This window comes from Pristis pectinata, chromosome 5 (genome assembly GCF_009764475.1).
Source record: "Pristis pectinata isolate sPriPec2 chromosome 5, sPriPec2.1.pri, whole genome shotgun sequence".
Lineage (NCBI taxonomy): Eukaryota > Metazoa > Chordata > Chondrichthyes > Rhinopristiformes > Pristidae > Pristis > Pristis pectinata.
This window is the reverse complement of record NC_067409.1, coordinates 106557726-106629814: the sequence shown is the minus strand read 5'-3', so window position 1 is coordinate 106629814 and position 72089 is coordinate 106557726. Positions and strand designations below refer to the sequence as shown.

Here is a 72089-nt window from a genome sequence, read left to right as displayed (position 1 = left end):
AGGTTGGTGAAAATAATAGAAATTCATCTGCCAGAAAAATGTGTGCTTCTGCAATGTAGGTTTAGAGCATTTTAGTGAGTCTAACAATAGGGTCACTCCATTAACAAATCTCACATAACTTGTGATTCAGAATTCTGCAGCCTCTTGTATTTTAACCACCACAGAGATTTGTACCTCTGGGACACAGGGTTTGTGGTTTATCAATGTCCTTCGCACTCATTTTTCATATTGAGCTGCAATGGAAGATGCAAATGTCAAAGTGCTTTTGTTCAGGTTGTTTCAGGATCAATTGTTTCTCAATAATCCAGAAACTCTCTCTCCCAGAATCAGGAATCCCTTTCAATCTTCATCACAAGCTTCTGATTGGTATCCATGTTGGTTTATTATTGTCACTTATACTAAGGTACAGTGAAAAACCTGACTTGCATACCGTTCGTACAGATCAATTCATTACACAGTGCAGATACATTGAGTTTAGTACAGTGTGCATTGAGGTAGTACAGGTAAAAAAAACCAATAACAGTACGGAGTAAAGTGTCACACCTACAGGGATCACCAGAAGATTTAAAAGAACATTATTAGTAATAGTAAGTGACATAGAATTTAAATTTAAAAGTGTAGAACGATTATAGTAAAGGTAATGAGTAGATCAGTAGAGAGTAGCTTGCAACGAGTCGCCACACTCCGGCACCATTGTAGGAACAGTGGTCTAGAAGTTCATTGGAACCCACAGAAGCATATTAATCTGTCATTTCATGGCATGCCAAAAACATATTGGTTGTGGACTCCCACTTAAAAATTCAGTCACGCTACTGAATTGACCTGATAATGAAGGTAAGACCTTTCCTTCATGTCCTTCACAGCAAGTAACTCCCAGGCCAGAGGTGGACAGGGAGAGTCGAAAGGAAGAGTGAGTGGAGAATTAGGGATCATGAACTTAGTGTATGAGACTATTCCATATTACTGCTGAGGACGGCAAGTAACAAGGAAAGAGCTTCTAATCAAACATCCTTTACTAAAGGGGAACAATGGTCAATGAATAGCAATGGCTTATACAGCAAGCGTCAGAAGTTACACTACATGGCGCATATAGTTTTTAAAAGTACATACACACACACACTTACTGCACCACTTTCCCTTTAAAAATGTAAGGAAGCCTTCATATATTAAATTATTCTATCAACTAGCCATTTACATACCAAGTAAAATTTCCAACTAACTCATTATTTACAAGCAGTCAACAGCTATAAATCTCACTACTCATTTTCTATCCCCTCAATATAAACTAAACAGCTCCACATTATGTAACCTCTGACATAAATAACCCCAATAAATGACTTCTCCTCAAGGCATCACATCTTGCATCCTTTACTAAAGTGTTACAGTGTATAACACAGATTTCTAAAAATCATTGTTATCCCCAAGTTTAATATAGACCAATACACCAATTAACTACAGTAATTACAATTATACATTGTTTCCAGAATAATTTTGAGCATTACAAACCCAGTAATAAGGATTTCTAACTTCAATCTTTCTTTATGGTTCCCAATGTCTTGGGCTCCATAACTGCTTTGTTTCACGTCGTAACTCTCCAGCTCCCCACGGACACGAGCTGTTTCACTTTTTCTGCTGCTGCTTTCAGAGTTAAGAAGTCATCACGCCTGGCCTTCCCCCTCAAGAAACTCAACATCATTCAGGACAAATCAGGTACCCTGATTGGCACCCCATCCACCACCTAAACATTGCAACCTTCACCACTGTGGCTACAATGTGTATCATCTACCATAGAGTCTTCCTTATCTCCTTTCAGGGCTTTCTCAATACCATCTCTCAAATCCAGGATCTCTGTCACTTGAGATGTCAATGGTGGAAATACATGGGAACCAATCATTCTTCAAATTCCCCTCCTACTGGAAAACCATCTTGACTGGGAAATATGGTATCGTCTCTGTTTGATGTATTTAAATACTGGTACTCTTCACTTCATAGCATGAAGGGAGAACCTTCACCACATTCACTGCCGAGGATTAGGAAAGCAACAGCCCTCATCTCTTTTGAGGCTCAAGGTTGTACAATGAATTACCACATTCAACAATTAGCACGTTCAATGAATGAATTAAGGAAAGTCTTTACTTTTCTTGGTCAAAACTTGGCCAAAAAGGCAGGTTTTAAGGATGGTTTGAAGAGAAGAGGGAGAGAGGTGAAGAGTCTGGTGTGTCCATGTCTGGGCCTGAATAAGTGGAGGACCAGCCACTAGAATAAGCTGAATGGGATAAAAAGAATGGAGCATTTGTGTGGGGAGAATTGAAGTTTGCAGGAGATAATGACGACCAAGGCCATGAAGTGGTTTAAAGATGAGCTGAGAATTTGAGATAGAGGGCGTCAGGGAACTTCATGAGGAGGTATTATGGATCAATCAGGTAGGAGTGAAGGGTCAGGAGAAGTTGGTGTACAATAGAATACGATTATAATTTTCAAGGATTCAGTTCATGTGGTCTTGTGAGCACAGAATTTTCACAGCTTCTCTGAGCCTCTTGCAGACATTCCTTAGCAATTTACATGCAGATCCCCAAAGCGACAGCACTAAACACTTTTCCACCTATAGCCTGCTGAATGAGGAGACTCAGTTGGAGAAATGGACTATGATATAAAAGGACGATGCGAGGTGAACAACTGTTGCCCCTTGCGGCAGCCTTGCCGAAGTTTGGCAGTAATCCTACTTCTGACAACCATATTTCAAAATAATTTATAGTTTCTCAATTGGAGTCCAACCACAAAAATTCAAAATATGGGCTCACAGAAAATGTCAATATGTGTGAATGATGAGTATAAGCTCGAGGGACAGGGTTTCTTGGATTAGATTTTTATGAAGTCTGAGGTTTATGGGTAAATCAACACTTGTGGGTTCATTATGCACAATTACTGCCCATTCCACAGCTGGGTTACTGTATGTTTCACTGGTTAAACATTTTGCCCTGAGGGTCCTTGTCAGTTCTCATGATCTGTGCCTAAGATTATAGTGGGGGATTGTTGGGATATTCCTTGCCAGCATATTATTTGTTGGCTGTTAACTTCATTTGAAATTCAGACAATGTTGCTCCGCTTGCAAAGTTGGATATAAACCTCTTCAGATCATTACAAAACTCAAGACAGCAAGCACGAATGCTCTGATCAGAGGCACTTGGCCCTACTAACTAAGTCTGATTTTGATCCTTCCCTACACCAGTGGACTCCAAGGCAAGTCAGTTCCCTAATGAAGTTATGTGACTAATCCCTCTAGCAAAGATACATGCACACAGTTCATTGAATCTTCAATATTACGAGCTGGACTGCTTTTCTGGGAGGAATCTGATGGTATTTTTATACCTTAAAAACAGAAGCGCCTGGTTTGTAAATCAGCAATTCATTCAGCAAATTGGACCTTTAAGCTTATCGGAGCTATTTTTAAACAATAAAGATGAAGCTGCCCATTTGATACCTGTTGTCGTTAACAGATTATACTTGGGAAAGAAAGTGGCCCCATTGACAGCTTTGAATGTTGTTATTATAACTCTTTAAAGGCGAAAGGTGTCAACAGAGTTAAAGGATGCCTGGAGGGAAATGAACCAACCGCAGGAATCTCTGTACAGTGTGAACATGCTGCATAGTTCAGAGCTGTGCTCACGTTTAAAGAAACTCTCTGTGCTTCATGCAGCTTCATTTAAAAGTCCCTCTTTTCTTCGAGCTTCTATAGCTGCTGCCAGTTTTGACCTCAGCCCATATACAGTTACACAAAAATGTATGTTACAGGTTTCCAAGTGTTGTGACTGAAAATAAACACAACTGAAACTTCAGCTCACTGGTGGAAAGCCTACATTGGAGCTGTTTAGCTTTTCCCACTTTGTGTTTTTAGTATGACATTAAAGAGAACATCCAAACTTCAAATAAGATTGCCTTTAATAGTTGGATTATTCTTCTAAAGTGTAGAGCACAACTCAAGACTTCTTGTGTAAAGGGTCACATTTCCAGTCAGTTGCTAAATGGACGAAGCAGCGTCATAGAAAAGCATCAATTACTCACCTGCTATTGGCATGAATTGCATTTTCTGCCATGTCAAAATGGGTCCCAGTACCTACATTTTCATGGAGACATCTTACTTCTCCTTCATCAGTTTTTGTGTGCTGTGGGCTTGATGTTCAAAGAGGATGGTGAACATTCTGCTCAGATTGCTGTGAAACCAGTTAAGAGTAGACAGTCATGATGTTCCACCCAATTGTGTAATGAATTGTAAGTAGTGTTGGAAAAGAGATTGGATCTTGGCCTTCATTTATGTAGCAGTAGGGGAACTGTGATAATCAACAGATGTCCTGGGAATAAAGCCTACTGCATCCCACTTGTCGTTGCTCACTTCTAGAACTATCACTACTGATTATATCCTTGAGGTGCCCTTGGCTCATTGGCACACTCTCAGAAGTAAGAAGCTTTTTGGTTCAAACCCACTTCCAGAGGTTTGAGAACATAATTGAAGTGGGTACTTAATATTATGGCAAAGTCAGTTGCTCTACTTATTAAAGTGGGTGAGAAAATAATTCAACCACAGTATCAGAAGAAGCTCAGCAGAGGTCTCCTGGTGTCAGGGCCAGCTTTTGTCTCTCAATGCCTAAAACCAATTTCCCTGTTGTATCTGGGAGCTTCTCATTTGTAAACTTACTGCCACATTTCCTATGTTACAACAATGACTACTCTTCAGAAGTGTGAAGTGCTTGGGGCATCCTGAGATCATGACATACCCAAATATACTCAAGTTTCTTATAAGTGCTGAGTGAATTCATTATATTTGTATCGTTTTAGTTGAAAGCACCTCATGAAATCTGTTTGAAAATGTAGATGCATAAATCTTCCAGGTCACTCTTACCTTCTTTTACGTCCTCAAAAAAGCATAATAGGTTTTTATTAGTTACAATTCACTTTTCACAAATGTATACTAGCCTGGAATGATTATATTTTCCCAATGCTTTTGTGTGCATACACATCACTTTTACAATGTTTTTGTACCACAATTATTCAAGGAATCTTGGCCTCAAACTTTTAGAAAAATTTGGAACAACTCTTATACATGATACAAATGAATGGTGCCACGCAGTGAGGGGGCACAGCTTTGAGTATCTATAAATCTTAAATCCACAATTCTATTCTGCTTTGTTGGATGTAAAGTGTGGTAGGTTCCCCATTGTGGCTCACCTCTTGCACGCAGTATTGGCAACATCCATCTAGAGCGCAAACTGATGACTCAAAAAGAGCAGCTAAATTTTGAGTCTGCACTGTAGCATTTGGTTTGGAACATCTGAAGTAACGAAGCTGAGGAAAATTAATTTTTTAAATTTATAATCTGTTCATAATGTTTGATGATTTGTATTAACCCGATATTGCTCTTCTTATGTAAGAAATAAATCCACATTAGACTGGGATTAGGCCTAGTTAACAGTGCTCTTTTAAAGTGAGATCCACGTCTCTATCTACACAGGTACCATTTTGTTTGGAAAGTTGTAAATGCTTTAGCTGTAAGTGAATATTTTTTCTACCTAAAGGAATTTTGGAATGCATCCATCAAGACCCAAGAGTTGGTACTCTGTCATTAGGAAGTTGTTAGTGTTAAATCTTCACTGAGCTGCACTCCAATTAGGCTTACATATATTGATGGTCACCAAAGGTATCATCAGTGTGATACCATCACCACGATGCCATTAGTGTGATGATAAGAGTATGAAACCAATGCAAAAATGTGACATCAATTTAGCACCATAGCTTGCAAAAATGTAAATACCAACCATTGAATTCTCAGCAAATTTATCATTTAATACCGTCAGTTAAAAAAAATTCAGCCAGAGATACTGATCGGATGGCTCATAGGCTCTTGAAATCCCTGCCATCACAGAATCCAGGCTATAGTGCTGAAGACTTGTGCTCCAGAACTAGCTATGCTTCTAGCCAAGGTGTCATTACAGTTGCACTACTGGTGTTTACACAGTCAAGTGCAAAGTTTCTCGGGTATATCTTGTCCATAAAAGGAAGGACAAATCCAGTTTGGCCAATTACTGCCTTGTCAGTCAATCATCAACAAAGTCATGAAACATGTCATTGATAGTGGTACCAAGTGGCACTTCAACAATAAGCTATTCGCTTACATTGAGTTCTGCCAGGATCATTGGTAGCAGACATATTTCAGCCTCAGTTCAATCATGGACAAAACAGCTGAAATCCATGTTATCAGATGAGAGTGATCATCCTCAATATTTTATTCAACATTTATCTGGGTGTGGTATCTAGAAGTTCTAGCAATGTTGATGTCAATATGAATGAAGAGGAAATATGTTGAATTGATTGCAATCATACCCTGCATGGAGGTCAATCATCCCAGCCCCAGGACACCATTACCGTAGTTCCGCAGGGCAGTGTTCGAGGCCAGACCATTTTCAGTTGCTTCATCAATGACCTTCTTCCATTATAAGGTCAGATGTGGGAATGAGTGTATCACCACAATGATTGGTTACCTTCAGAACTTCTGAGAAAATAGAATAGTCCGTGCCCGCAGGTGACGAGATCTGAACAACATTCAGCTTGAGCTGTTAAGTGGCACTAATATTCATTGCTGTGCAAATGCCAAGCAATGACTATCTTCAACAAGAAAGTCTAACCATAATATTCAAAAGCGCCACCACCAACGACCATTGATGAGAACCTCAAATGTCACATCAAAACCGTGACCACAAAGGCAGGTCAGAAGCTAGGTATCCTGTGGTAAGAGACTCACCCCCTGATATGCCAAATCTTTCCATTAAATGGAAGGCAAAAATCAGGAGTGTGATGGAACACTCTCCACTTACCTGGATAAATGCTGTGCTGACATAATTCAAGAAGCTCGACACCATCCAGGACAAAGCAGATTGCGTGATAGCCCCACAAGTCTTACCCACCATCCTAAACGTTCACTCCTTCCATTACCAGCACGATGTGGCTACAGTGTGTACCATCTACAAGATGCACAGGGATAATTCAGGAACAGATTTCTTTGATGGTATCTCCCCCCCAAGACCTCCACCAGCAAGAGACCAAGAACAGAAAGGAACATCATCATCCGCCAATTCTCCACCGACGTACGGACTATTCTGATCAACATTCCTTCATAGTTGCTGCATCAAAATCTTGGAACTCCCGATCCAGGAACACAGGGGAGTATCTTCAGTCCAAGGAATGCAGTCCTTGCTCCCTTCGTTCTCAAGGACAATTTGGGATAAGCAATTAATGCTGGTTTTGAGAGCAATCGGTATATTCCTTTGAGTGTAAAATGAAGTAGATAATGAGCTGGTACTCGTGGTAAGAACTAATCAAATTTTACGATGTTTGAAACAAAACAAAATAATAAAACAGATGGTGGAAATCATAAAGAGAATTTTCTAACCTCTTTAATTATAGCAATTAAGTCTGTTTGAAAACAATGCAAGATTTTTGCCTTTAGTTTTATTTAGAAAAGATAGAATCTCAGGCTAAGTGAAGCACTCAGGAATCTGCATGCTGGGGAATACACAGGTCTTAAAGTGACATCCTTTGATTTGTGGCCCAAGATTTATTTACAGAGTATGTGGTCTGGGGTGGTGCAGGGGATGGGATGGAATAAGAGACACTGGATGCACAGTTACTAACTCAGGTCCATTCACACAGAGCAAGACGAGCTTTTAAAAGCTGGCCTGCAATTTAACCAATTGGAGCACTTTCATTGGAGATGTGAGCTTCAGGGGATACAGGTGTGAATGATTATGTTCTGGGGGCATAATTATTTCAGGGTGGTCTAGATAAAACAAATAAAATATAAAGCAAAACTTAGCCAAAGTAAATAGAATCCAAAGGCACAGTTGATTTTTTGAAGATTACATATTTCATTACGAAAGGGAAAAGAAGTGAGAACATGAGGATATTGGTATCTAAAGCTTTATTTGCCACTTAAAGGGACTACCCCTACGAGAAAAAAAGGAAGAGCCCTGTTAGGTTTGTAAGCAAGCCAAAGGAAATAACATAGAAACGATATATCATTCGGAAATTATGAGAGAGAGTGACAGAGACATCTTTATTAGTCACATGTACATCGAAACACACAGTGAAATACATCTTTTCGCGTAGAGCGTTCTGGGGGTAGCCCGCAAGTGTCGCCACGCTTCCGGCACCAACATAGCATGCACACAACTTCCTAATCCGTATACCTTTGGAATGTGGGAGGAAACCAGAGCACCCGGAGGAAACCAATAGAGACACGGGGAGAACGTATAAACTCCTTACAGACAGCGGTCGGAATTGAACCCGGGTCACTGGCGTTGTAATAGTGTTACACTAACCGCTACACTGCCGTGCCTGCCCTGTGATGAAAATGACAAGTGTCTTTTGTTTTCTATTATTGGCAAATCTTCCCATTTCACAAAGATGGTGCCTTAAAGTAGGAAGCCATCAGCTGCAAGGTTTCTGCTGTCAGGTCTTATTTGCCGATAGTAAAAGAAGAAAGAGTTTAGGAACAGGGATTGTTGTGAAGTGCCAGAGGACCTTCCATGGTGCCCATGGATCGGAAAGTACTTGTTCTCCACAGGCCTCAGGTGTTTTGCACTTGTCATTTGTGGCTTAGCGTCAACTGCCTGCTATGTTGGTATGCTCGACATCTGTGTGAGATGACCCATGCTGATAAGGTTTGTATCTTACAATCTGCAAACAAAACACAAAGTCCAGCTGGCTAAAGAGATTTCTCTGTCTTTGTGAGCCACTCAAAATCAGCATTAGAAAAAAAAACACAAAAAGCATCAAAAAAGATGCAAAGGCAGCACTGAAAGCCAGAGGCAACAAAAGAGCTGTCACAGAGTCGTGTCCTATTCATTCTACGCCAGCTTGCTTGCTTCTCTTGTGCTGCTTTCTCAGCTGGTTACAGCCCTTTTGCCTGAGGCAGGAGCTGCTTGATGGACAGGCCCCGGAGTGCTCGATGTGGGCTGAGCAGTTGCTGCAAACACCTGAGAGAAAGAACGATGAAAGAAAGGCTCAAGGCCGTGGCTCGGAGATGGAATCAGCTCAGATCTGCAGCTGTGGCAGATGACAGCTGTGAAATGTGGTTTTGGTGAAAAGAATCACAAAATGACTTCTGGCACCGATTCAGGAAAAAAAATGACAGTGTGCACAAACCGCAGTGATTGCAACATGGAACAAGGGCGTTGACAGATTCCATTATAGATGTGTATCCCATTAAAACAACCTGATTCCTTCTCATTGCTGTTAGAAGTTAGAAATTCACATGACTTTACACAAATTAGTTTGCATTTCCTGTTTTAGAACTCCCTGAGAGTCAGGCAAAGTCTTGGGCCTTGAAGGTTTTTTTGCTGGGCCCGCTTTACTGGGCTAAGAATGATGCCTGGAGGTGCTGTAGGCTGAGTGGTATCCTAGATGAGTGCACGAAACATGTGGTGGTTCTAATATGTACACAGGTAGTGGATCTAACCATGAGTGAGGACCACTTTACACATAATGGCACCATGCATTACACATGCTGCAATCAATTTCTTCAGCCCCCTAGCAGACAAAGGAGTGGTCCTTTATGGGGCCTGTGGAAGCTTCTGCCAGCAGGGTAAATTTCTTTTACTTACCAGCTATGTTTTTTTTTGCCTTCCCCGTCCCTTCAAATGTCCTCAGGACCTAGGCTGATGCCTGAGCCCTGTTGACCCATTTGAAAACTGCAGCATTGTATCGGGGGCCATGTCTGTGGCCTGCAGCTCACCAGCAGTAAGTGAGGAGGCCTTATGGACCACTTTGCTGCAGCCCTCCCACTGGGCCCGTTGGGAACTTCCACGGTGAGCTCCACTGATATTGTAACCTGCCCAAAGCATAGGAGCTTATATCATGGGTCAAGACTTTTGAAAAAGAATTGCTTTGCTGCTTTGCCAGAAATTTAGCAGGCCAGTGTTCTGTTCAAAGATTTAATCATAGAATCATAGAAACACACAGCACAGAAACAGGCCCTTCAGCCGCCCTCATCCTTGCTGACTGTGATGCCTATCTGCATTAATCCCATTTGCCCGCATTAGGCCCCTATCGCTCGTCACCTTTCCCATCCAAGTACCTGTCCAAATACCTTTTAAACATTGTAATTGTATCTGCCTCCACCACCTCCTCTGGCAGCTCAATCCAGATATTCACCACCTTCTGTATGAAAAGCTTTACCCCTCAGATCTCCTCTACACTTCTCTCCTCTCACCTTAAACCTGTGCTCTATAGTTCCAGACTGCCCTGCCCTGGGACTCTGACTATTCTGACTATCCATCCTATCTATGCCCCTCATATTTTTAGAAACCTTTATTGGGTCACTGCTCAGCATCCTACGTTTCAGTGTCAATAACTTCAACCCATCCAATCTCTCCTTACACGTACTCTCCTTATAAATCTATTCCAGGCAACATCCAGGTGAATCCCTTCTGCACTCTGTCTATTGCTACCACATGCTTCCTGTAGTGTGGCAACCAGAACTATACATAATACTCTAAATGGAGTGTAACTAATGTTTTGTGCAACTGCAACATAAGATCCCAACTCTTACAGTCAATGACCTCCCACACTGCATAACCTCACACTTCTCTGTACTAAATTCCATCTGCTGTTGTTCCACCCAACTTTGCAGCTGATCTATGTCCCACTGTATCCTTAAACAACTTTCTTCACTGTCTATGACTGCACCAATTTTGGTGTTGTCTGTTAAGTTACTAATCAGACCACTTACATTCTCATTCAAGTCATTGAACACAAACAACAAAGGTTCAGGGACTGATGCTTGTAGTGCACCACTTGTTACAGACTTACATTCAGAAAGACACCCATCCACCAGTACCCTCTCTCTCCTGTCACCAAGCCAGTTTTGGATCCAGTTTGCCAAGTGCCTCAGATCCCTTGCGCCTTAGCCTTCTGGACCAGCCCACTATGCAGGACATTGTCAATATCAATTTCTTTCACACTACTTTTGTGTAAGCCAAAGATTTTATAAGTGATTTGGAATTGGAATTGGGATTGGTTTATTATTGTCACTTGTACCGAGGTACAGTGAAAAACTTGTCTTGCATACTGTTCATGCAGATCAATTCATTAAGTGAACCCCAGGGTTCATAGCAGGCAAATGGAAATGGACAATCATCATCAAACATTCTTGGCCTGGAAGATGGAAAATTCTGTGTCAGCTAAGAAGTCACTAGAAAAGCAGAAGTGCTAAGATATATACAAGCCATTCCTGCCTTCAGCAGAGTATTGCTGGATGAACATTCTGCTTCTGAAACTACAGACACGTAGCACATACACAATTTATGTTTATTTTAAGCATCGATCTCCAGTCTTAATTCTTCGTGTAGCAAAATCGGTGGCTTGGAAGACAACTGTGACTTAACGTTTTTTTAATCATTCATCTCTCATTGAAAGAACATGGAAAAAAAATCATATGAAGTTGAGAAGTCATTATAAGTGCATGGCTTTTAATGTGTTTCTGAAATGGGTTTATTCACCATGACTACTGTAAATGTACTCTTTAGCTCACAGAACATCAAGTTACATTTTGCAATTTTCAAAACAGCCACAATATTTGAATGTTATAGTGCAGCCCAGAATTCACTGACAGTCCAATGCTGATAGTGAGGCTTTCTATAATCTGTCTAGCAATTATCAGTGAGTGACATTCACCTTGTAACTCATTGGAACTGTAGCAGTGGTTTTTAATCTATGTTCAAACTGAACAGCTTTCAAATCCACCATAATTAACCAACACATGAAAAACACAGTCTGCGCTTGAGAAGCTGGAGCTGATTCTAAAGAGAAATTTGCATTTCAAGAGCCCCTTTCATTAAACTCAGCATTTCTGAAAGCAACTTGCAGCCAATACATTTCACTCTGAAAAGGAGCAATGTTGTTCTATAGGAAGTTGTGGCAGTTAATTTACGCACAGCAAGGACCGAACAATGAGAGATAAAAACAGAAAATGCTGAAAATATTCAGCAGGTCAGACAGTATCTGTGGAAAGAAGAACTGCTAATGATTGAGGTCTGAAACCCATTGTCAACAAGAGATGCTAAAATAACTTTGAATTATCCAGTGATTTGAGTTAAGCAATGTAAGTAATGTGAGTCTTGTAAAATTAATCTGGACTTAACTCTGAATTAGAAGTACAATGCATTAACTTTAAAACTGTAGATGGCTAAATTAATCATTTATTAAATCTCAAATAGTTCACTTTTACCTTCACCTAGTGAATAGCCTGTGCCTCACCCTGCTTACCAGCTGCTGAAGGTTACAAAAAGAACTGTGGGCTTTAAAGCATTCAATGTCCAGGGCTGCTACACGTGCACAGGAGCCTGAGCCATCCTGAGGACTTGACACTGAGGCATTGTACCTCCCATTCTCTGCTGGACTCACCACTACGGCGGGCAGCAGGAGCTCTGATGTGCTGAGGTGAGGGGTCGCACACGCTTTGGGATATGCCAGGGGTGATGGGGAAAGGAGCAGGGACCCCATATGGGGTTTCTGACATTGAGGAAAAGGCTAGGTGCAGGTAAATATTTGTTATTTCACTTTTTAAAATGTTTTAAATTTTTTATTGGTGCTTCATTGTGTTGCTAAATAATATTTTAACTTCTAAAAATTTAAACAACCTATTTCTGAATTATTTAAATAAGTTTGATTATCTTTGAACTTTTGAACATATAAACTTGTAGGGGTCGGTCATTCCGCCCTTAAGGCCTGCTCCACCATTTAATAATTTCTGATGGTAGAGTTTGGTGGAGCTTATTACTTTAATTTTAATTTTGTCTGTAATAATTCCATGATAACCCTCAGGCTTATTGAATCCTTCAAACCCAGTCATACAATCAACACAGGTAGATTGAACGAAAACGTCAAAGGCAGAATGTTAGAGGTAATTAGTTATTTTTTAAACACGGTTATTTTAAAAGGATAGTGTAAGTCGATTTTTCCTCTTACTGCTGCATGGTACCAGGGTAATATTAGTTTATTGATGGTCATCTCTGTTTATGGAGGATATCTTAAGTCTGAACAAGTCTGAATGCATTTCATCAGTAGTAGAACACCTGAAGAATATAACCTGCCCCCTTTTCTCCCCTTCTCAGAAGGAACAATCCCACTTATTCTACTGGATGAGAACGTCTTCAATGATATTTTTTTCCCTTTTGGCTTTTGCATCATGCAGAGCGAACAAGAAAGCAAGCATGAACATTAACACAGCACAAACCAGGCAAGTAACAAATTGCAAGCTGTACTGTCGTAACCAGACCTAATTGGAAAGTAGACTGCAGGGAAGAAAAGGGAGAAAGAAGGCCTTGCATTTCCATTAGTTACGTCATTGCAATTTTTCAGAAATTGGCCTGAAAGATTGAGATGCTTTAAATACAAACCTATTGCATTTGTAAATCGAGACTCAGTAATTTTACTGTTGGTTTAAAAGTTGAAATGTTGAAGGGTGAGTCCACAACGTTGGTTATACTTCAGACTGGATTAATCACCAAGGCAAGTTTCCTCTATTTATAGCTCTTCAAGAAGGCTCTTAAGACTTTTTTTAGGTGCAGGAAAACTAATAGGAAATTCCACAAAGCTTTTAAATAAATAAAAAAAGCATTATGCAGAATTGGTGTGCACCAATGAAGCTGGCAAATGGCTCTGCATAGTTCTTAAACTGCTTCCAGTGATTTAAAATCAGATAAGCCATTAATGCAGCAGATATCTTTATTAAAATGTCTTCTTTTTTGAGGTAATCTATTTTTCAGCTCTGTTAGTAAAATTGCACCAAGTTATCACCCTAAAATATGATCTTGTTTGAATGGCCAGGAATAAACGAAACCATGAAGTTTTAATATGTTACCCTATGGGGCTGGTTCATGAAAGATTTTTAGGGCAAATGACATCATCAAAGTGAATGGTGATGGAAATCCTTGGAATAAAGCCATATATGAATACAAGAAGGTGACTCTATTATTACAAATAGAGCCAGATACTTATGCAATGGTGGAAAACTTACTTGTTCCCTGTAGTATGATCTATGTTCCATTTAACAAAGTAATGGAAAAGCTGTACAACTATTTCAGTCCAACACTGTATATATTGTGGAGAGTTATAATTTTGGAGCCTGTAATTAGGGGTCAGAAGGGATGATTAATGATGGTTCAAAAAAATCTTTTGCAGTATTACAACAGAGTTGCATTCTTGGGTGCCACACTGTGAGACGGGTTTGTGTGTGGACTGCATTGGGAGCACATCCAGTCCAAATTACTAAACACCTTGGATCTAATATCTGAATGGGTATGCAAGATGACCACATTCATGGAATTGACCTCTAAAATTTTTGGCCAGCATAGAAGATTGATGTACATGTGGGATACAGATCAATAGCTGGATCATGGTAGGATCTGTGTGGGCATGAGTGACTTGGTAGAGGTGTGCAAGATGATAAGAGGCATAGTCAGAGACTTTTTCCCAGGGTGACAATGGCTAACAGGAGGGGACATAATTTTAAGGTGATTAGAGGAAGGTATAAGGAGGATGTCAAGGGTAAGTTTTTTACACAGAGAGTGGTAGGTGCGTGGAACGCACTGCCGGCAGAGGTTGTGGAGGCAGATACATTAGGGACATTAAAGAGACTCTTAGACAGACACATGAATGATAGAAAAATAGGGGGCTATGTGGGAGGGAAGGGTTAGGTAGATCTTAGAGCAGGATAAAATGTCGGCACAACATCGTGGGCTGAAGGGCCTGTACTGTGCTGTAGTGTTCTATGTTCTAAAAGCAATGGGGATCATTCAGTAAATGTGTGTCAGTTCAGAACAGCAACATGCTTCACTTGTAGAAAGTTGTGGTACATGGCCTCTGTATGGCAGGCCAAACCAGTGACAGTAAAGCAGCATCCAGGTGGTAGGAGAACAGTGACAGAAGAAAACTGAAGAAGGGAGATTAAGGAATGTAACATTGAGGAAGGTGAACGACGGGGAGACCGCATTCTAAACAACATTTGTGCCACGAGCAGTGAGTGAAAAAAAACTGGATAATAAAAAAGACATTGAAATGAAGCAGGGGAAGGGATGTGAATTACCAAAATTTCAGGAAGGTGCCATTAGCGAAAAGCACATTAAAGTTGAGAACATGGTCTGATGAGACCTTGAGAATGTAGGGGAAAATGGCGCATATAGTCACCAAAATGAGCAAAAGACAAGGCTATAAGTTATAGTTGATGATTACCTGAGCTGGAGAGACATTGGCTGAAAGAGTTGAGGATAGATTGGGAAAATGTAAATACATAACAAATATGTTTCAAAAAGTTTTTAGAATAATATGAAGTCGTGAGGGTTCATACTTGGGTTTTAAAGGGCACTGAGCTCATATACATGTTAAACCAAGTGCCAAATCGTAAAGCTTGACTGGCACCTTGTGTACTGAAGTCCAGGTAAAGAAGTGCCGAACAGACTAGACTGCCTTCAGGTGGCAAAGAATGTTTGAGTGACACCCATCAAGATGGTACCTCTGGCTCTGTGGAGATTATAAAGTGATCCTTAACAGAGCAATGGATGACAAACAATACTCTCTATTCGTGTCCCAAGATTTGTATAACAAGTTAGCAGGAGCAGACATCCCTAATAAAATGGACTACGCCAAATTTATTGTAGAAAAAGAAATCCAACACAACTTAACAATTAATACCCACAAGGTGTTGTACTCACAAACTGCGGGAGACCACTGCTTTACGGACGTTTGGGTTATGGAAATTTGCCCCTACAGAATTCACAAATCACCACCCATAAATTTGAGATACTGAATAAAATTCAGTCTCATGGAAATTGTGTAAAATAAATAAGTGAATAAACACAAAACTTTTTTTTTCATCCCACATTTCTTGATGCATGTGCAGATGTTACGGCTTCGTGTTACGGGAAAATTGTGGTATGGTGCGTAATGTGGGGGTCGCCTGTATTTTTTATTTATTCATTTATTGGTATCTGGGTGTTGCTGCCAAGACCAGCATTAATTGCCCGTCCCTATTTGCCCTTGGGAAGATGATGGTGCACCATCTTTTTGAACTGCTTTAATCCTTCTAGTGAAGGTACTCCCATAGCATTAGATCCAGCCAGAGTGAAAGAATAACAATATAATTCCAGCTTGGAGGGGAACCTGTATATGTGGTGTTCCAATACACCTGCTTCCCTCTTCCTTCCTTGTGATGGAGGCCAGAAGGTTCGGGTAAGCTGTTGGGGTAGCATCGGTGAGTCACTGCAGATGGTGGCAACTGTGCAGCAGTGATGGTGGACGTGGTATCAATCAAATGTGATGCTCTGTCTTGGAAGGTGTTGACCTTTGAAACTACCATAAAGTGTAATATAATCACCAAAAATATTCCAGGTGACTATAGATAAGATGCTGCAGGTAGTACAGTACAGTCCGTGTAATCAGGATGACATTCTAATATCAAAGGGTGCAGGAGAGGATCTACCGGAACAAATGTTCAGAAGTCCTCATCAAAATAATATCAAGCATAAAAAAATGCAGATGTACTTTTGTGCAGAGGGGAGTGACCTATTTAGGTCTGTGTGTGGATGAAGAGAGAAAGTTGAGGCCAACATCAGACACAGAAAGCTTCAAAACATGAATAAGTTCCAGTCATTTCTATCTATGATCCAGTTTGGTTATTTCCAAAGTAAAGAATGCTCTTAAAATGTGTCTTTATAAGCCAGACATTTCATCTCTTATTTTTACTGCTGTTCTAATTACTTAATAGAGAGGTAGACACTTATAAGAATTGCTTTGTTAATTACGAAGAACTTCACTGAAGTGTGATTTGTTTATAAAATTAAATTATTGGCAGCTCATATCATTTGTGAACATTGTACAATTGCACACATGCATACTTATACATACAGATATGCAGCCAAACATATTTTTGTGAGACCACGTACAAAGACTAATGCAAGCATGAATATACATATGTACATCCAAACACATACAGGCACACACAGGCAAAGAGCCAAAGATCCATCTACAAGCCAGCAAAGGGGACAATGCTATTACTGGTTTTATTCCTTTGTGGAGTCCATTGTGGACTTCTTATTTATCCCTGAACTATCCAAGGTGAGTCAACAGTTACAGAATTTCCTTCTCTTGGAAAAGTAACAACCACAAACAAACCCCTGAGTCACAAAGATGTCAGGCTTAATCGGGGTAGTGTGTTTAAAATGTGAACCATTTCATCTGTGCAACTAAAACAAGCAAGTTATGTCTCAAGGGAAACATATTGTAACACAAGCTTATCAGTCATGCAGTTGGTTCAAGTTTGAGCTGCAATGAAGTGTGAGTAGGATAGTTTTTTTGGTGATTTTTATTTATTTCACCTTCTCCTGTTCTTTTCAAAGTACCTTCATGGTTTTATCCGCAGGACATCTTGACAAAGGACCAGATGGATGACATTCCAGTATATTGGAGTGTTAATGGGGCTGTTTGCTGCAGTCAAAAAAAAGATGATGGAATGATTTTATAGAAGTATTTAAATTAGGGTAAGTTGGAACTGATGAAATATTGACTGTTTCCAATAATGGGTAGACTAGAACACAGCCCCTCTTTCTTGTATCAGTGGCAATAAAAACACAAGATAACAACATCGGCATGTTATGCTTTGCTTCTGAAATTCACCTTGATTGACTTCAATGAAGCAGATTTTTAAAATTGTGCATTACATACAAATTCTACAACATTGCACAGTTAGTACTACTGACCAAAGGTTGAATCTCTCTTTCCAATCCTCTTTCCTTCCAGGAATTTAGATATAAGTTTTAGATTTAACCCAACGTGCAGGATTTTTACACGTGGGGCTGTGGAATGCAATACTTGAGCAAGTGACCACTGGAGACCATGTCAGCAATTAAGAGTAGATTACTCGAAGACAGAAGGATAAAGGATAAGGGAACAAAGCTGGCATATTGGGTTAGGGCTACTGGTCAGAGGGAAGACAAACGTCAAAACTGACTAGATGGGCCGAATGTCCTGTTGCTACTTTTGTGTACCTGTTATGCACACTTTGTGGGGTAATACGTAGAACACACCAACTGTATCTTTCACAGTTAATTCCTGACCTTCATTGGACTAATTGCACTAATATGCTGAGCCAAAGTGAAATATATCCCTGAGCAATGGCAAGAAAATTAAAAGCTCCAACTCCACTTCATTATGTGAAGTACTTTAGGCACAGAACAAAGATTGGTACAAAAGCGAGCAAAAAATGACATTTAAATGGGAAGAGTAAACCTAAGTGATTTTATAATTAGCACAATATTTTACCTGAGAAGCATCTTTCAGTGAACTTATTTTTATTGTATTACCATATGCAATGGCCTGTGTTAAATAATTCCTTAGAAGTTTTCATTTTCATAATGAATAACTTGTCAGTTTTCTGAAATCTATTACAAAACATCTCATAACATCCTTAAAGGAGATTAGATTCTTATGGCAGGTATTTAAGAATATCAAACGCACCGAAACCTTGTCTGAGCACGTCCATCAGTTTTAGTCTGAACCCCTCAGACAGGACTTGCAGCTGGTTGGAATGAGTTACTGTGGCAAATTGAAAGAGCAAATGAGTGTCTATGTTGCAGACCCTCAGAGAGAAGGGTGACGAGTAAGGTGGGGTGAGGTGGGGTGGAAAGAATAGAAAACATATGTGACCAATTTTCACGGTTTGATGACTGTAGGAGGAGGCCAGTATATAATAAAACCTTGTGGTTGTATGAAAATGATCACTTCTTGGCCAACAGACTGCTGTGCATCTTCCTATGATCTGGTATTATTTTCAAATGATCATGCCTGATCTCGAAATGGGAATGTGTTCACATGCTTGCTTTTTAATAAATGTTGCCCTTTACTTCAAACAACGACATGTGATATGAACAGAGGTGAAACTGTTTTCTTCCCTTGTTCAAACGTAGCACATTGGAGAGTGTTTTGAAACCTATCCCAAATGTAGATTTATTGTGCTATTTAATTTATAGCAATGCAAATAGCAGTAGGACAGAATCCGCTGCTGTAACTACAAAGCCTCAGACTGCCAGTTTAGGGAACTGTGCGTAATTCATTTAATGAAAACTTAACCCATTTCCCATCTGTCTCTGTGGATTGGTATTGCCAATTTTTCTTTGGAATGAAAGGGATTATAAAAGCGGCTGAGTCCATTCTTCCTGCAGTTTTCCATATAGAGTAGAGATCTAATTTCACCTTCAGTCACTTCTTTACCAGGGCAAATCAATTTGGGAAGAGTGGAATTGAAGTTTTGCATTAAAGTAGGATCCGCAGTGTGTAGAAAGATGAAGCGATAGATTTACATCTAACAAAGAACAGGTTTTAAATGTTTATGCAAACACATGTGAGGTTATTTGTTACATAATACAAAAAGGTTAGATTGTATTACCATTTCTTTTTGATCTAAGCAAGTATTTCCGATCAGGCAATGCCTTTAGTTCTATGGTTCCGATATAATAGAAATCAACAGATTCTGTGCATTCAGGTAATCAAACCAACAACCAATTTGAAATAGTAGAGTATCTCTAACCTAGTTATAACAAAATGTTTAAAGAGGTTGTAGTTATACAATATAGACTGTCGAGTAGTTGATGTCAGATCAAGGTCTGCTCCAGTCTATGATGAAATGTTCCATTGGCATCATTAAGCAGTTATGAAGATTTGCAGCTTTTTAGGTGTTGAGTAAAATTAAAGGCCTTAGATCTGGGAGCTTCCTTTCTTTCTTTTTCAATCTTTTTATTAGTTTTCAAATTAATACAGATTAATATATATAACATCAATGTTTGTACATGTAATACAAAGAGATCAGGAGAACAGTCATGGCATGGATAATCATAAAAAACAATAAAGTATAAAAACAATCTGTAGATCCAATGATCTCCTAGTGAATGAATATAATATAAAAGAAAGGAAAGAAAAAGATTTATTATATAAATATAAAAGAAAGAAAAAAAATCCCCAAAACAATAAGAAAAATTATAAACAATATATCAAACCAAACTAAGCTAAACAAAAAGAATTTCAAAAAAAAACAAACAGAAAAAAAAACTGGACTAAAATTTCTCAGTAGAAGCAGAGCAATATTATGTCGTCAACTCCATTCCTCTAAGTTGAAAGGTTATTACAAGGGGATCTATATCATGTGAAGATATTGAATAAATGGACTCCAAACTTCCTCAAATTTAAGCGAAGGATCAACAGTACCACTCCTAATTTTTTCCAAATTTAAACATGATATAGTTTGAGAAGGGAGCTTCCTATCTCAGTGTTTATTTACCTTCCATGGCTTGATGTTACAGTGAACTGTTGAAAATTGAATAAAGATGTTGAGCCATAATTTGCTGCCAAAATAATGATGAAGCCAATGTTGCTCACTACAATTTTTGGCATAAGTACTACAGCAACTTTGAGCAAATGTGTGGTTCAACACGAAGTATCCAAAACGTGCTTTTCAAGATGGAGTGATCAATGTTAACTTATTGAAAACAGCATTTCGCTGACTGCCTCACTGTTGAAGCTCATTGAATATCATGAAACTGGTGCACTAGTGCAGTGGATACAATCTAAACAAGCCACAGAAAGTTATGACTTTCCAGCTTAAACAGAAGTGAGATTTCCTGCCAATCAATATATGGCATTGACAACTAACCATTAAAAGTGCAGGGTTTCATTCTTTCAAGGTTTTATTGTTGCTGGACATGTTAAAATGTCTAAGTTAAAATGTTTAATATTTTTTCAGTTTTCCTTTATTTTCTCCAGTCATTTCTTCCTTAATTCATTTTGCTTTCTGTAGCCTATTCAGCATTCAATTCATCGATTCTGGATTTACAGTCTATGTGCTGTTAATTTCATAATTAATGCATTGAATTGCATGTCCATTACAATCAGCATTTGAGAACTCCCTGGGCTGTAGCTTGTTAGAAGGAATATTAACCATAAATAAAAGGCAGTGAATGGGGCATAAAACAACCAGCAATAGATGAGCATGATAAATGGCCACAAGCGAATGTCCATGCCTCCTGGTTTTCCACAATTAGTTAGCCACTGTTGAGGATGGTGGAAATCATGGGAAGGAGTGAGGGAGAACTATGGGACTTGAGTTGGAATTGGTGAAGGGGTCCCTTTTTGAATTGAATGTAATGTTTGAAACCTTTCTGGATTTGGAGTTTGTGACCATGAAGAAAACCTCCTTCGGCTTGTACTGTTGATAGACTTACGCTGATTTTGGATTGATCCCATCCCCTTTGGAACTATCCCAAAAATGTGCAGACTGGTAGGTTAATTGGCCATGTCATGTTTCCCCTAGTGTGCAGGTAAGTAATGGAATCTGGTGGGAATTCATGAGAAAGTGGGGAGAATAAAACATGGGATTGATGCAGGATTAGTGTCAATGGGTAGTAGACAATTGGCAGACTCCATGGGTCAAAGGGCCTGTTTTCATACAGCACATCTCTCTATGACTCCAAGACTCTACCTACCTTTTTCCCTCAGTTTAACAGTGATAGAGGACTTAATCTTAAATGTGGAGCTCATCCTCATATGCTGTATATGGAAAAGTGTTGTTTCATCATTCCCTTATTGTGTCTTAAGATGCAGATTTATTACTTTTAGAGTAAATTTACAAATGCTACCTGCAGTGTAAGACCAGTGAGATGCATTACAATCTCCTACTTCTGAGTTTCACCTTGCAAGAGACTAAATGAGGCACATTTGCAAATTGTTATTAGTTGATTGGCTTATTAACAGCAGCAAATAAAGAGAAGGCAGGTATAAGCAGAGTGGCCATTTTGTGAGTGGGCCAGTGTTTTGGGGAAGTGGGGGCTTTGATGAGAAGAGGTGAAGGTAAGTTCCTTTCTTTGCTTTGGTGTTCCCTTTAGTGCCAGGCCAGAGTAGTGAGAATGGCTCCAGGGTCAGTGGTGTGTTCAGCTTGTGAGATGTGGGAGTTCTGGAAGACATCCAGTCTCCCTGGTAGCTACATCCGCATGAGGTGCATCTAGCTGTAGCTCCTTACAGACCGTGTTAGGGAACTGGAGTTGCAGCTGGATGACCTTCAGCTCCTATGGGATGCTGAGGAGTATGTAGACAAGAGCTACGGGGGGGCAGTCACTCCTAAGCTGCAGGAGGCAAGTAGCTGGGTGACTGTCAGGAGAAGGAAGGAGAATAGGCAGAAAGTGCAGAGTACCCCTGAATGAATGAATTATCAAAAAAATTGAGTAGGTTGGTTTAAGGAACCCCACATAGTTACAATAATCATAATGCAATCATTATTTCTAGGAACTTATGAAATAGATAGCAGTAATGGAATTTGTCTGCTACAGCCTAAGTTAATCAAGTTGTCTGTTTTTTTTCTGCTCTGTAGAACCAAACAGTTTAGAAGTCTTTTTTTCCCCTAAAATTCTCATAAGCACAAACTGTTTGATCTAATCATGTTTTTAACCTCCTTGCATGTGTCTCAATCTTTTAAAAAAAAATCAGGAAGGTAATGTAGAAGTTTCTGAAAGAATTGCAATCCCTCAACGTTACTGTTGATTCTTACTTCAGAGCATACACCATCATTTTGGGATGAAATATTATACACCTAACTTTAACAGCATTGGGCAAAGTGAACATTCTAAAGAAACAGACTCTCTGTTCTGAGCTCTGTCATGGGAAGGGGTTATCAGGCAAACAAAGTTTCAAGGATGTGATCTAAGCCTCTGAATAAGCTCCATATCTCCTTGGTACTGGTTTATTATTGTCACTTGTACTAAGATACAGTGAAACACTTGTCTTGCATATCGATTATACAGGTCAATTCATTACACAGTGTGGTTACATTGAGTTAGTGCAGAGTGCATTGAGGTAGTACTGGTTAAAAACAATAACAGTACAGAGTGAAGTGTCACAGCTACCGAGAAAGTGCAGTGCAATAAGGTGCAAGGTCACAACAAGGTAGATCGTGAGGTCATAGTCCATTTCATCGTATAAGGGAACTGTTCAATAGTCTTATCACAGTGGGATAGCAGCTGTCCTTAAGCCTGGTGGTATGTGCCCTGAGGCTCCTGTATCTTCTACTTGATGGAAGAGGAGAGAAGAATGACCTGGGTGAGTGGGGTCTTTGATTATGCTGGCTGCTTCACCAAGGCAGCGAGAGGTAAAGACAGAGTGCAAGGAGGGGAGGCTGGTCTCTGTGATGCACTGAGCTGTGCCCACAACTCTGCAGTTTCTTGCAGTCCTGGGCAGAGCAGTTGCTGTACCAAGCCGTGATGCATCCAGATAGGATGCTTTCTATGGTTCATCGATAAAGTTAGTGAGTGTCAAAGGGGACAAACTGAATTTCTTTCTCCTCTTGAGGAAGTAGAGGCACTGGTGAGCTTTCTTGGCTGTGGCATCTATATGATTTGACCAGGACATGCTGTTGGTGATGTTCACTCCCAGGAACTTGAAGCTCTTAACCCTCTCGACCTCAGCACCATTGATGTAGATGGGTGCATGTACACCGCCCCCTTTCCTGAAGTCAATGACCAGCTCTTTTGTTTTGTTGACATTGAGGGAAAGGTTGTTGTCATGACACCATTCCACTAAGCTCTCTATCTCCTTCCTGTACTGACTTATTGCTGTTTGAGATACTGCCTACAATGGTGGTATCATCTGCATCCTTGACCCATGATAGTTCAAAGTGGAGAAGGAGCATTTGGGATGGTGCTGAGACCTTCAATTAAAAGTCAGGAGCACACAGAAGCCTAATGAGAACAATGGAAGGAATGCACCACCTCAAATTATACATCCACCCTTATAGCAATTCCTGCCTGTCAATGTGCAAGAGTCTGTGGTTCCCACATCGGCATCACCCATTGCACCAGGGTCTACAAAACCACGAGCCATCCTTAAGGACCACTTAAGAAGAAGCAAAGTGGGTAATCAGATGTGGGAATACACTTTTAGGGAGCTATAGACTTGCAGTCCAAGATCCCTCTGTTCATCAGTGTTCCTAAGGGTCGTGCCACTCACTGTATACTTTCCTCTAATACTTGATCTCCCAAAATGTGTCACCTCACACCTAGATTAAACTCCATCTGCCATTTCTGCACCCAAATTTCCCACTGATCCATATACTGCTGTATCCTCTGTCAACCTTCCTCACTATTTGCAACTCCACCAATTTTGTGTCAACTGCAAACTTATTAATCAGTCCACCTACATTTTTGTCCAAATCATTCTTGTATGTAACAAGTCCCTGCAGAATACCACTGATTACAGACTCCAGTCGGAATAACAGCCCTCCTCCACTACCCTCTGCTCTCTGTGGTCGAGTCAATTTTGAATCCAATCTACCAAGTCACCACTAATCCCATGTGCCTCAAACTTTTGGATCAGCCTACCATATCAAATCCTTTATTAAAGTCCATGTATACAACATCAATCAATGATTCAGTGATTGGTTACTGTACTAGGGGGGAGGGAGAAGTACATTTGAATATTGGAAATAGACACCAGAAGTTTGAAAGTGAGCAACAGAACCGTTTATAAAACTAGTTTATTATTCTACCTCTGAGTTAGGCAGCACTGTTGGTTCAGGCACATTGAATAGCCTGTACCATTATTTGAAGATATCTTTGCTAAACTTCCTTCAACCAACATTGCGGAAGATAAATTCATTGGTCAGTCATGATGCTTTGTATTATTTAGGACTATTTGAAGTCTGTTACATTTTCCTACATAGTACTCAATACATTTAAATGCTGATGTTCTGTACTGTACAGTAAATAGTGTTTTGAAATATACATTTTTTGTTTCAAAGACAAATACTATTGTAGATGGAGGACTTGGAGGGGATAGTGGTGCCTGTAAGCTTGAATGCTGTTGGGTGCATTGGCATTAGTGGATGGCTTGGTAGTTGGTAAGCACTCTTGCTTCTCCTGGTTTAGTGCTCCAATGGCAGTTACATTATTCAGCTGTTCTCTCTTTTACCTCCCAAGTGCTTGAAGCCTGATTTTAAAAATATAGAAACCTTGCTAAAATGGAACTCTGAAAGGTTTCAGTAGCTAACCTGGTTCCTGATGTGGGTCTGTGACCCTACCCTCAATCCCCTTTGTTACAATTGGTTTTCAGATGGACTGGCTTCTGCTTAATGTTTGACATTTTCACTTTCTCCCAAACCAAAGCCACATTGATTCTGGGTGTTAACGTTCCCCTCTTGTGACTTTGGAAATACATAATTCAGTTCTGATTAAAGTCTAATACTGAGAGGAATTAAGCCATTTGTCAGATACAGATGTACATTACCATAAGGATGTGGAAAAATTACTTACTCTTTAAAGAACAGTTATGTTTTATTGAACATCTCTGCAGTTGGGATTGAGAGAATTGATTGAGAGGTAAAATATCTTTATTAGTCACATGTACATCGAAACAGTGTAATACATCTTTTTGCCGTAGAGTGTTCTGGGGACAGCCCGCAAGTGTTGCCACACTTCTGGCGCCAACATAGCATGCCCGCAACTTCCTAAACCGTACATTTTTGGAATGTGGGAGGAAACCGGAGCACCTGGAGACATGGGGAGAATGTACAAATTTCTTAGTGGCTGGAATTTAAACTGGGTTGCTGGTGCTGTAATAGCATTATGCTAACCCTACACTACCGTGCCTGCCCTTACATGTGAGAATTGATATATACAGCTTTACTAAATACTTCTGTGCAAAATTTAAAACATGGTTATCCCACAGCTTTGCTGATGTGACAAGACTTGTCTTACTTTTAGCTGTGACCCCACAAAATAATGCAATCAATACAGACAAAGTATTTAAGGAAAGCATTAGAAAAGAGGTTTTCTAATTCATTGCATATACCAGCCTTTTAAATGGACAAGTGAAAGTTCAGCCATTCAGAACAGTGAAGCATTGGTTTCAATATGTTAGTTCCTTCCTAATTCCATCCACAACCAATTATTGGTCTTCCAGAGAGCTGGTTTGTCTCTTACATATTTTTGAAGCTCAGGCTCTCCTTACTGGTAATGTTGTTCCTTGTTGTTCTCAGCCTGTGATAGGTGTTCTCTGTGCAAAAAAAAAACTCAGTAATAATCTGTTGCAATAAACATCATTGTGGAGAAATGTGAAATGCAGACCTACAGGGCTTTGGTCTTTTAGCAAATAGAGTTAGATGTATTTTATTTGAAATGCATTGGACTTCTGGATAGCTTGAGAGGTAACATTTCTATCATTGCTTATACCAGTCTTTTAAATACGTTTCCAACCTTGTGTGAATGTACTTCCTTTAGCAGTTTATAAAAGAGGTCCAAGAGTGCTTTTGGCATTTCCCTGACCTAAAGTGACCTCTGCTTTATACTCTGTCAGCTGAAAATCGAGGAGTTTGCATTTTCATTTTGGGCAAAGCTCTTGTGAATGAACTAAAATATGTTGATGTCACAGAGGTTGAGTGAAAGGCAGCAAAAGAAGTCAAGCATCGTTGTGGAAAATTATCAAATAGTCAATGGACCCCTAGCTGAGTGAATGTGGAAAAAAAAACAACAGTAGATTCACACTGGGGCTCTGTCAGGATACTGCAAGCACTCAGGCTTGTCCAGCAGCTAAGTAGTGATCTCTCAAAGACTGAGTTTCGCATTCATTTCAATTCTGATGAAGCCTTTGGAAATACCAGGAAAATTATTTACTGAATGCTTTAGAAGCAAAAAGCCCTTCCACTCTTTAAATGATTGAGCATTGACAATTCTAAAGAATCTCTAGGAAACTAACACTGTAGTCATTCATCTTATAGAGCCGGAGCTTGCCTGCATGGATCTGCTCTCTGCACTTGCCACTCATGGTCATACCAATCTTAACCAGTCTTACCCGGTCCAAATGCAAAGGTCCTATCTCACTGGCCTAAGTTGTCCAAGGTTCCAACAACAGAACTCCAATGGTGCAATGAAAAGGCTCAGCCTCTGACACACCCCTGGTGGTTTCAACACCCAACAAAACCCCAAACCCAGCTTTAACAACTGTCAAAACCGAGGAGATTATTAAATGTCACTGAAAATTGTCTGAAAATTATTGAAAAAATTAATTGAATAACAATTTTTAAAAAATAGCTAAAATGTCTGAAAACACTTAGGAATAATTAAAAGCATTCAACAAAATGTAATTGAAGAAAAGTAATTACCTTCTCCTTTGCTCTACTATTCTCAAATTATTATTAAATTATCATTCAATCATTGGGGCTCTGGATACCTTGCAGAGCTATCCCAGCACATGATCCAAGAGGTAATTCTCCAGCACAACACAATTTCTGTCCTGAAATCATGTTGTCTTGCAGGGTAGCAAATAGATTTCTTGTTTTAATCTGTCAGTAAGTTTGAGAATTCTGTGTTCAACAATGCTCAGACTTGATTCCACTGTAAAACATAAATGCCATTGATTCAATTCAGATATATAAAGATCTGGCCCCCTTTTTTTCCTAGCCCCTCTTTTCCCTCTCTCCTTACCTTTGACCCATCTCCCGGCGGATCTGTTCTCCCCTCCCCCATACCTGCCTATCAATATCTCTTACCTGCGTCTACCCATCACCACCTTGTGCCCACCCCGCCTCCCCTCTTTTGTCCACCTGTCACTGCTCTGCTTTTCCCTCCTATATATTGGGCTTCCCCTTTTCCTATCTTCAGTCCTGAAGAAGGGTTCTGACCTGAAATGTTGACCGCCTGCTTTTCTCCACGGATGCTGCCTGGCCTGCTGAGTTCCTCCAGCATCATCGTGTTTTTCAGCTAGATTCCAGCATCTGCAGTCTTTTGTTTCTCTGGGCCATAATATCCTTGCCTAGTTCCAAGGGCTCCTCTACAGCTTTTAATCCCAGAAATTACTGCTGCTTTAGTGGTTTTATTTGCATAAAGTCCCTCTGTCCAATATCTTAAAATTTTAAGGCTACAGCAGGGTTTAGATCAAATCTAAGGCCACAGCTTGTATAGATTAGGTGGATAGTAGGACAAAGCACTGGCAGATTTTTAATCCTGACAAGTGTGAGGTGATCCATTTTGAAAAGTCAAATAGAGGTAGGACACATACAGTAAATGGTTGGGCACTAAGGAATGTTGATGAACAGAAGGACCTTGGGTTTCAAGTCCATGGTTTAGTAAAACAAAAGCAGATTTGTGAAAGGTGAATCTCAATTTCCAATTTCAACACAATTTGTTCTCTATAAGACTTGACTACATATTATACTTTGTGAGACTTCCCTTGAGCACAGTGGCCCAGTTGCCTGCCTGACAATGCTGAAGCCCAATAATGAAGAACATCTCACTGTTAATCATGATCTCATGGAAAGGTAGAATCAGATTTATTATCACTGACAAATGATGTGAAATTTGTTTTGCAGCAGCAGTACAGTGCAAAGACATAAAAAAATCTATAAATTAAAAAATAAATAAAAAGTGCAAAAAAGGAATAATGAGGTAGTGTTCATGGATCATTAAGAAATCTCATGGTGGAGGGGAAGAAGCTGTTCCTATATTGTTGAGTGTGGGTCTTCAGGCTCCTGTACCTCCTCCCCAATGGTAGTAATGAGAAGAGGGCATGTCCTGGATGGTGAGGGAACTTAATGATGGATGCTGCCTTCTTGAGGCACCACCTCTTGAAGATCTCCTTGATGGTGAGGAGGGTTGTGCCCGTGGCTGAGTCTACAACCCTCCACAGCCTCTCATGATCCTGTGCATTGGAGCCTCCATATCAGGCTGTGATGCAATCAGTCAGGATGCTCTCCACTGTACATCTATAGAAATTTGAATGAGCCTTTGACATACCAAATCTCCTCAAATTGGCTTGATAGGCTAAATGGCCACCACCTCCTGTTTTTGTGGTGCTTCTACAAAGTAAATTCAGACAATAGCATCCACAGAAAGAAGAGGAAACCAAACATTGAGTGAAGTGTTGGGCACTCCAGGGACAAAGGTCAGATGATGGAAATGGAAACCATTGCCAGGGAGTCTCGAAGCAATTGCAAGGACGAGAATAGAACCAAGTGGGATTAATCCAACTAAACTGGACAACAAGAGGAGAAACTTTGAAGGGTGTTGTGGCTGAGCATGGCAAAGGCTACAGAAAAGTTAAGGTGCATTTGTAGGGAAATCTGTTCTTATCGCACAATAGTCTTCGTACCTATCTGAAGGAGAAATAAATTAAACTGAGAAAATAAGGCAGAGCAATGGAATATTTATAAACCAGTGTGAATGGAATAGACAAGTTAAATCTTATGTTTTATTTGGATATGGTGCAGAACCTTTGCTGCCACTATCAGGGATAATTAGCAACTGTGTTTTTCAGGCAAGTAAAGAAGCAAGTAGTAAGGCTACTTAACATACTCTAACTGTTGTAACTGCTGTGCTGTTACTTGTCAATTATGTTTTACATAGAACATTGAATATTACAGCACAGCACAGTACGGGCACTTTGACCCATGATGTTGTGCCGACCTTTTAACCTACTCTAAGATCAATCTAACCCTTCCCTCTCACATACCCCTCCATTTTCTATCATCCATGTGCCTATCTAAGAGTCTCCTAAATGTCCTGAATGTATCTGCCTCTACCAGCACCTCTGGAAGTGTGTTCTATGTGCCCACCACTCTGATTTTTTAAAAAAAAAACTTACCTCTGATCTCCCCCCTGAAAATTATGCTCCCTCGTGTTAGCCATTTCCACCCTGGGAAAAAGTCTCTGGCTGTCCACTCGATCTATGCCTCTTATCATCTTGTACACCTCCATCAGGTCACCTCTCATCCTCTGCTCCAAAGAGAAAAGCCCTAGCTCACTCAACCTAGCCTCATAAGACATGCTCTCCAATCCAGGTAGCGTCCTGGTAAATCTCCTCTGCACCCTTTCTAAAGCTTCCACATCCTTCCTATAATGAGACGACCAGAACTGAACACAATATTTCAAGTGTGGTCTAACCAGAGTTCGATAGAGCTGCAACATTACCTCGCGGCTCTTGAACTCAATACCCCGACTAATGAAGGCCAAGACACCATAAGCCGCCTTAACCCTATTAACTTGCATGGCAACTTTGAGGGATCTATGGACTTGGACCCCAAGATCCCCCTGTTCCTCCACACTGCTAAGAATCCTACTATTAACCCTGTATTCTACCTTCAAATTCGACCTTCCAAAGTGAATCACTTCACACTTTTCCAGGTTGAAATCCATCTGCCTCTTCTCAGCCCAGCTCTGCATCCTATCAATGTTGCATTGTAACCTTTGACAACCTTCTACACTATCCACAACACCACCAACCTTCATGTCATCTGCAAACTTACTAACACCCCCTTCCACTTCCTCATCCAAGTCATTTACAAAAACCACAAAGAGCGGGGGTCCCAGAACCCCTGGTCACCAACCTCCAAGCAGAAAATGCTCCATCTACAACCACCCTCTGCCTTCTGTGGGCAAGCCAAGTTTCCCTGGATCCCATGCCTCCTGACCTTCTGAATGAGTCTATCATGGGGAACTATCAAGTGCCTTTGAGAGTTCTTATATTAGGTCCACCAGTTATAAATGATAAATCAGGTAATGCTATAAGCCTTTTTAATGTAACATATTAAATATGTAACAAAATAATATTTTAGATTTTTTTCCTGTTCTCCTTACCTCGTATCAATCCTTGTCAGGAGATGGCACACTTGGCCATTGTTGCCTTACAATGGGTAGGAAGTTTGTGAAAGGGCTTGATCTTCCTTAATTTTTTCCTTTATGTCTCCCTACATAAGTGCCTCTGTGAATATTGGCTTTGGTGGCCAGGATTTCAGCCATAAATTCATATAATCTATTTGATATACTAATTTGTGCTTTCAAAATTACATCTACATTTATATGTAAGGAAATGTCACTTCACTCTGCATTGGTGGAGTTAACAGGAAAGAATCCTGCATTAAGCTTCAGGTCTGAAATGTTGCACTTAAAACTTTTGTCATTAAAATAAAAATATTCATTTTGTTTGAGCCATATTTTCTGGAAATTATGTTGCAAAAGAGGCTGAAGTAAACATACTTCTGGCATTGGAATCACTCTTCTTGGAATGTGGCTCTGAAATGGATCATTGCAGCTCCATAATCTTCCTTCCATGTCCTCTGTTGAAAACCACTCCTGATGCACGGAGCAGTGTTCAATGTGTGCAATACAGGCCTGCATGCCGGCTTGGGGATTTTCATTGACCCATCCATGGCTGGTGCTGCATTTGCAGGCTTCACAGCACTCGAGGCATGAATTACACAGCACTTGCCTGAGCCAGTGCCATCCTAGAGAATCTGACTGTTTAACAGGTGTCTATTAAGTTCTAGGCTAAAGAGCCTTGTGCTAAACTTGTCTGTTTAGAATTTGTTTTCTGAAACTTTTTATTAAGTACAGTTGAATTGAGGAGCTTACTTAATTTCTTTTGATTTATATTTGAAGACATGGCAATGTCAGCACTTATTGCCACTGTCATTTTCTCTTTAGATGTGAACTGCCTTGTCGAATGGCTGCTGTTACATGATGACAGTACTCTCACTGCTGGATAGTTTCAGGATTTTGACCCGTCAATAATGAAGCATAGTAGCTAATGGAAAGACTTGGGATGTCAGGAAATGAGTCACCTTCCACAGCATACTCAGCTTTTGAGTTGCTTATGTAGTCTATTTAAATTTCTGATTAATAGTAATCCCCAGGATGTTGCTAGTAGCAGACATGATGGTAATGCTGTTGAATGTCAAGTAGAGGTGGTTATTTTCTCGTTTATTGGAAATTGTCATTTCTTGAAATGATATAATGCAATGTTTAATAGCTTCTTAACGCATACTTTGACTGCAGAATCAAAGGTTCATAACAATAAACAAACCTCAAGTGGCATTTAAGAGTTATATTCACCCTTTACCACAATCAATCAGAATCAGATTTATTATCACTGATATGTCATGAAATTTGTTGTTTTGCAGCAGCAGTACAGTGCAAAGACACAAAACTCTGCAACTCAAAAATAAATAGTGCAAAAAAAAAAGGAATAATGAGGTAGTTTTCATGGACTGTTCAGAAATCTGATGGAGGGGAAGAAGCTGTTCCTGAATCATTGAATTTGGGAGGCTCCTGTACCACCTCCCTGATGGTAGTAATGAGAAGAGGGCATGTCCTAGATGGTGAGGGTCCTTAATGATGGATGCTGCCGTCTTGAGGTTCCGCCTCTTGAAGATGTCCTCAATGGTGGGGAGGGTTGTGCCCATGATGGAGCTGGCTGAGTCTACAGCCCTTGGCAACCTCTTGCCATCCCATGCATTGGAGCCTCCATTCCAAGCTGTGATGTAACCAGTCAGAATGTTCTCCATCATACATCTGTAAGGTACAAGTATTGAATGTTTAGAATTGACAGCTAGATAAGAGGTGTTAATAACTGTTTAAAGACTATTGTTAACCTCTTAGTCTGTGAGTCAAGAGTCCATTACTTAACCAGAGGCTGTACTCCAAAGAATGGAAATGAAGTAGTAAAATGCTGCCGATGCTGGAAATCTGAAATAAGAACAGAAAATGTTGGAAGTCAGGTCAGTCAGCACCTACAGAGAAAGAAACAGTTAACATTTCAGAATGATGACCTTTCACCAGAACTGGGTAAAGTTAGAAATGAAGTAAGTTTTAAGTTGTAGGGAAAGGGAGGTGAGGCAGAGAGAACAACGGGGAAGAATCTGTGAGAAGGTGGAGACCAGGAAACATCAGATGTGACAAATGGTGGTGATGCCAGTGGTGAGAAGGAGTAGAGGTGCATCTGGAGGTGGTGAACACAGGAGGTGAACCAAGTCTGAGGTAGCAGAAGAAGACAGAAGAAAAGAAGTTGAATGCTGGAAATGTGAGGAACAAGATCAGAAGGGCTAATTGTCCGACATTGTTAAATTTATTGTTGCCAGAGCTCTGCCACTTATATTTCACTTGCTGAGGAGCTTAGTGAAACATGTTTCCCCATGTCATACTATTTATTGTTTGCTTACCTATCTTGTGGAAATTAGCACATTTCTTGGTTCTCAAAAAAGTGGGTAAATATCTGCTCAGGAATTTGATTCTCGGTTAAAAGGATGGAGGTAATTTTCTGCTGTGTAAATTGTAATTTTCAGAACTGCCCAGTCTATGCAAAAATCACATCACAGAAGGAAACTGGCCAAGGAAGTGTCTTCTCTGGTAGGTGGTTAGATATGAGTTTTATCTATGGAGAAAGGAAAATCTTTGCAGACCATTTCTTACACCATATATAGAGTCCATGTTGCAAAGTCTGGAGAAGATCAGATGACTGTGAGAACTAATAAAAAAAAAAGTGGAAAAAAAAATGGAGGAATCTTAGACTTGATTGCTCTACACTTCAGCAATATCTGATTTAGAATCTGGCAATGAGGATAATTTTAATTCCCTGACTAAATGATTAAAGTATATCAGGGGTAAGTTGACTAACTCCAAGAAGTGGCTTCAGGGAGTGCAATGTGCAATGAATTCCACTCTGGTCCATCTCAGTGCAGGCAGCTCACAAACTTCAAAGCCAAACGTAATGGATGTTTTCTTTCTCAGCTTTCTCTTGTATATTCGATTCTCTGCTCTGCACATCATTAATAGTAAAAATCCTTGCTCCTGTTGGTGAGAAAGAAAATGATTCTTTAGAACATCAACTCTACAATCAATGAGATCTCAGTGCATCCAGAAAACTCAGATGTCTTGCAATGTACTTAAAGTTAATTAACATCATCCATGTACTTCAAGAGTGAATGTGTATTCTCTCAAGATGCCTATAAAAATTTGAATATTTTACAGCCAGATGTTGCTAGTGAGGTGTAGTGAAGATTGCCTTGAAATCCATTGCTGGTCAGTAGCTATGTAGTGGCGTTAGCATGTTGTGCTCTGCTGAAATGGACTTTAATGGAATGAATCAGATGCAGAGTACAATGTTACCGTGTAGCACACTTAGCACCGCTGACAGGAGATGAATTTCAAAGTATGAGTGCAGCAGGAAGATCTTACTAGAGGGAATGAGCCGCTACTTAGAATATTTTTTATTGGTAAAGATAGAGAGGTTTATGGTTCAGAACACGTATGGAAATATAATAGTTTCCCATTAAACTGGAAAGCTATTAATAATAGCTTACAGATGTAAAGAGACTGAGATTTCTGGTATTATTGTGTATTGAATTCCTGCTAATGTAACCAAAGTAAAAATTTAATGTTATTGTGACTGTAGACTCAAATATTGAAAAATGCAGTTAACTGAAGAGACATCACATTTAGGTAAATAATTTTCACTAATTTGAATTTACTAGACAAAAAGCTTCAGGCTCTGATCAGCAAGTAATGCAACCAAGGCTATTAGGTGTTAATGTCCCAAGATGCTGTCGGCAATTCCTTCACCTATTGAATGAATTCAGCAATCCATTTGAATTGCTCTTCTCATTTTTAGCATCTCTAGAGAGACACTTTTGCATTATGCCTGACCAGAATCAAATTCCTGCGCTTTTATTTTCTAAAAATGTTCATAATTTAAATTATCCAGCACAGAAGATGACAGCATTAAATAAAAATATATACACACATCAAAGGAGACTTTGAAGCAAAGATGTACTCTGGAATGGTAGAGCACATAGAAATATTGGAGGTTGCCATCGCAAGGAAGGACTAAGTCCTCTCGTGCGGATAAGAAAGCCTTTTTTAATTAATTTTATTTAAAGTGGCAAACTTACATATCCCAACACATTCTTCTGTTACAGCTGCTGCAAGAGAATTTATTTTATGTTTAAGACAGTGGAATAAGTGTGTTTAAAACCTGAAAGCTGTTATTTGTTATTCTGGCTCATACATTATCTCTGTCTTCCCCAAAGCTTCCCTCAACTGTGCAAAAGTCACCCCTGGAAGTTTGCAGAATACTTTCATACCTCACCACACATGCACTCTAAAGTTGAGAGTGAGGTTCTCCAATGAAAATATGCCAGGCCTAGCCTGAATTAGTGCTAGTACGTGTCTGTGCCCCTCCCAAGAAAACTTTATTAAAACCATCAGGATTCATATTCTCCAGAGATCTTGTTCTATATTTTGTAATACTAATGACAGCATTACTCAGTCTCAATGTGGTCTGAAGGAAGTCCAGAGCTGACTTATTTTCTCAGTTTCTGTCAATAGTGGAAACAAGCAATCAAATTCAACATAAATCAAACAATAATAATTGCCAGTCTATAGCAATTTCTAATATTGCATTTCATTATTTCTACTGAAAATATACAGACCACAAAATAAAGTGCATAATAAAAAAGATGAAACTATAAAAACTTGTAGTAAAGGTATAACACAGCCCTCTACGTAAATAATTTTGCTTTGTTTTTCGTAAACCTTGTGAAACATGATCGATGTTAGTGTTAATGAAAGTACTCTCTATCTGAGGCACTCAACATCAATTACCATCAGGCCAGACTTAATACTCTTACACCAGCACTCAAATGGGGAACTAAAGCGAACATTTCAAAATGGACCATTTATTTCTATGATACAATGTTAAATGTGTTATGCACCTGGACCCTATGCCATCTGATTGGAGGTCATTTGACCAAACATCCCCTCAAAGTTACTGGTGCTAATTTTATCCCACACTTCTCCGGTTAGAGCCTTAATCCACAAAATCTTACATGGGGAGTCCAGATAAAGAACAAAAAATAAAAACCTTCCTTATTGTAAATATGATGGAGTTATTTCAAATATATATTGGATATCATCACAAGAAAATAGGAGCAGGAGTGGGGAATCTGTTCCCTCAAACCTCATGGCTGATCTGTTCCACGCCTCATCTCAACTCTGTACCAGTTCCCCACAGCACTCTTTCAAAACTCAACAGAGAGATAATGCATCATAGGGAAGATTGAAGGGGTAAGTAACACGTTTTAGTCCTGACTTTTGGTCTATAAATAACTTTCACTGGGAGCTTACAATCTGTACAAAATATTTCTGAAGTAACGTAATTTCCACATGGAAGAAGGTATCACTTTTATAAAGGACCTTGGACAGCCTTAGAATATCTGAGTGCTTTACGGCCAATTCAGTATTTTTGAAATACTGATATAAGCTAGAAAAAAAGCAGTTGATCTGTACTCAGCTTCTGTAACAATCAATTAAATAACTGTATTTTCTATTTTAGCCATTAGCTGGTAGAGAGGTGTTGGCCAAGACTACCCTGCTCATCTGGCGTGGTAGTGTAGTAGTAGGCACAGTAGTCTAGCGGTTAGCTCTACAGCGCCAGCGACCTGGGTGCAAATCCAGCCGCTGTCTGTAAGGAGCTTGTATGTTTTCCCCGGGTCTGCGTGGGTTTCCTCCGGGTGCTCCGGTTTCCTCCCACATTCCAAAGACATACAGATTAGGAAGTTGTGGGCGTGCTATGTTGGCACTGGAAGTGTGGTGACACTTGCGGGCTGCCCCCAGAACACACTACACAAAGACTCATTTCACTGTGTTTTGGTGTACATGTGACTAATAAAGAAATCTTATCTGAAGACTATCCTGCTCAATAGTGCCATGGTTTTTTCAGTGTCAACAAAGGGGCAGGCTAAATCTAAGATCTTTTCTGATCTGATCAGCACCTGCGACTGTGCATTTGGCTCTTATAAAGCTGTATGCAGTTTACACAGAGATTTGCTAACAAAATGGGATTAATGTAGGATGAGTGCAAGTGGGTAGTTGATGGCTGGCATAGGCTCGATGGGCCGAAGGGCCAGTTTCTGCACTGCATCTCTCTATGAATAGGCTTCAGAGCCCAATTATTTCTTATAAATTCATTCTTATATTTGCTAAACGTATGTCCTTAAGGAGGCATCCCTCTTATTTATTTCACTGAGTAATTGCAATAGTAAGTGTTTCTTACAGGCACAGGGCTCTGAACTGATTCATTGCAGGCCAAGTGCTGCCAAATTAATAATGCAAATCATAATTTAATTGCAGGGTGATCTAATGACACCACTTGTTGTTATGGGAGAGAGTGATGAATGAATAACTACAAATGGAGAAGGTGGTTCAAGGCTGTTTATAGCATTTGAATCATCAAGGGATGTGAAGTTGTATTCTTACAATGGGAGAAAATACAATGATAGTGGTTTGGAATCCTGTCCATTTAACACGGGCATAAACATTGTCCTTTTGTGGAATAAATGAAAAGGTGAGGAATAAGAAACTAGGTGCTAAATTGAATAGCACCTATAAATGAGGGTGTGGATGGCGATACTGCCTAACTTGCTGCAGACTGCACCAATTTCATGCTGCCTGTGTGTTGCAATGTTTTCAGAAACCCCTCTGCTGCTGTTGGCCTTTTGCATCAGCAGGAGCTGCAATTTCGAGAGTGGCCACTACCTCCTCAAACTGGCCTGCATTCCCTGAGGCCAGCCTGCACATCTTAAAGGCAACCTGTCAGCAGGTAGTGGAAGCCATTGTGTGGAGTGACAGAAGGACTTCTGTCACAGCATGAGTCAACGTAGGCAATTTCAGGTGTTGCAAAAGAGGCTCTGGTACAGGAGGCGGGAGGAGAGATATTTTCCATCTTCAAATCTATCTGTCACCCACGTGGAGGAGGAGACAGCCAAGAGGGTGAATGTTGAGAGTCAAGTCACAATGACCGAGATGGAGTGTTGCAAGAAATTCTGTGATCTCCTCTGAGGACAAGGTCAGTGAATGCATTGTTAAATGCAATATCGCACTGATTGCTGTATCAGCTTCATTAGGCACCAGACTGCTCATTACTCTCCTCCTGACAATCTCTATCAGTCGGGAGATCTGAGATACATATACCTTACCCTATCCATACTTAACACTGCTGTAATTTTCCTTCAGCATGCACACATACCTCAGCTACTGCAGCCAAAGTAGGTCACTCTCATTACAAGGCACTCACTAATGCTCCTCCTGAGATCTTGCTGGTCAAGATGTGCTTAAATAGATGCAGCAGCAGATAAATGTCAAGGGATAGGTGTGGCCACATCACATTAACCCCTTTCTAGGGAAAAGAGTGGACACCAATATGTATCCAATATTTCTTTTTCCCAGGGTAGGAATGTCATGTACTGGAGGACATGCATTTATGGTGTGGGGGGGGGGGGGGGGGGGAGGAGTGTAAAGGACGTGTGGGGCAAGTTTTTTTTCATAGAGTGGTGGGTGCCTGGAACGGACTGCCAGAGGTAGTAGTGGAAGTAGATATGATAGTGGCGTTTAGGAGGCTTTTAGATAGATACACAAACATGCAGGGAAAGGAGGGATGTGGATCATGTGCAGGCAGAAGAGATTTAGTTTAATTTGGCATCGTGTCCAGCACAGACATTGTGGGCTGAAGGGCCTGTTCCTGTGCTGTACTGTTCTATGTATCCTTGGCTGCTGGCAAGCTGGCTGAGTCCATAGGCATCTGGCATGTTCATTCCTAACCTTCAGGGAGGTGCAGTGGTTCCACGGAGCACGAACTTGCTGTTCTCTCTCAATGACAGAATTTGTGCTTCCACTACTACTGATCTCCCAGTCAGTCAGCAGCTCAGGCCACTATTCCTCATAATGAGACAGTACAGTCTGAGGTCAGTTTTCCTGGGCTCAGAGTTGCTCAAGAGTAAACTAAGCATATTTATGAGGGTGGTGGGGTAGATGTAGTAATGCCTTTGACAAGGTTCCATTTAGTAAACTGGTCCCATGGCATCCAGGGCAAGCTGATAACGTGGATCGAAAATTGGCTCGATAGTGGGAGGCAGAGGGTGGTGGTGGCTGGTTGCATTTCTGATGGGAAGTCTGTGACCAGTGGTATACCACAAAGTGCTGGGAACTTTGATGTTTCTGATTATACATTAATGACTTGGAGGTATAATTAGTAACTTTGAAGATGCATGAAAATTGGTGGAGATAGGGAGATTGCCTAAGGCTCAGCATGATATAGGTCAGATGGGAAGTTGGTTGGAGCAATGACAGATGGAACTTAATCCCAACAAGTGTGAGGTGATGCATAAATGGTAGGGAAGTAGGGATATTGATGACCCTTGGGATATAAGTTCATAAATCCCCGAGGGTGGCAAAGTGACAGCACAGGTGGAGCGGGTAATGAAGATGGCATATGACATGCTTACCTTCATTGGCTGTAGCAGAGAAAAGTTGGGATGTCATGTTACAGATTAATACACACTGGTTGGGCCACACTTGGAGCATTGTATGCTCTTCTATATGTCAGACTGCAGGAAGGATATGGTTGAACAGGAGAGGGTTGAGAGGAGATTCACCAGGTTGTTGCCTGGATTGGAACATTTCAGTCACAGGGCGAGATGAATAAACTGTTTGTTTCCCCTGGACCAGAGGAGGCTGAAGGAGATCTGATGGAGGGATACAGTATATGGGGTAAAAGTAAGGATCTTTTTCCCATGGTGGGGGTGTCTAAGACGAGGGCATGGATTTAAGGTGAGAGGCAGAAGGTTTGGAGGGGATCTGAGGGGGGAATTTTTAACAAGGAGGGTGGTTGGAATCTGGGACGAGCTGCCTCAGGAGGTGGTGGAGGCAGATATATTCTCACATTTAAGAAACATGCTGGCAAGCACTTGAATTGCCAAGGCATAGAAGGCTACAGAGCGAATGTGGGTGAATAGGATTAACATAAATGGGTTCAATGGTTAGTGTGGATTTGGTGGGCCAAAAAGCCTGTTTGTGTGTTGTGTGCCTCCCTGCCTCAAGGACAAAGGTCTCTGCGGCTTCCTCCACTGAAAGTCAGCAGCCTCCCGCCAGCATTGTTGCAACCACGGGGGTAGGTAGCAACGTTCTGGTAAATCTCCTCTGCATCCTCTCCAGTGCAATCACATCCTTCCTATAATGTGGTGACCAGAACTGCACACAGTGGCCTTACCAATGTTCTACAATTAAGATAAGATATAAGATAAGATATTTATTTATCAGTCACATGTACATAGAAACACACAGTGAAATATGTCTTTTTGCTTTGGCAAAAATGTGCTGGGGGCAGCCCGCGAGTGTCGCCACTCCGGCGCCATCACAGCATGCCCACAGCTCCTAAACCGTATGTCTTTGGAATGTGGGAGAAAACCAGGGCACCCGGAGGAAACCCACGCAGACACGGGGAGAACGCACAAGCTCCTTACAGACAGCAGTGGGAATTGAACCCAGGTCGCTGGCGCTGTAATAGTGTTACGCTAACTGCTGTGCTACCATGCTGCCCCGCACCAATAGTGTTCTGTAGAGGACAATACCTGCTTCACCATCAACAACGGCACCAACCAGTATGTCATCTGCAAACTTGCTAATTGGTATTGGTTTATTATTGCCTCTTGTACTGAGGTACAGTGAAAAACTTGTCTTGCATACCGATCGTACTGATCAATTCATTACGCAGTGTGTTGAGGTAGTACAGGGTAAAAACAATAACAGAATACAGTATAAGACCTTTTACATTCACACCTAGATCGTCAATATATACAACAAATAGCAGTGGCCCCTGTGGTACAGCACTGATCACAGGCTTCCAATCACAAAAGCAATCTTCTATCATTACCCTCTGCCTGCTCCTACCAAGCTAATTTCAGATCCAATTTGCCAAGCTGGGAAGTTGTGTGCACTTGAATGGGTTGTCGCAGATTGTCCCGCCAGGAAGGGGCTCGGCTACTACCTCCCTCCTCCTCCTTCCCCTACACTGCACACTTTGCTAGTGTTGAGTCCTTGTGAAGTGTGTGACAATATACAGTGGACACCATAAATCCTCAGACCTGCTCTATTATGTTCAGTAGCGTTCTTTCAGAGTGATCGGGTAGTGAATCATTATTTGAGAATGCCCATGAGATTGAGTGGCAAATCAGCAATTATTACATGCATGTTGGCCATGTATCCATGGATTGTGCTCCAGATTCAAGAACAGTGTTGTTAGTGAATCTCCCTTGTTGCTCAATTATTGCCCCTTCAGCTTCCTTTTATCTTTAGCAGTCAATGCAGAAGGCACAGTGGACTGCTGCATTATGGAGACACTGTGTTGATCTGCATGCTGAACTGTGAATGGTATCGCTCAAGTTGACAACTGATGCTTACGTTGACTTCAGTGAGGAAGAGACTTGCAGGACATGAAGGTAAGCCTTTCTGCAATATGCAGTCCCCAGCTGTAATGCTGCATTGTTTGAAAGATCTGTGCCAGGCAGATGAGTAAAACCAGGCTGGTTTGAGGTATAATGAGCAAATGTACCCTTCAAGATTTTCAGAAGGTATTTGCATGGGGTTCTTCTGATCTCCTGCCAATTGCAGCTTTTGAATTTCTCTCCTGTTGAGATTAGCTGATGCAGCACAGATTAAGTATTAAACCATTGCCCTTTCAGATGAATCACACTTAGTTATTTACCATCTCATGGGTTTAATATGTATTTCAGTCCACCTCCAAATTAGATTCCATTGAAGTCGAACATCAGAAGCCAGGTGGGCCCCCTCACTTTATTGTGAGGTTATCACAAGTGATCACAATTGAACTGTAAGTGTCTGAGTGACCATAAATTACCAAAGGGAGAACTATTCTGATTTTTGCATCAGTGGAACAAGCAGAAGATAAAGTGGAAGAAAACTGAGGTGGTTTGAAATTGGGGCTCTAGCTTGGCGTAATTTTTTTCAATTTTAAAAATGTAAGAACTTCAAAATAAAATCATTTGTACCTGTAACAATATGCCCAGTTATGTTGTTTATAAGTAGTAATTTATTTCTTAACATTTGCTTCTCTGTCTGGGTCAAAAATAGTTTGTGGTAACTATGAGACATTAATTGGAACAAATACCAGCAATGTCTTCAGAGCATGGAATCTCTAGGGATAAGGCACAAAGGGAAATAAAACACAGTAACTACTTCAATAAGTAAACAAATTAAAGCAGACTAACTGTATTGGTGACTTGGACAGCCAGTTGAAGACTGTCAAAGGTCAATGCAGACAGATTAACTTAACTCTGAGTGATAGTCAGAAGTGACACAGAAGGTTGCACATCTGCAGAACAGTGGTGAATGACATGTCAGGAATATCCAGGGTTTAGATGCTGAGAACTGGCAAGTCTGCCGAGCCAGTGAGGGAACTGCATATGATGGTGCATTGATGCAAACCTTACTTAAACTTCAAAACAAAACAATTCAACCCCACTCCATATTTCTCCCCAATCTACACCCCCACTTCCTGCTCATGATCACACTCTTTCAACCCTTTTATCTACACCCAAATTTATTTTCTTCTCATTCATTCAATGCCTATTTAGAAAGATTCCAGTATTGTCAAGAATATAATCTTTGTCTCAAAGGATATTTCATTTGTGAACTCGAGCAGTGACAAAATTCTGCCTAGGGCCATTAACACAGTGTGGATAGCTGGAAAAAAATTTTAATTCTTCAGTAATGCTAGGCTTGGATTTCCAGAGTTGCTCCCCACGAATTAATATTCACCAATCATGGAACATATTTAACCAATTCTCCAGGCCTTTGAACAGCTTTATGTTACTAAACCAAGCCTTGAGCATGGGACAAAGAAGTAAAGAATCAATGGTCCCTTTGTGGGAAGAATCATTGAAGCTTCAGAGCTCCATGTGCTTTGATGTCAGAGATATAAGTAGCCACCTTAAAGGGATACTGCCTTGCCAACAAGAGCACTGGCAAATCCAAGCCACTTGATTGCCAAAGTGATTCACAATATAAAGGATCATTTGATTGTGTTCCTACTATGCGATAACTGCATGTTGCCAAAGGCAGTTCTAGTGATTTTCCTTCCCAAAATGAAAGCTTAGCCAAAGGCTTTTCTGATAAAGCTTATTGGGCAAGAAATTCTAATGTGTAGCACATGGCTTTTAATGTGCTACGTGATGGTTTTGAAATGGAAAATCTATTGTTAAAGCAAACAGCACTCATGAGTAGCAAACAGCAGAAAAATCTTATTGCGGCTCCCATATGAGTGACGCATGACTGCATGGAGGACTCTGGGGACAGAGCAGCAATGTCGATTAACTTGTGACTCGCACTTAAGATGGGGGGGGGGGGGGAAGTCTGTTCCCGAGGTAAAAGCTCTGTTCGTGTTACTGTCAGGGAATCCAGAATTTCTTACTCATAGCCCCCATGTCTTTGGTGTTGCAGGTGAGGCTTCCTTTGCAGGGTGAGACGGTGCAACTTCACTACTGCATTTGTCATTCCAGGTGATGGCTCAATGTTCCACCATATGTTGGGATACCAAAGCTTACCTTAAATCAGTCACATGACTGTCACTTTTGGAGCTCTCTCCATGACCTTTTTAACATTGTGCCTCTGAGGTATATTTGAAATAATGCATGGGGTACAGTGCATTAATACAAAGTCCATAGATACGTGTAACATGCACATTAGACAATTGATGCCCTGCAGCACTACACAAATTGATGCGATCTCCTGCCATTTTAATGCACTAGAATTTCTAGCTTAACATTCCTTTAAAAGCAGATAAAAATTTACCCTTAGTTTGGGATATTATCTTTGATATATATAAAAAAAATACAGTTCATAAAAAGTAATGGGTCATCAGATTGATATTTAATTGTTCTGTTCTCCCTCATTTTGATGGGGTCTACGGACATCAAACTGCTTCTATCCTTTGTTGTTTCACCGAGGAGGTGGAAGGAGAGGCTGTTTGTTATCTGATCATGACAGGTTAAAAGCTCCAGAATATGATGAGCCCGTGCTTACACAGACAAAATCACCCCATACTGGTGTGTGTGTGTGTATAGACCACCATGTGGGTGAGCATATGTCACCCTCTGGGAAACAGGCTGAGGCATTCTACAAACCTGATGTGCCAGCTCTCCAGAAATGCAGACTTGTCAGACTGGATCTCTGAATCTTTTAGCCACTGCCTCTTGGTATTAGTGTCAAAGAATGGCTTTGTTAGACAGCCCTAAGAATCTTAAGTAGAATTTAACATCTGCTGGCAGTAGTGGTTTGGCTGCCGGTAATACACTAAAGGAATGGAAGACCTGGTGGTGCAGATGAGGTGAGTCCAATTTGCATTGCCAAGTTCAATGCCCATCATTGAAAGTTGAAACCCACTCCTTAGACTCACGTACAATTAATTGAATATTTAATTACATAGGGAGTAATAGAAATCACTTAGAATTTAGTGATTAGACTATTTTAAAAAACTGCTTTTAATTAAAAACATGCAGTGAAATCAAGAAAACAAAAAAGTTTCATCTTCACACACCTTCATCTTCCCTCTTCCATCGGGCAGAAGATGCAGGAGCCTGAGGGCACATACCACCAGGCTCAAGGACGGCTTTCATGATATGACTATTGAATGATTCCCTTATACGATGAGATGGACTCTTGACCTCACAATCTACTTTGTTGAGACCTTGCACCTTATTGTCTACCTGCACTGCATTTTGTAGCTGTGACACTTTACTCAGTACTGTTATTGTTTTGCCTGTACTGCCTCAATGCACTCTGTACTAACTCAATGTAACTGCACTGTGTAATGAATTGACCTGTATGATTGGTATGCAAGACAAGTTTTTCACTGTACCTCAGTACAAGTGACAATAATAAACCAATACCAATAATAAGGATTGATAATTCCATTCAAATGAATGGGGCCATGTCAGATGAGCCAGGTAGAGCTGAGGAGCCAGACACAAAATGCATCCATCTGTTCCTCAGCTCAGGACATTACAGGGCATCCCTTGACTCAATAGTGAGTCAGGGGAAGTGAGAAGTCAGATGTACCCTGGGCACAGAAGTCCAGAGTGTGCAGATACCACACTGCGGGTGCCGGTGATCCTTAACTGATTCATCAGCTAGCCTTCAGCAATATCAGTTCACTATAAATGCAACTTTGTGGGTAAATGGTGGATCTTTCTACCTTGATCCTCAGTTGGATTTTAAGAATGGGAGTGTGGCTGTGGCAAATAAAGGGGAATGTTTAGAGAATAGTTAATCATTCACAGCTGAAATCTTCTACTTTGTTTTCTTCCTTTCTGCTCTGAGTCTTGTAAGACTGTGCATCAGATAGCTGACCAACATAAGTCTTTCATGTGTCACTGTAAATGCCAGCTAGCTACTTGCCTATCAGAGACTGTGTGGTACCTGAATCCACTCCTGCTTCAATCAATACTGTAGGTGTACTTTTCTACATTGGCCAGGTACTTGTAAAGTAGATAGGTGTTCCAGAGTACACTGTGATCAGGAACAACAGTATAAGGCAGACTTTGCATATTACCACATTTATTGAAGGCAATCACATCTGTCAATGTTTTGCAGTTGTCATTTTTGATGCTGCGTCTATGTTTAGAATGTATCAAAACAAATTACTGCAGATGCAGTAACTGCCATAAAGAGAGACAATATAAAGTAACATTGGATTCTGTTCTTACGATGTGATATTCTGCATGTTGCCAAAGGCAGTTCTGGTTGTTTTACATGTGGGAACAGTAAAATAGGATCAGTGTAGGATGAGTGCAAATAGGTGCTTGATGGTTGGCATGGACTCGATGGGCTGAAGGGCCTGTTTCTGTGCTGTAAAATGCTATGACTCTAAGGTGGAAACCATACTGAAAAAGCAGGAAATACCCATTAGGTTAGTCAGCAGCTGTGGTGAGAGGGACAAATTAAAAATTTCAGGCTTCCATGAGTTTCATCAGTTCTGATGTAAGGTCTCTGACTGGAACCATTAACATTGTTTCTCTTTCCACAGGTGCTGCTTGACCTGCTGACTACACAAGTACTTAGCTGAGGATGTGTTCCCAGATATGAGAGCACTAAGGGAATCACTGCAAAAGGAGGTTATTGGAGCATTAAATGCAGAGAGGTGTGTTACTGACAGTGCTGCTGTGCTGGGAGATTGCCATGGACCCCTCCCTTCTCTATAGCTGCATGCTGCTGTGTCGGTTATCTCGTGTGAATCCAGCAATGAATTGCCCCAGTGCTTGCAATGGAGAGGCTGCCCGTGAGGGCCGGTGTTGGGTGGGTCAGGGCAGGCTGTGCAGCTGAGATGTGGGACTGCAGTCTGGCTGTCACCATGGGTGTGGACCAGTGGGCTGGGGACTGTCAGAACCTGCTCCACGTGTCGACAGACTGTCCCGATCCTACACTTTCTCCATCACACGTGATGGAAGCTGCTGTCTTCTCCCCCTCTTTACTGGGCTGCACGGCTCTCCCCAGCTTGGAAATTTCTCTATGGTAACAAGCTCAGCAATGGTTGCTGCCCATTGTTAAAGCACACGAAGGCACATACCTGCAAATGTTTGATCCTAGGACCTAGATCATTGTAAGAAATCAGCAATCTGTGGAGTGGTGCTGAGCTGACTGCAAGTGTATTTCCAGAGTATTCTGTTTTTATTTCGGTTTCTAGCATTTGTAGATTATTTTTCTTTTTGAGAACACAGAGCATGGTGACCAGGCCAGAAGGAGACAACTGTGCAGCAACTGATAGCAGCTCATTGACCTGAAATGTTAAAGCTGTCTCTATTCCTCAAATGCTGCCTGACCTGCTGAGCATTTCTAGCACACTTTATTTTTTACTTTTGGTACCGTTGTTGCTTGCAGCAATTCATTTAGTCAGTTTTTTATCATTTATAAAAATGATCCCTACAGGCATGGTAGTGTAGTGGTTAACATAATGCTATTACAGCACTAGAGACCTGGGTTCAATTCTGGCCACTGTCTGTAAGGAGTTTGTACGTTCTCCCCATGTCTGTGTGGGTTTCCTTGGGGTGCTCTGGTTTCCTCCCACATTCCAAAGACATACAGGTTAGGAAGTTGTGGGCGTGCTATGTTGGTGCTGGAAACATAGCGACACTTGCGGGCTGTCCCCAGAACACACTACACAAAAGATGCATTTCACTGTGTTTTGATGTACATGTGACTAATAAAGATATCTTAAGTGTGCCATATTTAAATACCACAGGTTGACTTCCCTGTCACTTCAAGCAGGGAGTCAGTGGGAAACCGCAGCCTGGATCAGATCAGTGATTACACAAGCAAATTAAACATTCCAAATCTAAAAGGGATATTCTTGGGCTTTTCAGAATTAGTGTGCTTGAAAACTCTCTCCCCCTTTCCACTCTAGGCATTAGTTGGGCTGGGTGAACAGCATTGGGAAGCAACCTGTATATGACAAAAGGGACCCTGCTGATTAATTTCAACATTAATTTTCCCAAGACCATTCTACAGGGAAAACTGAATCAAATTTAGAAAACAATTTCCTCATGTTTGTGGCAGCCATGTGAGTGAAATCGAGCTCAAAGTAAACTGGTGTTAAGATATTGATGGCAAAATTGCATTTCTTGTTAACTGTACAATCTCAAGCATATGTTGTTGAGGGCTCCCTTGTGAAGGTAATAAGTGTTTACGATTTTGAGCTCAAGTTCCCAACTGTAGCAGTGTTCTCAGCAGAGAAACCAAAGGAAGATATATTCTTCCTCAATGGGCAGGGAAGATAAACAAAGTCTGAATCACCCTCATGTCCTACCAATGGGAATGGCCAAGGAAAAAAAGTGTGCCTGGAAGCTGTTTGCCCTCTGTATAATTGTGCAGAGGTGGCAGGGAAGGAGTGCAGGAAGAAGATACAGAGTCCCTTGTCCCTTCACCCTTTAACAGATAAATATAACTCTTTAAGGCAGGTAAACAACTTCAGCCTTCTTTGAGTGCTTGGGTTCATGGCCAATTGTTCAGTCATAATCATATGACATTTGGCAATGTTAATGGAATGAGACATCCAACACTGACCAATAAATTCCAACAAGGAGCTTAGATCTATACTGCGATAATCTTTTAGCCATACCAGTTCTTTGAACAGTAATAATTCACAAATTCTTAATTTTAGTTACAATTTGATGACAGTGATTATCACTTTGTTTTGAGATCGGATCCATCCGGCACCACAGGCATGTGTTTCTACCTTAATCATTTAAAAAAAATTGAAGCACTTTCTCATGCGAAGTTGTACAGCCTTTTGCAATACTTGTTTTGAGCTGCAATGACTACCATACTTTGAGGAAGCCTGCATATCCACTTTAGGTTAGCTGCATTATATTCTAACCGAGGGTGAGGGGCATTTTATTCTCCTCTTTCTCGATTGAGGCCAATTACCATCCAGCTCCGGTTACAGCAAGTCCTGGAAAAAGAACACATTCCAAGCAGAGAAGATGCAGCAAATGTTAATTAGATGGATAGTTCAACAGAATGATAAAAGCTGACTACATTGTCTGTTCTCAACCCTCCCTTGACATGCTGTGTCTACACTGTCATGCGCACAGCCTAAAACGCTAACTTTTGTAATGATTTACTTTAGGTCGTGGCAGACATTCTCCTGATGTGGAATTATTTATCTTCATCCTGTAGACAGTTTGGAACGTGTTTTATTTTTTTGAAAAGTTAGGGTCAGGTTAAAGGAAAATATTAACACGGACTCAACTAGAGTTCTGGGATTTGGCATTTTTTTTTGCTAAAGCGTTCCCAGATGATGTCATAGCAGCTGCTGATTGCCTGACAGACAGTTTCCGTAGCACAACATGAGGCCCTTTGGTGTTCATGCCAGCCTGATTGACACATGAATGACACCAATGAGAACTGATCTATGTACCCTCTGGGAATGCCAGTGTAATTGATAGACAGAACGCAATGAGAAATAATGTCTTTGAACCTGAAAAGAATTTGCTTTTTTTTTCCTGGAGCTCATGCCCCCACTCTCCGCGGCCTTTTTTTAAGCCTCTTTTAGGTGTTTTGTTCTGCAGGATTTATTGAGCTTAATGGAACTGAATGACTTTTTTTTCCACGACCTGTCAGTCAAGTAGCACAAGTCCAGGGCTTGTAAATGAAGTCCTTTCAGAGGCTGACAGAAGAGGAATGTGTCACTCATCCCACAAACCCTGTTGTGTTTCAATATGCCACAGGGGTGATAGGGGAACAGTTGGGCTTGCCTGGGGCACATTCCCAGTGGTTGCTAAAAGGCTCAGCTACATCCAGGTGGCAGAGCTGGAACTGACTCCTCACAGAGGTCTTAAAGGTGCAGGAACCCAAGCTTGAGACACTCACAGCGCACTGTGAGATGGCTGCAACAGATAAGCTGCAATCATTGTCCTATTACCCTTGCTGAATATTGACTGCCTCACTGTATGTATCAGGTTGTAACTGTAAGTGAGGTCCAATCTGGGTCTTTTTATTTAAACTATGGTTCTCTTTCATTTTCACTTTTTCTTCTCAGTGGAAATATGATTTTTCTTTCAATAATGTCCCGTGGATCAATTTTAATCTGCACAGATTGTACCAAAGAATGTTGGTGAAAAGTACCTGAGAATGTACCTCTGGATAGGGAGCTGTGATTATGCTCCACAGTCAAATAGTGTGGGGCTTGTTTCCAAATGGAGAGCAGCTGATTAGAAATGTTTTGTGACTCCTTATTTTCTCAGTGCCACCGGTATTGTTGTTGTGTCACTAAGCTTTTTTTAAAAACTTTGCAGGGATTATAGGGAAAGTACTTGCCACCTTTCAATTATGAAGCTGTCAGTCTGTTGCAAATCAATCACAACACATTTAGTATATGTCATCTTGGTAATGCATTTCCCTATAAAGGATGGAGGTGTGTGTGTTGATGACTTACGGTGGCACTTGCCTCTCCTGGACTTATGGGGTGTACATAAAGTGAAAATTGTCAAATCAGTGTGAACAACCAATTGGGTCTTAGAGTATAAATGTTTTAAGAGAAGAAAATAAGCTGGATATATAATTAAAAAGCTGGATAATGGATTCCCTTGAACATTGGCTGAGATTTCTCACACTGATATCATAACGCTAAGCATGGGCAGAAATTTGATTTATTAAGGAGGAGGTCTGAGAGGAGGATGTTGGTTGTAAGTGGAGTCTTTGAGGTACAAAATTAAAGTTCTTTGCTGCTTGGTACTGGTGTGTGAAACTATGCCAGGAAATCAGCCTTTTTCAAATCAAGGTACAAGAGAAAGCAGAGAGGACACTCTGTGAACAAAGAAGCAGTCCTCTCTACTTCTAGAGGGCAAGGTTAGAAGTTTGATTCTTTGTGATTTTTTTTTAACAATGTTAAGGAAAACCTAATAATCAGTGCTATAACTTAAAAGTTGAAGTTCACGTGCTCAATAAACACTAATGTAGACTTGCAACAAATACTAATAAAACATAAATCATTAATACAATTAAAATTATTTTTCCTTAGTCTTTAATGGATATATAAAATGTTGCTTATTTCAGATTCAATCAGAAATGCAAATGAGTAAAATTAAAAACAGCATGCATGTAACAGTAATAAATGTCTCAAATGTTTATTGTACTGGAATACTTTGCAAAACTATCTCATTATTTGGTTATGGTGCTGTACTTGTAAATTCTCAAATATTTTATTCTGTTTTAATAGATTCTTTCAATGAGAGGACAGCAGAATGGTTCTGTTGTGTTCTTAGGTATGTTATATACGGTATTTATTTCAGGTTCAACTGTAAAGAGAAACATTCAACAATATAAACCCAGGATTCAATCCAGCTCGGCATTTACAGCAACAACATGACAAAGTGTTGACAATTATTTCCTTTGCACCGGAACTGTATCATCTGGGGTGAGAGACGATTGTGCTGCTGTGGTTCACTGGCTCCACTTTGGTGATTCAGCACAGATGAGCTGTGCTGCCCATGGTGAGCTGCAGGCACAGATCTACATCTTATTGACACTGCTGATAGAAGGGTAAAGAAAGCAGACTTTGAGTGTTGACTTTGAAAGGAATTGGTGGCTATATTAAAACGAACACAGTACCAAAGCCTGTATGTAGAATAAAGGACTTTGCATACTATTCTTGAGTGTTTTGTAAATCAGTTGTCAGTGCTGATGCAATACTATTTTGATTTTTTTGTACCAAAAAGATACTGGACCATAATTGACCCTAAATTATATATTCCTTTGTTGGTGTTTTTTCCCCCCCTGTATTCCTACAATGTTTTTGACTTTTGGGTTGTTTGCAACAAGAGGATTTTTTTTGCAACTGTTTCATTTTTAGCTTCAGCTAATTTTATTTGTCCTGTATTTTGTTCAAACTATTCAGACACAATATCTGCATCTCACCATAACTGATGATATAAAACCAGTCAAAGTATTTGGGGGCAATCCTAGCATAACAGACCACCACCAGTGGGTCATCATCAGATGGGTTGGAGGTTCTGGTTTCTGTAATAACTCTGGAAGGTCTGGTCTAGTTATTCAGTCAGGCTTTGGTGACATTGCCCCTTCGTAAAAGTAATTGGTTTGGTTGCTTTCAAAGGCATCTGACATTATTAATCAAAAAGCAAACCTTCTGAATCCAGTTTGGGGTTGCAGGCCACAACTAACCTGGACCAGATGGCCCTGACACCTGCCTCTTGGTTACCTGATACTTGTGCTGAGCATAAGTCTGATGTCAATGAAGTCCCCACGGTGAGGGAATTCCCAGTGGAGAAAAGGCCTGCACTTTCAGCCTGACATATTTAATACAAGAGCAAACTTTTGCTGCAGCTAGAAATCAGAAAATGCTGTAAATACTCAACAGCTTAGGCAGCTGGAGAGTGGTTGCTTGCCACTGGTTTGTCTGGAACCCCAGGCTGGTTTCTCTTAGTTTGGGGATATTTCCATCAAATCTCCAAAGAGAATATGCTCTAGGGAGCTGTGAAATTTTAATCTTTTCCAACATTGATCCTCAGTTGATTTTATACCCATAATATTGCAATTCAAAACAAAACTGTATTGATAATCAAAGTGACAGATGTTAAGTGCTGACATCAAGCAGATCCCAAGACAGGTATAGCATGGAGTTTTAACTCTCGGTGACATCAATGTCACAGCACTTTGCGTGAAGGAGAGAGGGTATAGAGATGGTCATCAGAGTACAGGCATGATGTGCTTGTAGGAAATGGTGACTCATGTCTTGTCTGTGTTCTGGCTATCTTCGTTATTAAATCCATCAGATCAAAGACTCCAGAGACTCTTCATGAATAGCTGCTGTTTTAGATTTGGTAACCACGTGGTGGCACTACATCACATTAAAGCAGATCACCTGTTTTTGACATGCAAATCAAATCCTAGAGGAGTGCCAGCAATGATATTTACCAACACTGCCCCTCCCTGCAAAAAAAATTGCTCATGGAGGAAGCCATCTGTGTTATGGGGTTCAAGAATAGAACTTTTTTGTTTCCTTCTGTTATTGACAGGAGCAAGGATCCCACTGCAGACTGTCAGTCATTGCATGTTGCCATGGGAAGAGTTGTGCCTGTGAGCCAAAAGTTTTATTTATGACTGCACAAACAACAGAACAAGAGCTAACGAAAACTACCACAAAAGCACCAGCATGGAATCTCTGATGTTTCAATTTGCCTTCAGTGAATCACACAGATGTTTATCTCTCAAATGAACACAAATAAACCGACTTCTCGCAATCCGAACTCTGGCATGCAGGAACTCTCTACTCTATTGTTAATCTCCTCTGTTTATATCCATATCCTTTGAAACTTTCTTTTCTGTAAACATACCCAGGAAAGTTTCCTGTGGGCTTTTTCTTTGATTGGCAGACATTTAACCACAATGTGCCGAGAGCAATGCGATTGCTTGTTTAAACAGGGACAAAACCTGATCTCCATTCTAAGTATATTGTACAATGATTAATGATATATTGCAGGGGTCTCTTAGCAGCGTTTTCCAGCCCTTCTACAAATTACAACTTACAGCTTGATATTATTTTCTTTTTCAGCAGTTTGATTCAGTAATTAATGCCAACTTCAGCCAGCTCAATTTCTTGAGTTTTTCTGACTCCAGAAAGCAGAGTTTAATGGAAACCTCTGACCTCATGTATGTATATCAGCAGAGAGTCTGAGATTGCTGGCATTATTTTCACTGGAATTCCCTGGTTCCTGCTGAGGTCTGGATCTGTGGAATTTTGTGCCCACGTACAAATCTTTACCTCTTATGTACAATAAGCAGTATTCCCACTGGAACTCAAATACCACATGTGTGTCACACACATATAAAGATGGACGGCTGCACAATATTAATGAAGCAGGCATGCATTCTGAAATTAAATAAAAACAGAAAGGAAATGAAGGAAGGAAAACAGAATCCTGGCTGTGACATTAATGAGCATGTCTTAAGATCCAATATTGAAAAACAGTCTCGGGATATTAAATCCATACTGGCAGATTAGTGAAGCTGGCCTGTTCATATTAGATCCTTTCAACATATGTTCCAATTGATTTTTTTTTTAGCTGAGGCAGCAGGCAGAATGTCATTTTTGTGGAGAGAGGTACTTGAAAAGAAAGACTTGCATTTATATACAACCTTTCACTTTGTACCAAAGTGATTCAGAGCCAGTGAAATAAATCTGAAGTGTGTCATGGCCGCAGAGTATGAAACACAGCAGTCAGTTGACACAGACCAAGGCCCCACCAATAGTGGTGTGATATTTATTAGATAAGATAAGGTATCTTTATTAGTCACATATACATCAGAACACACACCTGAAAGAGTAGAGAGTGGCCCTGTTTAACAACTAGCTATTGGAGATGGGGAGGCAGGGGGCGGATTTAGCTTAAGGGAATGAAAGTGGGCAGTGGAAGGAGTTTTTGTGAGGGAGCTCGTCTGAGGTTGCGATCTTAATTCTGTTGGATTTAGCATAGTTAAGGAGATGGACCAAGGGAAGATAATTGCAAGGGTTATAAATTTTTCTAGGCTGAGGAGTGATTCAGCAAATTGGAAACAAGGTTAACAAGTGTCAGAGCAATGAGAGGTAGATAAAGAGGAGATTCAAGAGTATTGGTATTGGTTTATTATCGTCACTTGTACCAAGGTACAGTGAAAAAATTGTCTTGCATGCTGTTCGTACAGATCAATTCATTACACAGTGCATTGAGGTAGTACAGGGTAAAATGTCACAGCTACAGGGAAGTGCATTGCAGGTAGATAATAAGGTACAAGGTCAAACAAGAGGTTCATGATAAACATATTCCCACAAAGAAGAAGGGTGCGATTGCTAAATCTGGAGCACCCTGGAGGATAAGATGAGAAAGGCTAAGAAAAAGCTGAGAAGTTTTTGTCAGATACTGAGACCTCAGTACTGAAGTAGGCCTGGAAAAATATGGAAAGTGTAGGGATGAATATCCTGGATTGCGCTTCTAGAGGAGATGGTAGGATCAAATACAATCACTATGTTTAAAAGGTATTTAGACAGACACTTAAGTAAGCAAGGCATTAAAAGATACTGTCCTAATGTGGGCAAATGGGATTGGTGTAGCTGGGTAAAAAGGTTGTCATGGAGACGATGGGCCAAAGGGCCCATTTCGGTGCTGTACATCCCTGTGACTCTAAATTAAATGAGACATTAGAAGTGCAAAGAGAGGGCGTGAAGAAATATTGGCAAGTAAAACCAAAGAAATTCTGACGATGTTTTAAAGGTACATAATGAGACAGAGAATAACCAAGGGAAGAGAAGAGGTGTTAATCAGGGACAGGCAGCATGATTAAGGGAAAATCTAGTTACCTTAGCTGTGTAAGAGATTCTGGGTTCTTCTTTGAGGTAGTAAAAAGGCGAATCAGTCAAAATGGAGCCTATGTGGACTGTGGCACGGCTTTTGTTAAGGTCCCATTTGTCAGCCTGGTCAAAAAGGTACCTATATGATCCAAGGGAGAGCAGTAAATTAGATCCAAAATTTGCCAATGAGAGGAAGCAAAGGATAATGGTTAACCAATGATAAACCCTCTCTATCCAAACTGTGCAGAATTTTTTGAATTCTCTGCAAAAGAGGGCTGTGGAGAATTAGTCACTGAGTATATTCAAGACAGGAATTAATGGATTCTTGAATTTTTAGAGTATCAAAGGGACATGGGGTAAGTACAGGATGGCGGTACTGAGGTAAGAGGTCAGCCATGACTTTACTGAATTGCAAAGAAGGCACGGTGGGCTGAGTGGCCTACTCTTGCTTCTATTTCTTATGTTCTTACATTACTGGTGAGTTTCCACAGGACTCATGACATATATTTCAATGATTTAGACTTAAATATAGGGGGGATGATAAACATGTTTGTAAATGATACAAATAACTGACTGTATGGTTGACAATGAGGAGGAAAGATAGAAATGATGCAGTCAGTTTGGCATCGAAATGGTACATGGAATTTAATACAAATTAGGAGCAGGGATAAGCCACTCAAGCCTCATTTGCCATTCAATGAGATCATGGCTGATCTGACTGTAACCTCAACTCCCCATTTTTGACTACCCCGGTAACCTTTCACCCTCTTGGTTATCAAGAATCTTACTTACCTCTCTGTTAAAATTTTCAAAGACTCTGCTTCTACCACCCTCTGAGGAAGAGGATTCCAATGACCATCTGAGAGCAGATATTTTGCTTTGTATCTGTCTTAAATGGGTGACCCTTTATTTTTAAACAGTGACCCTTAGTACTAGACTCCCCCACGAGAAGGGACATTCTCTTCACATTCATCTTGCCAACACCACTCAGAATCTTGCATGTTTCAATTAAGTTCCCTCTCACTCTTCTAAGCTCCAATGGATATGAAATAAAAACACAAAGCGCATTAAAAATCAAGGGGTCAGGTAGCATCTGTGGAAAGAGAAATAGAGTTAATATTTCAGGTTGAAGCCCCTTCATCAGACCTGGGGGGAAGGGAAATTAGTTTTAACTTTCGTGGAAGGTGGGGAAGCAATAGATAGGGCGAAGGGAGTGTCTCTGACAGAGTGAGGTCACTGTTGACATGGAGATAAACTGTAGAGGGTGCAGAGGAGATTTACAAAGACATTGCAAGGAGTGGAAAATTGTAGCTGTGGTGATAAGATGGAATTGTTTTCCTTGAAACGCAGGAAGCTGAAAGGAAACCTAATTCAGATGTATAAAAATATTAAGGGCCTGGATAGAATGGACAGGAAGGATCTGTTTCCCTTAGCAGAGGGGCAAAACCAGTGGGATTAGATTTAAAGTAATTGACAGAAGGATTAGAGGTGAAATGAGGAAATTTCTTTTCACCCAGTGGGTGGTAAGAGCCTGGAATTAATTGTGGGAAATTGTAGTGGAAATTGAGGCAGAAACCCTTATCACATTTAAATAGTACTTGGCCGTGAACTTGAAGAGCCATGATCTGAAGGGCCATGGACTGAGTGCTGGGAAGTGGTATTAGGCTGAAAAACTCTTTTCTGACTGGCAGGCAAATTTTCAATGATTCTATTAATAATGTGGCACTTTTGACAATGCAGGACTCCCTCAATATAGCAGAGGAGCAGATGGATTTTTTTCTGCTCAAGTCTCTGGAGTACAGCTTGGACCCATACCACAACCTTGTGACTAAGAGGCAAAAATGTTACCACTTAATCAGGTCTAAAACTTGGGTCGGTGTGAAAGGATTTGGTCGGCGTTGCGGACTAATTCAACATAGGTATTATTCCAAGGTCGTATTGACATGCATCTAAGTTTACTGATATGAAACTTATCCTAAAATAATTTTTTTTTTGCATTGTGATGGTGTCTTTTTATAGTTAAAGTGCCCTAAATATGCTTCATGGTGAAGATCAGATTTCAAACACGTCTGAGTTCCAAATATAACATAGTGACGGCGTTACCCACTTATTTAATTTTACTGCCTATTCACACTTCCTGTTATAGTTTGTTAAGTTTTAGCTCAATTGTATTTCAATTGTTCCATGGATGATGGACACTTGTTAAAGGTTTCATGTATATATGCATTTTTTGTGCTGTGCATACAAAGATTTCTGTGTCAATTGGAGTGACTTTATACAAATTCTTCATTATTCAACATGTCTGGTAACCACAGTGATAAACTTATTTTCATTTTTCAAACTGATTTAATCTAGGCAATTGCATGAATATAATTTCTTGGATCTTTCTCCTTTCCTGAATATGTACTCAGAATCATAGAGTTTGACAGAGCAAAACACGAGAAATGTTTTGATCTCTGAGGATGCCAAAGGATGTCATGGGATGATTCTGTGTATACTCAGGCAATAGGAACATATGACACTCCACTGGTCTTGATTACAATCTCAGTCTCAATCTAAGATATTGGAAAAATAGTCAATAATTCAACCCAGCTCATGGGAACTAATTTTGGCAGCTGGTGCGATTCCTGTTTTATTTTGAACCTGAATTGCCTAATTTCTGATGTTCAGGACTGAATTATTTCTTTCACCATGGTAGTATATTGATCAGCTGAAAAGCTGACAAATGGAGCACTTACTCTCTGCCTTCTTCAAATGCTAGACATTTCTTCTGAGCTGTTGATGTGCAGATTCTTTTACTGGGAGCACATGAGGTTAAATTATGTTTGTAACTTCACATAAATTTAAATACCTGGATGGAAAATTGTACACAATGAACTGAATATCACATTTTGCTCTCCCAGTGAATAATGTTTATCAGGCAACAACTTCCCTATTTAAATAGACCACTGCGCTGTCAAAAATACTCAAATGCAATTACACTCCCACTCTAAACAGAGGGTAAGTATTTACTGGGCCAGTTAAAGGCTAATAGTCCATCAACTAGATTTGAACTATCTACCTCAATAGCCGCCTCTATAAAGCCATTAGCTTTTGACTGATTTTTCTTGCCCCTGAGGTCTTTCTCCAGCTGGGTTTCCAGTTTTTAATGTGAGTCTTCACATTTGAACTATTTTTCTGTAATGGATAGATGGCCTGGATCAAACTTGTTAATTCTTTCATCCTTGAAACTTCCAGTAAAAACAACAGGAAATTCCTCGATTACTGTTTCTAATTAAATTCCTGAAACTTCTAAAATTCCTTGTTGATGCTTTTCCTTTGTCATTTTTTTCCTTCCCCCTATATTCTGCAGATTTTAGAATAGTAACTTAGTTAGTAATTACTTCCTGATTTACCTCAAACCTTCTTCTCAACTGTGGTGATATTTGGCAGTGCAACTGTTGGTTCATCATAATTTTTCAATTAAAGATACATTATACATTCCTCCTAACACCAACTAACTAAACTCTAATATTTCCATTCCAGTGTGATCGTTCGATTGGAAAGGATTCTGATTCACCTTTTAACATTTGTTAAAATGTAATTCTTCTTAAATGTTGATTGGAAAAAATAATGTTGAGGTGGGTTCTAGTCCCGTTCTATCCTGCTCACCATTGTTCTTTCACTGGTTAACTAAAAGTGGCACTAATTGCAAATTGGTGCAGGGTACAATCCTGACACAACTGATAGTAATCTATTAGTTCAGATTGCAGTAGCCTTCCCAACGCTGCCTAAAAATTAAAATTACTTAATTTAAACTTCAAGATCCACTTCAAGAACTGTAGGCATCTTCAGTTTCTAAGTGAAATGTTTCTAATATTATAACTTGTACGTTATTTCATTCATATAATAATGAGATTTCCTGCTCTGGATCTACTCTGTCCTCAACAGTCTCCACAGAGATAACCTGAAACTTCTTTTTGGCATGTTTGACTGTATTTCAAAGTCAAAGTATGAACTCTGAGGAAAAGAAAGTGATTTTACAGGTGTTATTCATCAAGCTATGGTTAGGGAAAACCATGAAGGCAAACAAAATTTCTTCTGTTTTAATAAAAGCTAAAATCGTCAGCGAAACAAAGTTTTGTTGCAAATCTTCTGCAAGCATCAATAATATTTGACTAGCTCTCAGAAGATTTCATGTGCTCATTGCAGCTAAAGAATTTATAAAGTCAAGAAATTAGTGGTGGTGATACCACATTTGTGGATGTCTCCCGGACCTATTCAGATGACTATCCTCTGCAAGTGGATGTGGTACACAACTTAATAAGTGGATGCATGCCTTGGCAAATAAAAAATGAAAACTTTAGATATTCACTTAATATTGACTATAGACATTCTTAGATTTAAATTACAAATTCACACTGAAATAATCCTCCTTACTCAGTTTATTTGCATTGTATAAGTGGCTAGCTGAAATGTGTTATTAGCTTAAACAATAATGAACAACTGTTTACACTGTACAAAAGAGTTAAGCATGACATCCTGATTGATGATCCTGTAGATATATCACTGTTGTTCAATCATAAGTGCCCATGTTGTCTAAGACTCCCAATGTGCATATTTTTCTGCTCATTTATAGCTTTCAGAAATTGTTGTCGGGACTCAAACAATAACAGAGAGCCCTGTGCTGCTGACTTTTGTAGCAGCTGCTTTGTTTACATCCAATCATATGTCAGAATGTCATGCAAGTTTTTCGTCAATTGGGCCTGACCGTCTTCAATTGAGTTTGAATGAGTGGTGTTCAACCAATTGAACAGTAATAATGCAGGACAAGTTATACTACACTGGGAAATTGACGATAGGGAGGTCAGCAGAAGGCTAAGATCCCAGTTGTCTGCTATAGTACAGCCAGCCATCCGTCCCTGCCACTTATTATGATGAACTAGCTCGGTGAAAATATTTCTTTCTTCATTAATCTTCTTCCTACCACCATGATCATCAGCATGAGTGGAAGGGGACACAGGACATCACTCAAGAATGCTTCCAGATTCAGTGGGGAGGCCAAGAACGTGAAAAATCACTTGTACAGTTTTGGAATGTGTGTAGTAAGTGCTCCTATTCTCTCACCACATGGAATGATCTGCATGGTTGCGTGGAGGTGGTCAGTAGTGGGGAAGGGGTGTGAGTGCTGGGAACAGTTGTGCGTAATTGCTGTGGTAAGAGGTACTTTAATGAAGTGGTATCCACAAACCATACAGAATCTCTTCAAACTGTTGTGAAAGTGGGACTGCCAGTCAATCAGAAGGCTCAGGCTTCATATTAAAAGACCAAACCATATTTTTTATACATAGAGTACACAAACTAAGACTGCTTTGTGATATCACAATGATGTGATGTCAGATTGGAGTCAAGGGGGATGAAGCTGGTTAAATATCAATGTATTTCATAGAAAAGTGAAAACACACCAACTGTAACTGAAAAGTTAAAACCCTTAAGAAGCGATTGATGGTAATAATGGACTTCAATGTTTCTGTCTTACCAAATTCAGGTTAGACAGAAAGATTGATATCTCGGATGTAAATACTGTGTCTATCTAATACTCCTAACAGGATTGTAATGCCTGCTAAATGGAGAGCTAAGCCGCCAATACAACCATATGGCTCCCTGACATGGCTACCAGTAATATTTTCAGTCTCCACAAGATGTTTTACATTGAAATTCACCTGTTAACGATACATGTATCTCATCAGGTTTTCACTTCAATAGAAACAGCAAAGGTTCCGCAACCACTCACGCACTCCACCATCGACGCACAGTAGCAGCAGTTTGTACCATCTACAGGATGCACCGTGGCAACTCACCAAGAATCCTTAGACAGCACCTTCCAAACCCACCACCTCTACCAACCAGAACGATAAGGTTAGCGAAAGCACAGGGAACACCACCCCTTGGAAGTTGCTCTCCAAGCCACACACCATCCTGACCTGGAAATATATCGCTGTTCTTTCACCATCATTGAGTCAAAATTCTGCAACACTCTCTCCAACAGCATTGTGGGATACCCACACCTCAAGGACCGCAGCAGTTCTAGAAGGCAGCTTGTCACCATCTTCTTGCCCTTAACTAAGGATGGGTAGTTCAATGTTGGCTCAGTCCACATCCCTTGAATGAATACATAAAAAAAATTCACAGCATGACTGAGCAACATCGATTAAGTACTGATGTTATGCAAATATTGTAGAAGTGTGGTTTCCAGTAAGTTATGTTATTGGCAAAGTTAAAGTGATAAATAGAACAACACAAATAGCAGAGATTATTGTAATGCTTTACACAATAACAGTGATATTGTGACTTCATTCAAAGAGAATGTAGCTGAATTGCAAACTCACCACAATTATGAATACATTTTCAGCACAGCTGAGGTCCTTTGGTGACTGCACATCAAGGAAGAATTTGGATTTAGATACCACTGTTCACAGTCTTGGGGTATACATGCTTCACTGCTATGAGAAGCATTTTGTAAGTGGGGTCACTGTTATGTAGGGAGATGAGGTGGCCCACTTGTGTACAGCGGCTCCCCGGATGGCAAATCATCTGACTTACAGAAACTTGACTTTATGCAACTTCATCCTTACATTTTAAAAGATGTTTTCAAGATAGCAATGGCAATATTAAAATGTTTCAAGGTGTTCATTAATGACTGGATGGAGTAACGATTCCATTAGTTTAATTACGGATAGTGTTCTGGTGAATATTTGATGAAATGAAAGAATTATAGCAAGTGGATGATATGAGTAGCTGTAGAAGATCCCTTTCAAAAAGCATCTTGGTATCTTTATGTCCACATGACACTAGGCAGAGTTAACTACATAGAAATGTCAGCTCAGAATGTATGGAGACAAGTCTGGAGTTAGCCTTGATCCAATAACTTTCTGATTCAGATGCAGCACTGCAGTCACTGATGCAGAGACAGTCACAAGGCTCTTATGAGCAAAGGGAAGGTGACTGGACGAACATATAAGGGGGATGTCAGGGGTAAGTTTTTTATGCAGAGAGTGGTGGGTGTGTGGAACACACTCCCAGCAGAGGTTGTGGGGGAAGATACTTTAAGGACATGTAAGAGACTCTTAGATAGCCACATGAATGACGGAGAAATGGGGGGCTGTGTGCTTTAATTGAACTGTGGGGCGGATGGATCACTTCTGGATTTCCCAACCAATTAGGCTGAGGGGGTATGATGGGGATATGCACAATTGTCATTCCACTATTTAAAGACACATTGTGAGCATTACATTTGATGGACTCAGCAAGGAAACCCCCAGAATCACCGAAGCCTGGCTGGATGTCATGGTGAGCAGGGGTATTGTGTTCCCTGCTAGGATGAAGTCTGCAGCCAGCACCAAGAATGATTTGATGGAGGTAGCCATAGGATTCAACAGCAGGTTGTGGTGTGCAGAAGAATGACAATGACTCTTCCACAGAGAGGGTTACTTGCTCTGTTAGTGTACCGGGATACAGCTCCTGTCTACTGTACACCAACCCAGTACGTCTTGGTAAGGTTTTCACCTGATGACTCACACTTCACAAGCAAGTGAGAGCAGGTAGTGGAGGCAGGAACAGCAGTGGAAAGCTTTGTTATCCATAAGTTCTTGGGTTTGCGTAAAATTAATATTAGGCATGGCTTTCTGGTCTGCAGCAGTTATATTCGTTGAACGTTGCAATGGAGTAATTATGGACAGGTCGTAATCAATAGTGAGTAGTCAAGACTGGCATTGATACTTGTGGGACTGATCTGGATTGGCAGAAGAGTGAAAAGCAACAAGGGGTTATATTCTTGGAGGCTGAATGCGACTTGCAGTCATGGAGATGTTCCTGACCTTCTTTGTGCTGCTTTTTGGACACTGCCTGCATAAGCATCTTCCTCCTCTTGTTCTCCCGCTACTGCTTGTGTGAAGCATCGTACAATATTGTGCACCACCTCTGTTCTTGAGATTACGGCTGGTCGATTTTCAGAGCAGTAAGTGCACCCAATATACATTTCTAATATTCTTACTGATTGCTTGACACCATTTCTGGATTGCCTTGCTTATGGTTCTCCTGTGCTTGGAAGATAAGGTCACAGACACACTTTCAGTTTGTTCCTTTGGCCGCAGACAGTCTCTAGGTCTTCTTGGAGGTGTGAATGTGTTGGGGAAAAAAAGGGATGCCACAGGATGAAAGAATCATTGTAACTACCCCAAAACTTTGTGCTCACTTGGACAAAGATCCTCTTGTGATGACTCGACTCTGGAAAGTTAATGGTTTGGAAGTGTAGCCAATGAATGAACATTCCAGGGTGATCTTGAAACCACACTCCTTCAGTCCGTTGAAGGTTAGAGCTGTGGAAAGCCAGTCTGAACCACAAACCCGTGCGCTTGCTCATTCTGGCTGGTTTCATTGTGGTGGAGTTAAGGTAAGGTTAAGAATAAGGTATCAGCCAGCTGATGTACATATGACTGGTCAACCATGAAATCCTGCACATCGCTGGCAGAGGACTGGAAGGATCCTAAGGTACAGAAGCTAAGAACGGTATCCATTATAAGGAAGTGGTAGAGCATATTCACCGGATCCAGCAGGCAGCAGTTCTTCGTCTAACACGTTACAAAGACCTTCCACAATCTGTTGTGACAGCCTGCTTCCCCCATTCATCGATGCCAAGAAAACTGATCCCCTGTGTGTAACAACTATGAATTGGACCTCTCTGCATCCCCTCCCTTGTGTACTGCTGTAGATGTTGAGCAGCCTGCTATTCTTCCTGAGGCTTCTGGGTTGCATCTCCTCCTCTGGGTCCCACAGTATTACCTGAGGAGAACACATTGTAATATCCCATGCAGAGCCACTAACTCCAAGAAGTAAGCAGGCAGATACCAAAATGTTCAGACTGAACAAAGTTTAGTCAACTCAATTAACACAAATCCTATCAAGTGTTCCTGCAAACTTTCTTAAATAAAGAATCAACACAACTCCTGTGAAGAAAGTCTTTCACAGAGTCACTGGGGCTGCTGGCTGCTTGGAGGCTGCGGTATTGATGGTTAGATCTGATTATTAATTCCACGGCCCTCAATACCACTGTGTTCTGGTGACGGATTCACTGGTGAGTCTCAGGAAGCTCATGTGCTCTGCGTTAAATTCACAAATTTCTGTGAAGATTAGCCTCAAAGAACAATAGTAACATATCACTTGTCAACCCACCTCTCCTTTATGGGTTTCCTGATTACAATCTGACACACGTGGGGCAAATCACAAAGCTGTTGGGTTTGCATTAAGTTTCAGGCATTGCTTTCTTTGCAGTTTTATTCCCTGCCACCTCCCCACCCCCCACCAAAACCCACCTGATCACCTGGATTAAACTCCCCCCCCCCCAGTATTGATAAAGAAAGATAAATGGAACAGTGAGCAAATATCATATGATTTAAAACAGAAATTCTCTGAAATGCAATTCAACAAATAACTGAAGTGGGAGATTGGTTTGATGAACTGGTGACAAATGCCAGCACAAAGGTTGACTGAGGAGCACTCAGTTCTGGCAGAACATTACAGACAGGCACATGGATCCCAGCAAAGCCAAATGCTGTTTGATATACAGTTAGACTCTTCAAAAACACTGCTCATGGGATTGTTTAATGAAGCAGTCTGTTAATTTCTCCAAAATGCTTTGCTTATTTTTTTTAAACACCAAGTACAAAATTTTCAAATGAAAATATTGCACTAGGCAAAAGATATATTAGTCAGGATGTTACGAAAATATCATTGCCATGTATGGTAACATTGGGGTTTGAGGCAGAGTATGGGAGGTCCCCAGTGATCCTCTGACCCACCCATAGATCATTGCCATGTATGGTATTGTGAGTCTAATCAAATTGTTGACTTGCTGCTGAAAAGCATCTGTGATCATGTTATTAAATATATTTCAAAGAGAGAGCACATAAACCCACCCCACCACTCAACACACCCAGACTAATCACAGCACAGTTTAAGCACCAATAGGACATATGTTAGACAATTTTCCAGAAATTACTTGGTTTAATTTACTAGATCATGTGCTGGGTGAAAATGTTTTGGTTCAGAGTTCGTTTAGTTGAGAGGTCACATTGACAACATCGATTGTACAATAACCATATACATTCAATCACGTTCAAATAAGGTATGAGAAAAAGTTTTCAGTATTTTTGAAAGATGAGCTGATTCAAAAGATAAGTGCAGCCATTTAAATAACATCTTTATAATTAAAGATGTATTTTGTTCCCGGATGTGAACAAGAAGCAAGATCCATTAGCAGATTGTAAAAAGATGGTGTGTAAAATGGTTCTACTGTGAAGAGACTGCAGGTTTAGCCTGTTTCACACACAGCAACTGAGCAAGTTGCCATCTGTGGCTCTTCTATTTACTTATGCTAGCAAATAGAGAGCGGTTTCTGACATTGTGCATGTTGGAAATTAAGGCAAGCCTGTATGCACAAAATTTTCCATCCACTTAAAAACAGTCACATCTAAATTCTTAATTTTCACTGCCAACAGGTGAAATTCCCTTCTGGCAATTATAAGTCCAAATATTTTCCTTGAACCTTCTGGTACAGAGGATTCACTGTAAAGGATAGACCTGAGAAAATAGGATAGATGTCTTATAAAGTAATCGTAACTTACCCACTGAAGGGGAAGGAATTATAGGTTACAGGAAAATAAGTAGAGGAATGGGATTGGCAATAGACTCATAGACCAGCATAGACTCAATGGACCGAATGGCCTCCTTCTATGTGAGAAAATATGAACATATTAATTTCTTTTGATGAGTAATCTACTGACTAGAGTTATTTTCCAGTCATCAATTGTGATGGTCAGTTTTGAAACTCAGCAATCATCTCCCCATTTATGCAGCCATTCTTTTCAACTTGGCAGAACATTTTGACTACAGCAGTCCTCCATGGCAATTATTGTCCGAGGGGCAGAAGGCATGAAAGAAAATTGCTTTCCCCAGCTACACAGTGCATTCTGTTAAAAATAATTTATAGCTGGGAATACTTTCTCGACAGTTCTCAAACTTCAAGGTTCAAATGCTGGTTATAAAAGTTGCTTTTTGAGGTTTTAACATCCCGTACAATATCTCAATGGCATTAATGCCTTGGAAATAATCCGAGTGTCTTTTTTTTTGCATATTAGCTTTCCAACGAAAATAACTAAATGGTCAGATTTTTAATTTCTTTTGGTGGTGCACTATTTCTCCTGTTTAAGATTTCTTTGTGCACTTCTTCAAGCAGTCTAATTATAACATAGTTTGTGGATTTTTCAACTAAGAGCTTATTGCTGGAGTTATTGCAAATGACAATAGTTTCACATTACCTACACCTTTGTATAGTGCATTCTAACGCAATAAGTCACAATTCCTGATTGGACAGTTAGCCTGATCTGATTTATAGTGCTGTTACATTGTCTGAGCAGCTTGTGTTAACAGTCCTCACTGATATTTGTTCTCGACAGTCAGCAGAAGGGACATTACTGAATGACTTTACAATACAGGATTTCTGCTCACAGCCATTGCACCCATCGAAAGGGAACAATTATTTCTAAACTGCTACAATGATGCAAAATTCATTAAAAAACAAAATTTGGTAAAAAAGTAACTTGGACACAGGGGAAAAGTCAGAATATCTTAAAAATACTGAGACAGATTAAGAACGCTTAGGTTTAGTTTAAAGTTGTTGCAAAAATTGCAGGTCAAATTAAAATAAAACACACATGGTTTTTCACAATACTTCCTGAAAGATAAAGAAAAGATAAATTAAAACATCATTGCAGTTAACATCATTCTGCATATTCATGCTGATACATCAGCACTTGGGATATGTATCAGTTAACATTAGGTGAGTTGGTATCCATTTTAACATTCTTACAGTTAAAGCATTTAAAATATAATTGCCTAACCTCTTAAGTGGAACCGCATTTCAGTGCAAACAGACCCCCTCTGCTGAGGCCTCCAATCACGAAGATGCTTTCAGCAAAGTGGTTTGATTGAGTGAACTCTGACATTGGAATAATCACAGAGTACAAAGTGTGCTCCTCTACTGCTTATGTGTGGTCCCAGCAGACCCTGTCCTGTTGATGTCTGGCTCTGATAAGTTCAAAGTTCAACACAAGAGGCCTATCACTATACTCACTGAACTATGAAAAAGGATAGACTGTGGCTGGGGATTCTGTATGCTTTTAAGGGAGTGAATTGAAAAGAGAAAGCTTTACCTTGCTGCACTGAGGAATTTGTATAAAATCTCAAATTTGTGTTGTGGTTATTTATGTGGATAAACTGGGAACAAAATAGAGACCTACTCTGAAAGAAAACACTCAAAAATAGGAGCCAAAAGTAGCACAGCATTCAATTTTCAACATATTGCAGAAACTAATCACAGTTTTGCAGAAAAGATGGTTAGAGTTAAATCCTTTGTGGTATTTTCATGCCAGCCTCTTGCATGTCACATGGTGTTAATTACATAAAATAATAAACTTCTTTAGAATCAGTATATTCACAGACCCAAAGAGATGTCAATCCACTGAATTATTCAATGATGAAGCAGAGCTCACTAATTGTGGCATTTCAAGGTGATTTTATAGAAATGTTAAATGTGAAGGGAAAACCACTTAAATCTTAAACCACATGGTTGGCAATACAATAAAGATATATTTTCAAATTTAAGTGCAAATAATGACTTTTATTCTGTAAAAATAAGAGCTTTGAGAAAGATACAATGAAAGGAGGGTATACAATATTCTCATTATTATTTACTCTGCTCCAATGATGCAAGTTTGTAATCAGATTACATTGACAGCACAGATTTGTGCTGTTTTTCTTTCTAAGATATAGATCACAAGTCCACAGGATACTTACAGATGAGGAAAGCATTCAGTCCGTCTTAAGTCATCGTTCCAGAACCACATTACCACACTCCACTCCAGCAATTGTTGCGTCCAGATGTTTTTTAAATGATTTCAGTGCTTTTGTCAGCCTGCCTGGAAATTAATTCCAAGTGTTAATCACTCCATGTGGGGAGAACACCACCTGATTTCAGTTCTGAAATTTACCTTCCACTAGTTCAAACCTGTGACCTCTATCCTGCTTCCACTGTTGTACAGGGAGTAATGTTCTGGATTCACTTTTTTTCTTATTTTATATGACCCAATGAAATCACTTTTCAGATGTTTCCTTTCTGAAATAAAAATCCAAGTCTATCTCATCTTTCCTCATACTTCAGATCCCTGACTCTCGGGAGCATTCTTGTGGCTCTTCTATGCATTGTCTCCAGTGCTCTAGCAATTGCCTTGGTGTTTTTCTGGGTGATCAAAATCAGGGTCAATGTATGGTCTGACTGGGACACCATTCAGTGTGACACTTCTACATAGTGAAATGTCTGGTTTTGTCAAACGGTTGGACATATTGAATGCCGCATCTTCTAGGTCAATTTCTATTTCAGCCTTAGCTGTTCAAAAATCATCCTGACAGCATGTGTATCACCCATTATTTTTCCTTTTTATCTGCAATAAAATTCACCTGCAATTTCATAGCCCACTCACATACAGTTTATCCTACAACAGGGCTAACTGTTATGATTCCGATGGGACTCCTGGGTTTGGCATCAGCTGTTAATTTGTCCAGATTCTGAATATAAAGTTTTAAAGCAGTTTGGTTTTAAAAAGATTAAGTGACTAAGTGATATTATTATGGGTTTCAACAGTGCTCTCTGTTCTCATTTTTCAATTTTGCGACTTGCAAGACGCTTCACCATGGCAACAATGTCTGCAAACAACGCTCCGAATTACAGCCCAGTTATTATGTGAAGAAACTGTTTTCCTTCTGAACCTTGAGAGGGATAACAGTTATTAAACTTTGCAATTTATTAATTGATCGACCGCACGTCTGTTTACTGAATTCTTTTCCAGCATCTTGACTAGTTGTCTTTGTTCAAAGAGCTGAACTAAAAATTAGATGCAGGATTTTACATTCTGATCAATCAAATTAGCTCCATTGTGTTCCCAGGATGCCATGCAAGTCCTGGCTCTCTTTGCGTAACTGAGGGACTGTGACTGATCAATGGTACGTGCAGATAAACCGCTCTCAGGGGAAAATTGTATTTGGCATCAGTTTTGCCTCAAATTCAGGAAGGAAACTCGGATGCTCATCCAAATCGTGAAGTACCCACAACAGCCTGGTGCATTGCTATTACCCATTCTACCAGTATAACATGCAGTCTAAATTCTCTGAGTTTTCAGAGAAATGCATAATATAGATTGAGGAGATTAGCTAGTCACTCCCCTCACCTCTCTACTTCTGAGGAAAAAGTGCCCTGGCCTCAGTGTACACTGGAATGGTAAACACTTATTTTTGAATGATATTCACCATGCTGTTGCACATAGCCTTCAGAGCAGTTCCAACCTCCTCCCAGCACCTCCCCCACCCACCACCGTGTCCACCAGATGTCTACAGAATGAGGTGACACTGATATTTGTCTGTCTCTGCATTAATTTTGCAGACATCCATGTGACTGGCCTGAGGAAAATAAATTTCAAGTTTTAATGACTTCTGTATATCCTGTAATGATTTTTATGATGTTTAAATTAAACAAGCTACTCCGACCCATGCAATATCCACTCTTGTCTCTGAAGGCTGACTGGAAGAGCTGCCTGCTTACAGTAAGGTGAATTCAGTCATCAGGCAATGAATCTCTCCGGTTATTGCTAGTCCATTATTAAGGAAGAGTCAGATAACGCTGCAAAACAAAATGTGGCCACAACATGTGCTTATTGTTTCTTCTTAAATGTCTTTAATTAACTCTGTTACAACACTTACAAGCCAGTGGGCAACATGCAACTTTTATTTTGGACTGTTTCTGTTGGAACAATGGTGAGCAAAGATATCAAAGTGAAAAAGGATAGGAATGGTTATATCAAAGCCTATTGTTTCATTCATTGGAAGAGATACCTCAAACGGTTTGATGCTGCAATAGCGATAAAGAAACATCATACAAAGAAGTGTATTTTTGCTGATCATTGTGCTTACTTATCTTGCAGATTGTTGCTAGTTACCGATTTTGTGGCTTGACCATTGAACACCACAAGTACTGTAAGCTTCAACAGTATCACATTGAAGATTAGTGTTTTTACGTACCTTCCTCTGGAAATCTGAAGAGTAATTTAATTGATAAATGTTATGTTTATACTCTGGATTCCAAAGTACATGATAACTTGCCAGCCTTGTCAGGCTGTTGAATTTTCGTTAGTGCAAATCTGCACTTTTGGAGGAGGCGGGGGGGGGGGGGGGGGTTGACAGAGGTGGGCTCTCCCCCTCAGCCTGTCCGACTTTATCTGCAAGTCCTTCCCGTGCAATATGTCGCCCTACCTGCATCGCATCCAGGAAGTTTTGTAGACTAGCTTAATTAAAATTGTGTTTGTTCTGCTCTGGCTTTTGTAACATCCTGCTCCCAGCTTTGAGTGACTTTTCCAGCCGTACTGTCCATTCTAGGAGTCAACGCAGTGAAGTCAGAGTCTTACTTTTCATTGCCTAAGCTCACTCTGCGATCGTCAGATTGACTTGCCATTTTAAAGTTTGTACTCTAACTTCCAAGTGTTCACAGCACCTTATTTCCCACATCACACAGGATTTGTGATCTAAACTGCCAAACAGTGTGTAAATTTATTGAGGCTACTGGCTGTGATGGAGATAGAGTGCAAATGAACCGTAGACAAAATTCCTAGCTCAGGGCTAAAATACCAAGCATATGTGATGGAATTTCAAAGCCATTGGACTTAAGTACCCGTCTGTTCAAACACAGCAGCAAGGAAGTAATCACAACAACAACTTTATTTCTATGACGCCTTTAATGTGGTAAACATTCCCTCCATTCTTTAAGAACTCTGAGTGGACAGGGAGGGTTTGTAACTCATCTCACGAGAGGTCATCAGGTCCCTAAGGTCACTTAAAAACATCCGTAATAATCGATTAAATGAAATCAATGAACCCCAGGCACAGTGGTGTAGCGGTTAGCGTAACACTATTACAGTGCCAGTGACCCGGGTTCAATTCCGACTGCTGTCTGTAAGGAGCTTGTACATTCGCCCCGTGTGTGCGTGGGTTTCCTCCGGGTGCTCCGGTTTCCTCCCACGTTCCAAAGACGTACGGGTTAGGAGCCGTGGGCATGCTATGTTGGCGCCGGAAACGTGGCGACACTTGCGGGCTGCCCCCAGAACACTCTATGCAAAAGATGCATTTCACTGTGTGTTTCGATGTACATGTGACTAATAAAGAAATCTTATCTTATAATTGAGACAGTTGTAGTGTCAGCACAGGCGACATTTAGAATGCTTAGTATAGAACAGTTTCACACAATTTCCAAAAATTTCCATTTGTTACATGGGAGAAACCCATGCGCTTAAAAGGGAATTTTGCTACCAGGAAACTTCGGCACATGTTGAATTATTGAATGATTCCTGTAATCCATCAGCTTATGGCACTGAGGCTTAGATCAGTACGTTTTTAAAAAGAGAAATTCATACCATTTGATGAGGTGTGATATGTGGCCTATTTATGAACACCCTGCAGCCAATCATGTTCCAGGAAATTACTGATGGCATTATATATAACACAGTCTCTGTTACTATAAAGCAAACTGTTTGGTTCATCCGAATACATAATTAAACCTGACACAGCAAATAAAGTGCTACCTTGTTCATAATGCTGAAAATGGGTGCCATTTATGGCTTTGGGAGTTACCCCAGGTGTAACTAAGCAATCCTTTTATTTATCCATAAATTACAATCTGTTGCCTCTCCTAAAAAGGAAAAAGGTGGCCAAGGTTGCGACTTGAGCATGCCAAGGTATGTAACTTTTAGATGGGATAAGCAAAATGGGATCGCCCTGATATAAAAGAATTAAATAAAAGCAGTTGAGAGGAAGGATCTTAGTGGCAGAGAACTCCCAGCAGAGAGGTAGAATTGGTTTGGACGGAGTTAAGAAACATGTATATAGGCAGCCAAGAAGTAGTTTCAATTGGGGCACTATATAAATCAGGAAATTGAAGGCACACATAACTAAGGTAATACCATAATTATGTGGTCTTCCATTGACATATAGACTGGGCAAATCAAATTAACAGTCACTGTTTGGAGGATGATTCCATGAAACGGTTCCCTAGATCAGGATGTTGATGAATCAATGAGAAAAAGGTTTTTTTTGATCTGGTATTGTGTAATGAGAAAGAATAAGTTGGTGATCTGCTACTTAAGGGGCTGTTGGGGAACAGTGGACCACAATATGGTAGAATTTTATGTAAAAATTGAAGGTGATTTAATTTTGTCTGAAATCAAGGGTCCTAAAGCAAGCTATATGAGCTGGCATGACAGTAAAAAAGCAATGGCTAACACTTGAGGAATTAATATATGGTTCATGAGTAACAACCATCACCCAAAACTCGGCAGTCGAGCTGCAGTATGCGTACGCTT

General features: G+C 40.3%; 2 long non-coding RNA genes across 2 annotated transcripts; one reads left to right on the top strand and one right to left on the bottom strand.

The window, feature by feature from the left end:
* Window positions 1–17464: 17464 nt before the first annotated feature.
* LOC127570861 (uncharacterized) lies at window positions 17465–50677 on the top strand. The gene is made up of 3 exons (XR_007956412.1): window positions 17465–17585; window positions 45781–45894; window positions 50543–50677. It is a non-coding gene; the product is annotated as an uncharacterized LOC127570861 (long non-coding RNA).
* LOC127570860 (uncharacterized) lies at window positions 50673–68229 on the bottom strand. Its single transcript, XR_007956411.1, has 4 exons — window positions 68146–68229; window positions 67486–67607; window positions 54604–54733; window positions 50673–50781 (listed from the first exon to the last, which is right to left on the bottom strand). It is a non-coding gene; the product is annotated as an uncharacterized LOC127570860 (long non-coding RNA).
* Between the last annotated feature and the right edge of the window lie 3860 nt (window positions 68230–72089).